General features: G+C 45.3%; 1 pseudogene; it reads left to right on the top strand.

The window, feature by feature from the left end:
* Positions 1-40,637: 40,637 nt before the first annotated feature.
* LOC120679987 lies at positions 40,638-44,697 on the top strand (annotated as a pseudogene).
* The last annotated feature ends 27,392 nt before the right edge of the window (positions 44,698-72,089 follow it).

The following is a 72,089-nucleotide window of genomic DNA, read 5'->3' as shown; positions in this document are numbered from 1 at the left end:
GTCCAATGGACTAGACCAGGTGTGTTCGTTCTAAAACTGTCCGACACGACCTCATGGCATGTACTTTTTTTAGAAATGGCACCAGCTCAACCCAAATTGCATCAAGTTTCGTACAGCAACGAAATGATCCCAAATGCAGCCAAGCACTACGAAACTCACCAAAACATGAATTTAGGGTCCAATGCAGTGGACCTAGTGCAATCGTTGCGAAAATTTCCGACACGACTTTGTGGCACGAACTTTTTTCACTAATTACATCAGTTTAGCCCAAATTGCACCGAGTTTGGCTAAGTATTGAAACGGTCCCAGATGCACCCAAACACTACGAAACTAACCAAAACATGAATTTAGGGTCCAATGCAGTGGACCTAGTGCGTTCGTTGCAAAAATGTTCAACCCAAATTGCACCGAGTTTCGCAAAGTAACGAAATGGTCCCAGATGCACCCAAACACTACGAAACTCACCAAAACATGAATTTAGGGTCCAATGCAGTGGACCTAGTGCGTTCGTTGCGAAAATGTTCGACACGACTTCGTGCCATGAACACTTTTCACTAATTGCACAAGTTTCAGCCCAAATTGCACCAAGTTTCGTACAGTAACGAAACGATCCCAAATGCACCCAAACACTACGAAACTCACCAAAACGTGAGTTTAGTGTCCAATGGGGTGGACCAGGTGCATTTGTTGCGAAAATGTTCGACATGACTTCGTGGCACAAACTTTTTTCACTAATTGCACCAGTTCAGCCCAAATTGCACCGAGTTTCGCAAAGTAACGAAACGATCCCAAATGCGCCCAAACACTACGAAACTCACGAAAACATGAGTTTAGGGTCCAATGGGGTGGACTAGGTGCGTTCATTGCGAAAATGTCCGACACGACTTCGTGGCATGAATTTTTTTCACAAATTGTAGCAGTTCAGCCCAAATTACACCGAGTTTCGTACTGTAACGGAACTATCCCAAATGCACCTAAACACTACGAAACTCACTAAAAATGAGTTTATTGTCCAATGGGCTGGACCAGGTGTGTTCGTTGCAAAAATGTTCGACACGACCCCGTGGCACGTACTTTTTTAACTAATTGAAACGATCCCAAATGCACCCAAACACTACGAAACTCACCAAAACATTAGTTTAGGGTCCAATGGGGTGGACTAAGTGCATTCGTTGCGAAAAAGTCCGACATTACTTCGTGGCACGAAATTTTTTCACTAATTGCTCCTGTTCAGCTCAAATTGCACCGAGTTTCGTACAGTAACGGAATGATCCCAAATGCACCCAAACACTCCAAAACTCACCAAAAAATGAGTTTATTGTCTAATGGGCTGGACCAGGTGCGTTTGTTGCAAAAATGTCTCACATGACTTCGTGGCACAAACTTTTTTCACTAATTACACCAGTTCAGCCCAAATTCCACAGAGTTTCGCAAAGTAACGAAATGGTCCCAGATGCACCCAAACACTATGATACTCACCAAAACATGAGGTTAGGGTCCCATGGGGTGGACGAGGTGCATTCGGTGCGAAAATGTCCAACACGACTTCGTGGCCTGAACTTTTTGCACTAATTGTAGCAGTTCAGCACAAATTGCACCGAGTTTCGTACAATATCGAAACGAGCCCAAATGCACCCAAACACTACGAAACTAAAAAAAGAGTTTATTGTCCAATGAGTTGGACCAGGTGCGTTCGTTGCAAAATTGTCCGACACGACCTCGTGGCACGTACTTTTTTCAGTAATGGCTCCAGTCCAACCCAAATTGCATCGAGTTTCGCAAAGTAATGAAAAAGTCCCAGATGCACCCAAACACTATGAAACTCACCAAAACATGAATTTATGGTCCAATGGAGTGGACCAGGTGCGTTCGTTGTGAAAATGTTAGACACGACTTCGTGGGATGAACTTTTTTCACTAATTATACCAGTTTCAGCCCATATTGCACCGAGTTCCATATAGTAACGAAACGATCCCAAATGCACCCAAACACTATGATACTCATCAAAACATGAGTTTAGGGTCCTATGGGGTGGCCGAGGTGCATTCGGTGCGAAAATGTCAGACACAACTTCGTGCCCAGAACTTTTTTCACTAATTGTAGCAGTTCAACCCAAATTGCACCGAGTTTCGCACAATATCGAAACGATCCCAAATGCACCCAAACACTACGAAACTAACCAAAAAAGGGTTTATTGTCCAATGGACTGGACCAGGTGCGTTTGTTGCAAAACGGTCCGACACGACCTCGTGGCACACACTTTTTCAGTAATGGCACCAGTTCAACCCAAATTGCATCGAGTTTCGTACAGTAACGAAACGATCCCAGATGCAGCCAAGCACTACGAAACTCACCAAAACATGAATTTAGGGTCCAATGCAGTGGACCTAGTGCATTCGTTGCGAAAATGTCCGACATGACTTTGTGGCACGAACTTTATTCACTAATTACATCACTTCAGCCCAAATTGCACCGAGTTTCGCAAAGTAACGAAACGGTCCCAGATGCTCCCAAACACTACGAAACTCACAAAACATGAGTTTAGGGTCCAATGGGAAGGACTAGGTGCGTTTGTTGCGAAAATGTCCGACATGACCTCGTGGCACGAACTTTTTTCACCAATTGCACTTGTTCAGCCCAAATTGCACCGAGTTTCGTACAGTAACGAAACAATTCCAAATGCACCCATACACTATGATACTCACCAGAAAAACAGTTTATTGTCCAACGGGCTGGACCAGGTGCGTTTGTTGCAAAAATGTCTCACACGACTTCGTGGCACAAACTTTTTTCACTAATTACACCAGTTCAGCCCAAATTTTACCGAGTTTCGCAAAGTAACAAAATGGTCCCAGATGCACCCAAACACTACAAAACTCACCAAAACATGAATTTAGGGTCCAATGGAGTGGACCAGGTGCGTCCATTGTGAAAATGTTCGACACGACTTCGTGGCATTAATTTTTTTCACTAATTGCACCAGTTTCAGCCCATATTGCACCGAGTTTTGTATAGTAACGAAACGATCCTAAATGCACCCAAACATTACGATACTCACCAAATCATGAGTTTAGGGTCCCATGGGTTGGACGAGGTGTGTTCGGTACGAAAATGTCCGACACGACTTCGTGGCATGAACTTTTTTCACTAATTATAGCAGTTCAGCCCAAATTGCACAGAGTTTTGTACAATATCGAAACGATCCCAAATGCACCCAAACACTATGAAACTAACCAAAAAAAGAGTTTATTGTCCAATGGGCTGGACTAGGTGCGTTCATTGTAAAAATGTCCGACACGACCTCGTGGCACGTACTTTTTTCATTAATGGCACCAGCTCAACCCAAATTGCATCGAATTTGTACAGTAACGAAATGATCCCAGATGCACCCAAACACTACGAAACTCACCAAAACATGAATTTAGGGTCCAATGCAGTGGACCTTGTGCATTCGTTGCGAAAATGTTCGACACAACTTCGTGGCATGAACTGCTTTCACTAATTGCACCAGTTTCAGCCCGAATTGCACTGAGTTTCATACAGTGCCATGGTTCTCATGGCAAGAGCTCGGGCTTTAAGTCCGGAGCAGGACTCTCCAAACCTTTGGTTTTGTTGTCATCGCCGGATGGAGTTCCTGATGAAGACACTTTCATTCGCCATTACTTCTTGGTGGCGGGTTTCGTTTTGATCGCTTTCACCTCCGATTCCTAAAATTCTTTATGCAGGATTCTTCATCTTGCGTTCTTGTAGTTGTGCACCCTGATTCCCTTGTGGATTCATAGTCGTTCTATGAGCTTGGCAAGGATATCGATTGTGGGGGTTGATGTCTTTTGCTCTTTCTCGGATTTCCTCCGGTTGAAAGTTCTGATCTGGAAACATTGTTCGACCTTCGGTCTGAAGGCGAACTTCTCTGTTTGCCCATTGAAGTTGAGTTGGATTTCTCCAGCTCCCACATCAATGTGTGCATTTGCGGTACTCAAAAACGGCCTCCCCAAGATGAGAGAGGTCTTGGCGTTGACTTCCATGCTGAGGACGACGGAATCAATCGGAATGGTGAAGTTCCAGATTTTCACCAGAACGTTCTCCGCAATTCCCGTGGGGTAGCGGACTGATTAATCCGCTTGCTGCAAGCACATGGCAGTAGGCGCAAGCGCATGATAATTTAGTTTATCATAAACTACCTTAGGCATGACGCTCACGCTTGCTCCCAGATCATTAAGAGCATGTGAAAAGTGTTGGCTCCCAATTGAACACGTGATTGTGGGACATCTTGGATCCTTCTTCACCTATAGAGGATCGAGTATAGCTGTGCTACATTCCTCTGTGAGTTGCACGACCTCGGTGGTGGGCAGGTTTCTCTTATTCCCAAGAATATCCTTGATATACTTGGCATAGATCGGGACCTGCATAGTGTCAAGAAGTGGTATGTTGACATATAACTTCTTTATTACCTCGATGAACTTGCCGAATTGCTCGTCGGCCACCGGCTTCCTTATCCGTTCCGACAATGGTAAGGTAGTAGTGTCATGAAACTCCCGTGAAGTTCTAGGGGGTTCCACGGTTTTCTCTTGGGCAGTAGTTGTGTTGGACTCCTCGGCCTCCTCCTGATCTTCGTCTCTGTTGACAACCAAAATTGGCACAGGTCGAACATACCATTCTGACCGGTGCCTACGAGCGGTCTGACCGGTCTGGACCTTGTAGCCGGTCCGGCAACCCCGACTGGTCTGACCGGTAGCTCTGACCGGTCATACCGGTGTACCTGGAATCCAAGTAGAATTAGGACTCTTGTAGATTTAGATCTATAAAAGGTTTCCTTGTGGGATAAGTCCACCCCACCCTATAAATATAAAGGGTCACGATCGAGTGAGGATATCCAATCGATCAAACACAAAAACCTTTTATCTTTTTATTTTCTCTTGCCCTAGCTTTTGCAATCTACTACTTGCTGTTCCTCCTTCGTCTCTACGTCGATTGGGGGCATTCTAGGTGGACTGCTGACCCTAGAACAACCCTCCGTGCGCCTGCCCCGATGGGTCTTCCCGGGCTAACATTCATAGGTTCATCGTCGTTCTCGCCGGCGGCGACCAGTCTGACCGCTCACTATAATAACCGGTCTGACCGGTCTACGCAGGAGGCACTGCAGCGAGCTCTTCCTCGCGCTGCACGTTCGAGTGTGTCTATGTGTTGATCCCCAAAGGCGTCAACATACTTATTGGCGACTCCGCTAGGGATAGAGTCAATCGGTTGCCATGGCTGGTAAAATTCCTAAACCTAGTGATGCTGATGCCGCCAACATCAAAAGGCCGACTGTTCAGCAACTTTCGGCCGAACATCAGAAGGCTCTTGATGACATCCAAAAGAAGATCAGAGAAGTGAAGGAGAAGGAGATCCAGAAGCTAGAGGAAGAAGCCATGAAGCAATACATCTCGCACTTCTCCATCGACCGTCAAGGGAAGGTCACACCGAATGCCACCTTCCATGCTTCACAGTTTGAGGTACAATTTGATGAGAACGAATAGCCTGCTCTTACTTCAGAAATAGCTAATGACATAAATGATGATGTTTCTTCTCATGTTAATAATAAGTTAGAATTTATTGGTCAAAATTTTCATAGTATATTTGATGATCGATTTAGTCGGATAGAATCCCATCTTGGTATGAAGCCTATCGATAGTGATAACAATGCATCTACATCTAATACCGATAGGGCAATGGATGGTTCGGCTAATTGCAAAAGTCCAACTAATAATGATTTAGTAATTAATTTGGCTAACCAGCATAACTAAATTAATTTTAATTCCACACCTCATGCAAATGTGCCCCATGGGGCAGCAAGTTCGTTGCAGCATTCTACGCCGCCGAATTTTGCTCAACATCATGGTGTAAATCAGCCTATGGCCGATGATTTTGGATCTGGCAATATTAAAGATGAAGTGATTAAAATCTTTAGACAAACTTTTGGTATAGATCCAAAAGAAAGATGCCGATCATATAAGAGACTATACCCGGAAGAATATGAGCATGTTGCATATCCATAGGGTTTTAAAATTCCTGAATTTGTTAAATTCACAGGTAATGATAGTAGAACTACATTGGAGCATATCGGCCAATTTATTATACAATGTAGGGAAGTTACTACTATTGATATTTACAATTTGAGATTGTTTCCTTTATCTCTATCGGGTGTTGCATTTACTTGGTTTATTTCATTGCCACCCAATTCAGTTCGCACATGGGCCGATTTAGAGCAAAAATTCCATTATTATTTCTTTAATGGTGAAACTGAGTTGAAATTGTCACATCTTACATCGGTTAAGCAAAAGATACATGAAGGTGTTGCTGAATATATTAGAAGATTTAGAGATATTAGAAACTGATGTTATAGTTTAACAATTTCTGATAGAGACTTGGCTGATCTAGCTTGTGCTGGTTTACTTGATTTTCATAAAGAAAAGCTAGATGGACAAGAATTTCTAGATGTTAGTCAAGTTCTACAAAAGGCTCTGGCTAATGAAAGCCGAGCTAAAGAGGCTAGAAGTTTGCAAAAATCCAATGAAAAACCTAATCGTCCTGTTTATGTTCTTGGTTGTGAAATAAATTGTTCGGGTGATGAAGGCAATAATGTTTATGCTGTTGAATTTGCTTGGCCTTCTAATGATAAACCTTGCACTTGCGGTTCTCTTAAGCCGATTCAAAAAAATTAGCAAGATAATATTAAGTTTAATTTTGATGTAGCAAAATGTGATCGCATATTTGATGAGTTAAACAAATTGGAATACATCAAATTGTCTCATGCTATTCCTCTGCTTGAGGAATTAAAGCGGCATGCTTATTGCAAAAGGCATAATTCGTTCTCTCATGCAACCAATGATTGCAATGTGTTTCGAAGAAAAATTCAATCGGCCGTTAATGAAGGATGATTGGTTGTTCCATAAATGCAAATTGATAACAATCCTTTACCTGTGCATACAGTTGAATTACAGAATCCTAAGATTTTAATTTGGCAAAATAGAGCCGAATCAACAAAGGGGAAGAATGTGATCATTGGTGAACCAAGATCTGAACAGAAGAAGAAATCCCTTGAAGCTTCATCAAAAAGTTCAACACTCGGGGCAAGATCAGAAGAAGGGTGCCAGGTCTGTACAGACCGGTCTGGTGACTGGTCACACCGGTCCCTCTGGAGGTTCAGTTCTCGGGGGGCACGAGCAGCAAAAAAGGACGGGTCTGCACAGACCGGTCTGATCGGTTTGACCGGCCTGGAGACCGGTCTGACCGGTCATTATGAGAGCTCTTGAAAAAATTCCAGAAACACCAAAAAGAAAAGGCCGAGTTTCAAGGAACTCTTGGCCAAGTATGAGGAGAAAGGAGTTACTCAGAAACAGAAGAAGCGACCATATCAAGCTAAAGATACAAATCCACCATCAGAGCATCGTGAGCAGTCGGCTTCTCATTTGCAACAAGGTAATAATGCTTTTGCGCCATATTCATTTGGTGGGCCGGTTGCTCCATGGTTCTGGTCGTATCCTTACTATTACACACCTTTGGATTATAGTAGAATGTCTGTGCGTCCATACTTTATTCAATATTCTTCTACATATTCAAGTTATGGTGCTTTTCAAAGACCAATTGTTGCTAGCGATAATCCATTCAAAAGCAAAATTGATTGTAGCATGGAGGGTGAGAAAGATGTGAAGCAAGACAACCAATATTTATAGCCGAGGTGGTGTCCCTCAGGCTTACCTCACACTCAAAAGAGGAGGCTACAATGGATGCGCAAGAAGGAGTCCATGGAACAACAAGAGGAGGATGTACCAGCAAGGTCGGCGACCATGAAGCAGGTATGGAGGCCTAAGCAAGTTGTTTTGTCATCAGCTTGAAGAAGAAGCAAGATACGGCCAATAGAATTTATCGCCCTTAGAACAAAATATGGCCGTTGCATGTTTATCATCGTCCTTAGACAATTTTGGTCCAGAGGCTTATTTTTTACCATGCTAGCATCACCAAAAAATAGGGGGGCATATGTTGACAACCAAAATTGGCACAGGTCGAACAGACCGGTCTGACCGGTGCCTATGAACGGTCTGACCGGTGCCTACGAATGGTCTGACTGGTCTGGACCTTGTAGCCGGTCCGGCAACACCGACCGGTCTACCTGGAATCCGAGTAGAATTAGGACTCTTGTAGATTTAGATCTGTAAAAGGTTTCCTTGTGTGATAAGTCCACCCCACCCTATAAATATAAAGGGTCACGGCCGATTGAGGATATCCAATCGATCAAACACAAAAACATTTATCTTTTTATTTTCTCTTGCCCTAGCTTTTCCAATCTACTACTTGCTATTCCTCCTTTGTCTCTACATCGATTGAGGGCGTTCTAGGTGGCCTGCCGACCCTAGAACAACCCTATGTGCGCCTGCCCCGACGGTCTTCTGGGGCTAATGTTTGTAGGTTCGTCATCGTCCTCGCTGGCGGCGACCGGTCTGACTATATGAGTCAAGTAATTCTTGGAAGTAGCCGTCATGACGTCAAAGAACTTCTTGGGAGCTTCTTCCAAACGCTCCACCAAGGACTTGTTACTCGATGGCTCCTCCTCGGAATCTACCATATCCACAATGACCTGAACTACTGCCACCAGTCGAGTATGGTCACTCGAAGAGCCTGATACAAGGATATATCAATGAATATCATTTGATGAAGCAATATCAAGATAAGGACTAAAATACTCACAGGCTTGTGCAATCTGCAACTGTTCTTGAAGCTTCGACTTCTCTTCTTGGAGCTTGGATTTCTCTTCCTCGAGGCTCTTGATCTGCCGCATCATGTCACAAAGTTCTAGATGATGCTTTCGGTTTGCTTCATACAGCTTGTTCCGAGCAGCAAGGGATTCATCTAGTCGTTTGGCAATCAGGGCATTCTGCTGCTCCAGGGTTTTCCGATTGTCAACAGTCTTATATAAAGCATGAGACTTCAAGAAAGACCGATTGGCAACATCCTGTAACATACAACACATGACTGTTCAGATATCACCAACTACTCGACAAAGGCAAGCTGCAGTAGAATAAGGTTTACCTTGGTGTACTTAAATCTCCATTGCATATAGTCTGCGAGCTTCTTCATGTTATCCACAAACAACAATGGATCGTCAAAGAGCTCCTTACCCAATTCTTCTTGGGTAGATTGTGGCATTGACTGAAAGGGTACTAGTTGAACAGTGGGATTCTTCGACCCTTCAGCTCTATCACTACCAAGTCCAGCAGCATTTGAAGTACCATCCATAGTTGGAGAAGGAGTAGGTGCGGGTACCTCAAGAGAAGGAGTAGGTGCGGGTACCTCAAGAGCTCCTTATGAGTGTGTGTTTACAAGTGAGGATGGGGGGCCTATTTATAGCTGCTCAAGGTCGGTAAACAGGTATCCGCTACAAGATCACGCTACCCCTGACTTGGCTTGAACTTCATGTGAAAGGGAAGCTTCTGTGTCTGACTTGTGGGGCCGGGTGGCCTGGCCTAGGCCAGCCGGCCTGGCCCTGCTACCATCTGTCCACCGACTTCGTATGGACGGCTCTTGATCACTCCAGGAGGTCGGTAAGTCTGGTAGTTTCCTCGTATGCAAAATTCCTATGCCGGGCAGCTCGGGGGAGGCCGGGCGGCCTGGCTCCAGGGCCTGTTGGCCCTCCGTTTCACCGATGTTGCAGATCAATGCTCCACAATGCCTCTGAGTTGGGTAGTTTCCCCATTTGACGAGCACTGGCTTGTGCGTCCTTTGCTTGATCCGCATGCCTTCCGGATCCACCATCTGAATCTAAGATATTCGCCTCGCTCAGGAGCATTGTGGGCATGTCACGTTACTCCTGTAAAAAGATTGCACCCCTGTATGTTGAGGTGTCAAGCCGACCGGCACAGTTGTGGCCGGGCGGCCTGGATTTTCTCCGTTATCGATCATCTTTGGACTGTGATCTCCTGCAGGAACAACTCATCCAAAACTTGTGGAACTTATTAGAAACAAATAAAATATCTATGGAACATGGTGCAAGATCTCAATTTATTCCTGAGAAGTTGACGATCAGAATGTGAAATAATGGCCGTCAACAGTAGCTTTGTTAAGCGTTTGAATGTACTAACCACATGCCGAGAAATATGATAATCGGTAAGCTTAAGTACCTGATTGGACCGTGGAGTGGGACATACCTCCCCACCGTCTTTACTTTGGTACCATCTAGCTAATGCGTGGGTGCAAAGTCTGTATATTCTGTAGTCGAGGGCGGTTGGTATGTACCGCAACACAAGAAGAAAGGGGAAAAGTCATGTGGGTGGCGTAGTTCCCCATACGTGTGTGTTAGGTTTGCCTTTGAAGGTTAAAAAATTCGACTCGAATCGTCCATTTCTCACGGTTTGGGACTGCTTAACACTTTTGTCACATAGAGTAACAAGTGGAATATGATGATGATGAATATTGTTGTATGATTAATGTTTTTACTACCATGCTTGTTTAGAAATAGATGCTTATCTAGAATGGTTAAATGAACTAGAATATGGAAGTCTAAAATCTGAAATTAAGGACTTACTCTTAGTTGCTTTTCGGCAAAACAATCCCCTCAAGCCAAAAAGCCTTGCATGTCTAGTTAAGTGCACTAAGTATATCCGTTGACGGGTAAGCCTTGCTGAGTATTAGTATACTGAGCCTTGCTAGTGGCTTTTTTTTAAGGTTTTGCTTTTGAAGCTACATTTGCTGGTTTAATTATGTTACCTCCGGGTTGGTATGTTGAGTGGGATGGTTCCTCAGCCGGCGCTGATACTGATCCTAAAGCTTGATGTCTCGTATGGGCTTTATCATGACATCATGGCTTCGTTAGTTACTACGTTTTTATCATTCCACTGAATAATGATACTCTGATGAAAATGTTGTAGTATAATACTCTATAGTACTTGTCTTATTTCAGTACTGGTTTGCAATAATTAATTCCCGCTAAAAACTCTGTGGTGTATGAGATGCTCTGTGTTGTACTCTCTGGGCTCGCCTTCGTGTGAGTTGTTGCCTATTTCGATCCCAGTTAGCGTGGATTTAATTGAGACTTTACTCGAGGAACTGATGCAGTAGTGCGAGTTGGATCAGAGTTGCCTAGCAACGATGATAAGCGCTATCGGGTCAGTTTTATTTCGGGTGGTTCTGCCACATCATGTTAGCATCAATTTGGTCCCGCAGTTTATGATATCGATTTGGGGGTTTTCACTGAGTGGATGGATTTGGGGTTTAATCAGTTGAATCAGATTACTATATGTAGTCTAGATCATTACTGTGATATTGTATGTAGCAATTTTAGCGAATGTAATGTCGATTTCACGTGGCAGATTGGATTTTTATATTTTCAAGTGCGGATTGTATGTATTAGAATCAAGTTGAATGTACATTTTTTAGCATTTGTACTACAGTGCATTGATTCTGTGGATATTAATTGGCATATGTCATGTGTATCGTTGATGAAGAATGTGCTGTAGTAGCACTCTTCTAGTTTGGATTTAGGATATATAATCAGTTACATTGATTAATTTAACACTTCCAATCATTCATGTTAAATTATATCAATACTGACTATATATAGCATAAAATGGATTGTAAATCTGTTTTGAATTGTTTGAGATTAATTTAGCACTTGCAATCATTCATGTTAAATTATATTAGTACTAACTATATATAGCATAAAATTGATGGTAAATATGTCTTGAATTGTTTGAGATTAATTTAGCACTTGCAATCATTCATGTTAAATTATTTCAATACTGACTATATAGCATAAAATGGATTGTAAATCTATGAGTTGTTTGAGATTAATTTAGCACTTGCAATCATTCATGTTAAATTATTTCAATACTGACTATATATAGCATAAGATGGATTCTATATCTATTTTTAATTGTTTGAGATTAATTTAGAACTTGCAATCATTCATGTTTGAGATTCTAATAGTGACTCTAATTTTGAAGATTCCTGAGCACCGCTATGTCTTCAGGGTGAATGACAAGATTGCAGTTCATTGCTCATTTTCTACTGACAGCGATGGGAGACTGGAGAATGGCCGAAGCCGACGAAGATGGAGGTGAGATATGGCGCCCGTACATTAAGATTCCTAAATTCCAATTATATATATGCTAACTTGTCCCTTTGTGAATTGATAGCTGAAGCGGAAGGCCGAGAATATTCGTGTCCTCCTCAAGCGCAAGTATTTCCAGCCATCGGCACCCTCCTCCTCCTCCTCAAGGGAAAAGAAGAAGGTGGTGGATTGTCAATAATAGTCCCTAGCTAGGCTATAGGGTATAACCTATGTAGTTGTACAAATGTGTCATGATTTAACAACTTATGTAATCATTAGTTAAGTACTGCTTTTGTGTGCTAGCCTTGTGCTTGTGCCTGATGGACAACTAATGTAGTGTTTAGTGAAGTTGCATTGGCACTATTGTGGTACCTTATGTAATATATGTTCCTTATGTAGTTATAATATCTATCTTTGATCTATTTATCTCTACTGAATGGTTGTGTTCTTGAGTGTCATAATTCTATCAACAGTGAAAATGGAATTATCTTGCTTGAAATTTTGGCCTCAAATCATATTTAAGCCATCTATGACTTTGACAGGAATATACTTTTTTTGCAATGTTTCACGAGTTTAGATCGTTTCCCCCCTAACATTATCACTGACGTGTGGGCCCAATGCACCGCCGGGCCCATGCGTAAGTCTCAAAGACCGGACCGCCTATCCAGAATGCACCTCTTCCTCATCTGGTTCCTTCGCTGACATCGTCACTGACCGCCTATCAAGATTCCTCTTCTTCCTCATCTGCTTCCGTCCACCTCTCCACCTCCAGATCGACCTAATCCGTCTCCAACTCCACCTCCACCAAAACCTCCACCTCGACCATGGCAGGGACCTCGAGCAAAACCCCAACCTCCAGCGAGATGCCCACCCACTTCTACACGCATCACAAAAATGGTCGATTCGCAAAGAAGAAGGGCGGTGCCGTGACAAAGAAGAAAAAGGGCGGTGCCATGAAGGGGAACGAGTGTCGTAAGATGTGTATGGTGGGCGGTGCCATGAAGAAGGACCGCAACATGAAGAGGGAGAGGAAGGAGGCATGTCGTGCCTTTGCCACATCCACATCCCAACCCCGGGCGTACTCCGCGAAAATCAAGGTACACTTCGCTACGACCTCGTGTTCGATGGATTAAGTTTTAGGGGAAATTTGTACTCACATGTCCATTTCCGTTTGATTGGATATGTAAGTCAAATAGTTGGATATGGAGATGCTACAGTAGTGCATTACCCTACATGTACAGTACTTTTCCTGCCTTAGCACACTGAACCTAATCAATACATGGCCTTAGCATTACTCATCGTTTGCAGCAGCGTGTTAGTTAGTATTGAATCTCTATGCATTTCATTGCCATTGGATATATTGCGATGGCATTTGATCAGTTGTAAATAATGATTAGGTGGTACTGCATCAATGAAAAAAAATAGATTATATATTTAAATTTTAGTCCCAGTATTTTTTAAAGATCCCTGCAATTGATTCACTTAGATGATATTATCTGCACCTGTGAATTTTCTGATATGTTCAGTGAGGATTGACTAAGATAACTGGCCAGCAAGTTTATAATTTGTTCTGTAGTTCTGCCTCATATATGCACATCAATTTTAGTATTTTGCAAGCCATATTTACATTTGTTTCTTCTAATCTGTGCCATTGTCCTAGAGCAACCAGTCGGCGCAAGTTAAGACTTGTGCCATCATCGACTACTCAGAGTCGGACGAAGAGATCACAGAATCCCTGCGTAACACATATGGGAAGAACTTCAGGAAGATCAGGCCACGGGTCACACGGATTTGTCGATCACGTGCTGCCAGTGTGGCTAATAAGCCTAAGGCAATCGAGATCAAAAGCAAGATAGAGTCAGAGTCGGATGACACCTCTGAGACTGATTTCGACTCTGATAGCGACTCTAAACCTAACATTAGTGAAATGGTATGTGTCTCCTCTGCCCCTCTCATTTTTTGATCAACAAGTAATGCATCTGTGCCTTACATGCTAAATTTGTGCAAGTGCAGAACAACATTGATGAGATCAAGTCTTATTACATGACTTAGGTGAGAAGGTCCCAAAAACAGTTCGAGGAAGCTATCTATGACATTGGCAAACTTCAGATGGAGATTAAAAAGAAGGAAAATGCTGCAGCACCACCTACTAGGAAGAAGAGGAACCTGGGAGGTGTGAAGTAGATAGCCATCATCAGTAGTAGATAGGGTCCAATGCTTTTGAGTTGATGAAACTGTGAAATGGTCCATAACCCTAAACTTAAATCTGTCAATGTTGGGTTGATGAAACTTCTAGTAAAAGTATGTTATGGTTGGTCTGATGAAAATCATATTTTTGTAGTGTAATGGTGGATGACCCATGCTCTGTGGATTCAGCCAAGTGCTGTTGTTTCTACTATTTTGCTGCATGCATGATCTCCATAAACAAATTTGTGATTGCTCTGTGAATTCGGCCAAGTGCTGCATGGTTCGATGTGAAGAGAAACACATGACAAAAACAATCATGAGTTCATAAAACAATGAAATCTAAAGGGAAAGTTCTCAAAATTGAAAATAATTGTCATTTACGTCTTTTCTATATGAAATCGTGCACCTCTCTGCCTCCCACTGGTGGGACTCACCCTATGAACCAAGACAAAACATATTCCCCTTTGACACCGATAGGTGGGACCCACTGCATGCAGTAGGCGGGAATTTTTTTCGCTCAGCAAGTTTTGTCTCAAAAAAAAATTTCAAATCCCCACTTAAGTTTCATATCCCGCTAGATCAACCATCAAATATCGCGGCCCTCGTCCCCATTTTCTCCAAAAGCACGCGACAGCTGAGATCGGGTTTTTTGTGAGGATGAAGGGAACGAGCAGGCCTGAGGGGGAGAACTGTTCATCTCTACCCTAGCGAGTCCATCCATGCCAACTCCTTCCATGTCCGGCGAGGGAGAACCCAGGGCATCACGACGTGTGGTCCAAATCGAGCAAGCCGATATTGCTGACAATATGAGTACCAAGTGCGTATCCGCCTCTAATACATTGTAGGGTTTGCTGGCTTTCTGCAGAAAACCGTATGCAATAGATATGTTGTTGCCTCCATGAAATCCATTAGATATGTGTCTAAGCCCATATATGTAGGGTTTGTGCAGAAAAAATTGAGTTCAAACGCCTCCAATCCTGTAGTCATGTATACTACCTACACCATGGGTTTGTAGGACGACAAGCAGTCGCAATGATTTCATGTTTCCAATGTCGTATTAACATTTATGTGCACACACAGAACATCAAACAAGACAAGTGAGGTGTGGAATGTAACCATCGAATTCCGTGGGGTAGATGGAACAGGTGATCACATTGTCTTTGATGAGTTGGATAAGGGTCAACTAGACCTTTACGCCATTACCGGTTTCAAAGATCAGCTTGGATATGCGACGCGGGACTACATGTACTACTAGAGGAGAAAACTAGATGATACCAGTACAACGTCTCTTCATGCAATTGATGTCAAACCCAGAGCAGCGGAACTGCTTATAGGCATAGATTGTTCTAGAGTAAGGGATAGCGCATGGATGTACCTTACCTCTCTTGTAACTACCCGAAAAGGCATAGGACTAGTTGCAGTACAAGGAAACTATCCAATCGTGTTGTAGTAGGTCTCCAACTTTACTCGGCTAGGACTTTCCATGTAACCTTGTCCCTCCGGATATATAAGGGCGGGCAGGGACCCCCTCAAAACACATCAATACCTAAGGCAATACAAGCAACCACACAGGACATAGGGTATTACGCATCTCGCGGCTCGAACCTGTCTAAATCCTTGTGTTCCTTGCACCATCGAGTTCCACAGCAGTTGATCCCTACCTACAAGCCTACTGCCAGGTAGGGGATTCGGCGAGTTCATCAGGGAATTCGATGGCCGGATCAAGCGATGCCAACAACATGCCTAAGGGTACAACCCTTGTTTTTGGTTCATGGGCTTGCATGGCTGATGGATCGGGCGGCTTCTCTAGCCACCTCATCATGCCCAAATCGCCTGAATCGAAAACCAGCAACCAATCCGCCGAAACTAGCAATGCTGCAGAACTCGACGGAAAACAAGCTCTACTCGAGCTCAATTCGGATACCACTAAGAATGTGTCGACTCCAACTCGAATTCATGAGTTAGATGAGTCCGATACAAACTCTGATTTCGAAAATTCCCAGTTTTCCGAAACCCGCAGAAAATACGTGGCTTATCACATGTCAATCAAACGCCCTAAGATCGTCAACTCAAAACTACTCGAAGGAGTAGATCGGGTCTCACGATCAATCTAGGGTTCCATCAAGCTTGCAGAATCTGCTATCAGCTCACCAATATCTGACTTCCATCACTTTACATTTCTGTCAAACCTTACTTTTGCGCACAATCAACCTTTTAAATTCTGTAATGACGCACCTACGCTAAGGTAAGAAGGTAAGTGTGGCAGAACCACCTGAATTATCCCGGCTCAAGTGCGCTGGTCATCACCATAAAGATAAAACCGACTCAAACGCACTTCAAATGGAACAATTCTTGGTTTGTCGGGTAATGTCCCGATACAACCATCGGATTTCGGATCGAACAAGCGTACCCCGCACGAAGGCAAGTCCAAAGATATTACAACCACAAATTTTACAACACAGGCATAACAGTTATTACAGCAAATTCTAAAGCATTATTACAAGTACAAACTTAGTAAAACAGTTATACAAGCCAAGTTCAAGGTTCAGAGTTTAAACAGCGGAAGAAAACACGACGACTACAACACGTCGCAAAAGGATACCGAACTAGCCCAAGTAAGGTATCACTCGTCACGGTCATTGCCGGCCGAAGACGGATCCCACTCTACGGACCAGCCAGCAGGCAAAGAGCAGGGATAGGTCAATCTAGCGATCTGATCCTCAAAACTCATACCCGAAAAAGGTTTCAACAGCAAGGCTGAGTATACTAATACTCAGCAAGACTTAACCGTCAATGGATATACTTAGTCCACCTTAACTAGACTATGCAGGTTCTGTGAGGCTCTGGGTTTCTTTTGCTAAAAAGCAATAAAGAGTAGGTCCTTAATTTCAAATTTTAGCTTTCAATATTCTAGTTGATTAACCATTCTATGTAAGCAATTACTTCTAATCAACCATGGTAGAATTTTAAGTAAACATCAAGATTGATCATAATAATGTTGCTCTTATTACTCTGTGTGGCAAAAGGATCAAGCAGTCCCAAACTGTGGGAAGCAGACGATTCGAATCGAATTTCAACCTTGCAAGGTAAACCTAACACACACGTCTGGAACAACATCGGGTCGTTCCCAAACAACCGTTTGCCTTTCTTTCCGGCTTGTGGATAGAGTCACTCTCCCCGACTACAGGGCACCAACTTCCTCCCTGCACCCGTGGTGTTGATCAACATAAACATAATTAAAAACCTATTTCTAAGAGAGAGTGAGAGGTAATATCGACTCCTCGGTCCGATCAGCTACTAGGCTTACCACGTACCATATTTACGGCATGTGGCTAGTACGTTCAAAAACTTAACCACAACTACCACACACCACGGCCTTAGCAAAATTCATCAACTCAGACAGGGTCTCAACCAAGGTCATGATATCGAACATGACCCCGTCCGACGTCCTTATAGTTATTGCAGAAAGTAAACAAGCAACTCCTATAGAGCTCGCGAGTGACAGGCAATCACTCGACTTTTACCGGTTCTATAAGCATAGCAAATACTCGGACTCAAGTCTAGTGTTCAGTACATAGGTTCCAAGGATCATGCATCTAGGGTTTCAATTCAACTCCTAAGAACTGTAAATGCACAAGTAAATAATATATAAAGTGCATAATTTGAAAACTGGGTTATGTCCAAGGATTGCCTTCTCGGTAGTCGCTAACTAGATCAGCCTTGGGCTCTTCCGAACTTTAGTCAGGGGCTTCAGTTAGAGCAGCAACGTTCATCTGGGCTTCTTGATCACCTCCTTCAGATTCCGGGATCAACTCGTACGTCCCGTCAGCTAACACCGTAGTATCTATATGTGATGCAAGAACAGTATTATAAACATACACACGATGTGGTGAAGCTGCAGTTAACACTAAGCAAACAAAATTAACACACACATGGGCAATCGTTTATAGAGTAGATAACTAACATTTCTAACTACACAAGGCATCATGATCAACGGCACAAAAGAAGCTCACTGACTTCATAAACAAGTTGTAGTGGTTCCTATAGCACGCAAGTCATGGTTTGCTAATAAATAAACAACTCAGCACACATTTAGTAGTAAATTCAGCAAAACATTACATCAAACAGAAGGTAACCAGAGTAATCTATCCTGCAAAAATCACGCCATTTCATGTAGCCAATTAATCAGAATAAAGCAATTATTCAGATAGCACCTAGAGCAAGATTGAATTCTTCAGATTAAACTAGAGAAAACCAGAAGCTAAAAATTAATCAAGAGGTCTACACAGAGCTAACATAGCTACTGTAAATTTTTCAGAATTTAATCTGCAAATAATTAATTCTGAGAAAATAAACAAAATAGAGAGTGATCTAACAAGATTAAATTTTAGCTTCTGTTCTAATCATGAACTGGTCCTCAACTTCTACAGACAGTAACATATGACTAAAAAAAGGCTCTTCAAAAATTATCAGGATTTTCTAATCAAGGAAACTATTTATCATGATTAAAGCTCACTTAACAAGCATTAAATCATAACTATAGTTAAACATGAGTACTGACCACGAAATTTTTATAGTAACACTAGAGTCTCATGAGCAATTCACCATAAAAATTTTACAGAAAGACATGGTTTCAAACATCAGTTAAGAAAAAGATAAAAACAACTAGTATTTATGCACTACTAACACAAATCTATTTTTACAGCAAAAACTTTCAACAAACACCCAACATATTATGATTCTACTGCAAAGACCTCTTCATGATGATTCCAAAACATCAAGATTTACATCTTTTTTATTTATCTACGAATTTCTATGGAATTTCAAAGTTTACAGCAAAAATAACAAAGAGGTCCCTGCTAACATTATTCACTTGAGTCTTGAGCTATTCAGATAACCCCCTGGGTTTCTTTGAATTCTAGCAGGGAGTCCTCGGCCGTGGTCAGAGAGGGGGCGGGTGATTTGACCGCCGATCCCGGTGATCCTGGTCACCGGCGGCGAGGGAGAGGTTGGGGAAAACGGAAAGGAGGCCGAGGCGAAGCTCTGGGTACCCTTGGTTCGCGAAGAGATGGCTGGAGGTAGGCGGTCCACGGCGGACAGGGATGCGGCAGCGGAGGTGCTCATCGGCGGGGGTGCTCCGGTGGTGGATGGTCGACGAGAAGCGGTCGGGAAGATGCTTGAAGGTGAGGCGGAGCTATTGAGGTGAGCAGGCGGCGGCGGAGCTCTGTGCGGCGGCGTTCTGGGGCGTCGGAGCGAGGAAAAAGCGAAAGAGCGAGAGGATAAGCTTGCTGGGGTACTTGTAGTGCTCATGCGCGCACAAGAACGAGGGCCGGGGCTCTGATTTGGGTTTGCCACTGCGACGGCGAGGTGGCGGCCGGCGGGTCGATCTGTGCGCGTGGCAGAGCAAGGAGAGGCACAGCGCGAAGGCAAAGGGCGGTGGAGAAGGTCGGGCGCGACGCGTGGGAGGGTTCTGCAAGCAGGAGGTGGCCTCCCGGCCGTTCCACAGCGGCGGCGGTGCTGAACAGTGGCGGCGGTGAGAGAAACAGAGAGGCAGGTAGGAGGTGGAAGAATGGGGACTTCTTTGCAATTTCAGAAACTTCCAGGGATCTTACTGTAAACCAGCAATAACTTTTAAACTAAAGCTCAAATGAAAAAGTGCCCAACATGAAAATTGTTCAACTTTTCAAGGTCTACAACTTTGATGTTGTACCAAAATTGATTTGACCAAAGGTTAAAGAGTTATTTTTGAAAACATAGGAGATATTTTGAATTCAAAGGACTTTTTTCTTTTTCAAGGTAAATTCACTTTAAATTTAGGCTGAAATGAAAGATTTCCTGCCATGCAATGATTGCACTGAATTTTGCAAATAAACCCTCCACAAAAGCTATAATCACACATCCTATTCAAATATAACTATAGAGATGACCCTGAAACAATTCATAATTACACAAAGGTCCTTAAAATTTTCAAATAGGCCCTTGCTCAAACAATTTGACACATGAAGCACATGAAATAAATGCAGTTTTATTGTGCAGACACCTAGGGTGTCACAGTAAGGATCCTCAGTCAGCTGAGGGAGTCTGACCTTCCCGTTAGTGATGCGAGCCGAACACTACCCTCAAGCAGTGGCTTACTTGAGATACTGCCAATATACCAACTATTAGTTGACTATATTGGGAGTAAAGTATACTCAGTCAGCTGAGGGAGTCTGACCTTCCCGTCGGCGATGCGAACCGAACGCTGCGCTCAAGCAGTGGCCTACTTGAGCTACTACCAATATACTGACCATCGGTTGATTATATTGGGAGTAAAAGTACCCCGTGAATACGTTGCCCCGGTAGCGTATGAGCACTGTCCATGCAGTGTTGGACGCATGGATGCCGCTTCTATAGTGAGCAGTAATGTATGGGAATGCTTTCATGAGTGCTGGCATGAAAGGTTCAATGCATATATATGTTCTGTCAATCTTCTGTAGGTACACTAACCGCGATTTGATAAGTTAAGAACGGTTAGAATTTATCGACTAGATATTATAGGAAGAGACGTATCTATGTTATGCCACCATAATAACCATGTAAGCCCAACAATAGTTGGCAATTGTTTATCTTGTGAGGGAGAATAGATTGTGCATGCATAGTTTGATGATGTTTGATTTGATTCCTAGGATTTGAATTTGTTACATGAGCCTTTTTAAGGAATTATAGCGTGGATCTTCATGAATATGTCTTAGTATGATTAAACAATAAGTTGAGTTAAAACTCGATATTAGGAGCATGTTTGTTGAAACACTTAGACTTTCTTGGAGTTAAAAGATGGAATTGAGTCATGCCTTCATCCTTAGCCCCATCTTGATGTCATAATGATCTTTTCGTTCCATAGAATCTCAAAAGATGAACCAGTACTATTTGTGGTTTGTTTACTTCCTGAGTCTTGTGAAATCATATAGTCTTTTGAATCAGAATCACATTTTCCGCAGTCTTCTTAAAAGCTTTATTTGAGAAGTCTCGAGATAATCATATAACTCACATTTGAATCTTTTTTATTCAGATGGCGGACCTTCCGAGTATCTTCTGGAATGATGATGGATATGCTCATACTGATTGCCTGTACTAGGAGGGCTTTCCTAGGATTTTGTGGGATATGCTTCATATTTTCCACTACCTAGAACCACCCCGGTACAAGGGACGACAGTTTTCTGAGGATGGAGTTCAGAAGTGCAGTGCCACCATGACCATTCCTCAGCACCCTACTTTGGCTTTGCCGCCTATTGAGATTGAGGTGCTTGGATATCGCCTTGTGGACGCTTTTTAGACAGCAGCCCTCAAAGCTATTACCACCTTCTGTGAGCACCATCCGAATGAAGTGGCCGCGTATCCTATTGGCTTGTTTCCGGCAGTCAATGCTGGCAATGCAGAGTGGCTCTTCAGGACCACCCACTTTGGTCACTTATCTGGAGATGTGGCTGATGAGACTATCCAGGCGGTGATTAGGTATATGAATGCCCAGTATCGCTATCAGGTCCTTCAGCAGAGGCACATGGATCAGGTGATGGACTTGGCCTAGACTTTTCAGCGAGGTCTTAGCCTGAGAGACACTCAGATTCAGGGGCTTAATGAAGCTGTTGCTGGGAGAGATAAAGCCATTGCACAGTACGAGCTTCAGGTTCTGGAGCATGGTGCTGAAATAGTGCAGCGCAACACGGTGATTGCTTTTCTTCAGGAGCAGGTTCACGAGCTCCAAATGGAGCTGGGTGATGCTATAGACCATATTGGTATGCTCCATGAGCAGCCAATACCCCCAGTTGTCCCAGCCGAGCCTGCAGCGGAAGAAGAAGACCCAGAGAAGATTGAGGGAGTCTCAGAGATAGATTCTGAGCACGCTCCTGCCGAGCCTAACCCTCAGCCGGACGACTCTTCCTCCGGCAGTGCTTCCTCTGTGGGCAACCTCGACGACTTCTCGGCATCTTAGAATTCTCCTAGATAGCATGTGATCTTCCTTGTTGTAGTATATGTAAATAGGAAATGAAATGTTGTAAAATAGCCCTTGGAAGGAGTACCACATGTTGTAGCATATGTGGTAAGGAAGTGTGATGCTAGATTTGTAATATAAAGACTACCTTGGATGTAATATAAGTAGTGACTACCAGTTTGGAAATCATGACCTTTCTGCTAGCCGAATTTTTATCTCTTCATCTGTGCATTTTTAGGCTGTTTGATGAATACCAAAGTTGTTGAAAATTTTGTAACTTGGGTGTTCACCAAATTTTAGCCTATTTGGATCTGTGTAGCTATATTTATAGTCAAAACACTACCATGATCCCTATTGAAAAACAGCATAGCACAGAACGACGAAAAGTGAATTTTTAGGTTACCTTCCTTACTATTTTGCTTGTGGAGTTGAATACCGAAATGATAGAGTACGAAGTTATCTAATAGCTGACCAATTTTGAGCTATGTTGGTTGAGCAAATGTTTGTTATGGTTTTTGTGTTACACCGCATTTTGCTAAATTCTGCTAATTTTGTTTTGCTGTCCAATGTATGATCATTGCACATACCATTGATTTTGGGAGCAAAGATAATGTATCTAATGGATGTCTTCCATAATTACAGATGGTTGGTCATACCCGTGGATCGCCCGAAGACTTTGCCCGTGAAACTGGCAGTGGATCTCAGTAGCCACCGCCGCCACCGCTGATTCTGGCTGAGCTATTGGCCATGCAAACCGAATTGCTTCGTCAGCTGGTGCAAGGGCAGCATAATCCGCCACGCCAGCAGCAGCGTGGAGGACGTGATGAGCAACCAGCGGGTTACCAGGAATTCTTTGGTACCCAACCTCCGCTGTTCAGCCGGACTGAGGAACCATTGGACGCCGATGCTTGGCTCCGTACTATTGAGTCCAAGTTTGCCTTGCTAGCAGTACCTTGTGCTGATACGAACAAGGCTCAGTTCGCCGCCCAGCAGCTTTGTGGCACCGCTCGCATTTGGTGGGATCACTATTGTGCTATGCAGCCTGTTGGACATGTTATCTCTTGGGAGGAATTCTGGAATGCCTTTAGGACACATCATATTCCCGAGGGACTGATTGAGAGGAAGTTGAATGAACTCTTGGCTTTGAATCAAGGGACCCGCACTGTTCTTCAGTATGCACAGGCCTTCAATCACCTATGCCAGTACGCGGGCCATCATGCAGATACTAACGCCAAGAAGCGCGACTGTTTTCGTCATGGCCTCAACACCAAGCTCAAGGAACACCTGAACCTTGTTCAGCCAGATACTTATAATGAGCTGGTCAACAAGGCCATTACTCAAGAAGATTGTATCGCCGCGCACCGTGCCGAGAAGAAGTGAAAGGCACCAACGGGACCCTCGAGTGCTCAGCCACCAAGGTATCGTCTGGTGCATAATACTCCACCAAGAGCTCCACAGAGAAATGCCCCAACGGGCTTGTTTGTTTTTAGGCCGCCTCAGCAACAGGGAGGATTCAGACCTCCAGTCTTTCAGCAGCCGCAGCAATTTGGCCCAATGCCAAATGCCCCACAGTTCAATCGCGGGAATGGTGAAAATCTATGTTTCAATTGCGGCAGCACTTCCCATTTCGCCAAGAATTTCTCGCAACCCAAGAAGTCTTATCGAGGGCAGAACTCCAACCAGAACAAGGGCAAGGGCAAGAAGCAAATGGTGCAAGTCCGACAGGGGCGAGTTAATTTCACTACTCTTGCAGAGCTTCCCGAAGGAGCACCAGTCATGTAAGGTACTTTCTCTATCCACAATAAACCCGCAGTCATATTATTTGATTCTGGTGCAACTCATAGTTTTATAAGTGCCAAATTTGGAGCAAGGGTAGGATTGGATTTTTGTCATACCAAGAGATCTTACATGATAGCAACCCCAGGTGGGAAGATAGCTTCCAATCAAATCATTAGACATGTGCCAATTAAATTGGGTAGCAAATTGATAAAGACAGATTTGATCTTGTTGAACTTAGAAGGGATGGATGTTATTTTGGGCATGGATTGGATGACTAGACATAAAGTACTATTAGATATCTCTTCCCGAGCTATCGAGATAGATTCACCTTATCAAGGAGCCACCATACTCTATCTGCCACAACGAGAGTGCTTCAACTCTTGTTCCTATGCCATAAAAGAAATTAAAATTGAAGATATTCCTGTTGTGTGTGAGTATGCAGATGTATTTCTAGATGACTTGCCTGGAATACCCCCTGATAGATATATCGAATTCGTTATCAAGCTTCAACCCGGTACCGCCCCTATTTTTAAGAGGCCGTACCGTATGCCTCCAAATGAGTTGGCAGAATTGAAAATCCATCTTCAAGACCTTGACAAGGGTTTTATACATCTGAGTGCTTCACCATGGGGATGTCTAGCCCTGTTTGTGAAGAAGAAGGACAACAGTTTGAGGCTATGTGTTGACTATCGACCACTCAATGCGGTCACTATTAAAAATAAGTATCCTCTTCCCCGCATTGATATCCTATTTGATCAGTTAGCTGGAGCCAAGGTTTTCTCTAAGATCGATCTTCGTTCTGGCTACCATCAAATAAAGATCAAGCCCTGTGACATTCCGAAAATAGCTTTCTCGGCCAGATATGGACTCTATGAGTATCTGGTTATGTCTTTTGGCCTTACCAATGCCCCGACATACTTTATGTACCTGATGAATTCAGCCTTCATGCCGGAGCTTGATAAATTCGTCGTGCTATTCATCGACGACATTTTGATCTACTCCAAGAATTAAGAAGATCATGCTCAGCATTTACGCATCGTTCTTCAGCGATTACGAGATCATCACCTTTATGCCAAATTCTCCAAGTGTGAATTTTGGCTGGATAGTGTGAAATTTTAGGGCCATACTATTTCCAGTGAAGGTATATTGGTTGATCCAACTAAAGTGCAAGAAGTGATGGATTGGAAACCTCCTACTTCAGTCCATCAGATTCGCAGTTTTCTCGGTTTAGCTGGATACTATCGTCGATTCATTCCTGATTTTTCTAGAATAGCCAAACCTATGACAGAGTTATTAAAGAAAGGAGTAAAATTTGTTTGGGATGATAAATGTGAAGAAGCCTTTCAAACTCTCAAAGCGCGACTGACTACTGCTCCTGTGCTGGCTACACCAGACAGTACCAAACCTTTTGATGTCTATTGTGATGCTTCTGGTACGGGACTTGGTTGTGTACTTATGAAAGACAACCGGGTGATCGCTTATGCATCAAGAGCTCTCCGGAATCATGAGAAGAACTATCCAACACATGATCTGGAGTTAGCAGCTGTCATACATGCTCTTAAGCTATGGAGACATCATCTTATGGGAACTCATTGTAACATTTACACTGACCATAAGAGCCTCAAGTATATCCTCACCCAAGTTGACCTCAACATGAGACAGAGACGCTGGCTAGAATTGATAAAGGACTATGATCTAGAGGTGCACTATCATCCAGGAAAAGCTAATGTGGTTGCGGATGCACTGAGCCGCAAGTCACAATGCCATTGTCTATCTGTAGAGCCATTCAACGAAACTCTATGCCAGGAAATGATGAAACTAAACCTAGAAATGGTACCTCAAGGAAGTCTAAACCATATAGATGTCGAGCCTACACTTCATGATAGCATCATCATGGCACAATTACATGATGAAGGTATCAAAATCATCAAGGAAAAGCTATCCCAGGGAGAAGCAAAGTACAAATGTTTCCGTGTGGATCATAAAGGAGTTTTTTGGTTTGAATTTCGTCTTGTGGTACCCAAGAATCACCAGCGTAGAAAACAAATCATTGATGAGGCACATCTATCGAGGTTTTCTATTCATCCCGGTAGTACCAAGATGTACCCGGATCTTAAACAAAATTTCTGGTGGACTCGAATGAAAAGAGAGATCGCCAAATATGTTTCTGAGTGTGATGTCTGTCAAAGAGTTAAGGCTAGTCACTTGAAAGTAGCTGGTACTCTCCAACCTTTACCCATTCCATCCTGGAAATGGGAGGACATCAGTATGGATTTTATCGTTGGCTTACCCAACACTTCTCAGAAGCATGATTCTATTTGGGTAATCGTTGATAGACTTACCAAGACCGCTCATTTTATTCCTGTGCATATAACTTATTCTACTAAGAAGTATGCAGAGATCTATCTCGACCAGATTGTCCGTCTGCATGGAGCTCCAAAAACGATCATTTCTGATCGTGGTGCGCAGTTCATTGCATGTTTCTGGGAACAATTGCAAGAATCCCTTGGAACCAAATTGATTCGTAGTTCAGCCTATCATCCACAAACAGATGGGCAAACTGAACGAATCAATCAAATCCTTGAAGATATGTTGAGGGCATGTGCTATTCAATATGGCAAGAATTGGGATAAGTGCCTAGCACTGGCAGAGTTCTCATATAATAACAGTTACCAATCCAGCTTGCAAATGGCACCATTTGAAGCGTTATATGGTCGAAGGTGTCGAACTCCTTTGAGTTGGTCACAAGCCGGGGAACACAAAGTCTTTGGGCCAGATCTAGTCATTGAGGCAAAAGAGAAAGTCAAAGTTATACAGACTAATCTTAAAGTAGCCCAATCAAGACAGAAAAGTTATGCAGACAAAAGAAGAGAACCTTTACAGTTCAAGGTAGGGGATTTCGTATATCTGCGAGTATCTCCTACTAGAGGTGTTCAACGCTTCGGCATAAAAGGGAAATTGGCACCCCGATACATTGGACCATTTGAAATCATCGAAACTTGTGGTCCAGTTGCTTACCGAATCTGTCTTCCTCCTCAGTTGGCCGCCATTCATGATGTCTTCCATATATCTCAACTCAAGAGGTGCATCAAAGTGCCCACTGAGATCATTAAACCACAAGATATCGAAATTGAAACCGATCTATCTTATGCTGAGTATCCAATCAGAGTTCTTGACACCAAAGAAAGAAGTACCAGAAGGGAGAAAGTTAAAATGTACAAAATCTAGTGGAATCACCATACTGAGGAAGAAGCCACTTGGGAGACTGAAACTTATCTCCAAAGAAATTTTCCCGACTTTCTTAGAACCAATCCAGGTACCAAATCTTTCCGTCCTTAATCATCCTATAATCTCGGAGCGATATTCCTTTTAGGGGGGAAGGCTGTGACACCTTAGGTGTCTGCACAGTAGAACTGTATTTATTTTATGCATCACGTGCTTAATTGCTTGAACAAGGGTCTTATTAAAAAAATAATAAGGTTAATTGTGTAAATATGATTTGATGCAAGGACCTTCCTATAATTTAATTTGAATAAGATGGGTGAATATTGTTTTTGTGGAGGGTTTCTTTGTAAAATTCAGTGTAATCATTACATGGCAGGAAATTTTACTTTTCAATCTGAAATTAAGGAGAATTTGCTATGGAAAAGATGAAAGTCCATTAAATTCAAAATCCTTTCTATGTTTTCAAAATAACCTTTCAACCTTTGGTCAAATCAAATTTTGCACAACATCAAAGTTGTAGATCTTGAAAAGTTGAACAACTTTCATGTTGGGCACTTTTTCATCTGAGCCCTAGTTTAGGAGTTATTTTTGTTTTACAGTAGGACCCCTAAACTTTTCTGATTTTGCAAACAGGTCCAGCCTGTGTCTTCCTCCTCTCCCCCTCTCTGCTTCCTCTGCCGCCGGGGCAGAGCGGCGCCACCCACTGTCGAGGGAGGGCCGCAGGCCACCTCCTGCTCGCCGTGGCCTTCCACGCGTCGTGCCCGGGCTACTCGCCGCCCTTTTCCCCTCACGCTGGACCTCCCCCGCTCCTGCCACGCACCCCCGAGGCCCCAGCCGGCCGCCACATCGCCGGCGACGTGGCTCGGTTGGTGGAGAGTCCCCTTCTCTTCCCTAGTGCGCGCACGAGCACGACCTCATCCTTTTCCTTCCATTCCGCCCCTCACACCCTTGGTCTCGCGCTCCAGGCACCCCGAGCACCACTGCGGCGAGCCCGACGCCGCCGCGGGTCCGCCCTTCCAGACCTCCTCCGCCCGCGCCGACCCCGCCTTTAGCACCGCCCAAGCGTCGCGCAGCTCCCAGACCCCTCCACACCCCCATTCCACCACCGCAGCACGACCGCCGGCGAGCTGTCCGAGCCGCCGCCGCACCTCGCCGTGGGAAAACACCCCAGCCAACAGCCCCAGTCCTCACCAAACCCACCAATCGACACGCCTTGACCTCCTCGTGCTCCCTAGCCACCTCTAGCTCACCGCCGGTGAGCCCCCTGGCCGGAACGCCGGCCGATTCCCCTCCATGTCTTCTTCTCAGGTGAGCCAGGGGTCACATTGCAGGCTTCTTTTTCTTCTAGGGACCTATCTGCAAGATTTCAGTCCTTTTTCTTTTGTTTCTAGGCTGAATTTTTGAAAATTCCTAGTAAATTGTAGAAAAATCAGAAAAATGCAAACTTAATTGTTCTGAGTTCATTGCAACTAGATCTACAAGTTTTGTTACTTGCACCTTTTCTTTTGCTCAATAGTTTTTGTTTTATTTAAAATACCAAGAATAGTTAGCATTTAATGTATCTCAAGTTGTATGCATGTGCTAGTTCTGATTTTTGGGCAGTGGTGTACTAGGAGATAGTGTAGGTCTGTGTAAAAGTTTCATGACCATAGGAAAACTCTAGCTATAGTTTTTAATAGACCTTGCTTTATGCCATGGATAAATGAATCTAAATTCTTATGGCTGTTGTGCTTTGATTTAGAGGCTGAAACTTTTTCCCTGCATGCATGTCACTAAAACCTTGCTATTATGAAAGTTTGGGAAATTTTAGATCTATTTAATGATATCTTTGATTTAATGCTTGTTAAGTTGTCTTTAATTATAATAAATAGTTTCCTTACTTATAAACATCTGAGAATATTTGTGGAACTCTATTTTGGTCATATGTTCATGTCTGTAAAATTTTGGATCCAGAAACATTATAGAACTTTTTGTACTAATTAGTTTTACCATATGTGGTTTATTTTTGTCAAAATTATTACTTCTGGTTTAAGCCTAGATAAATTTTGAAAATTTTACAGTAGCTGTGTTAGCTCTGTATCGATATCTTATTAAATTTATAGCCTCTTATTTGCTATAGTTTAGTCTGTAGAATTTAATCTTCTTCTAGGTTCTGTCTGAGTAAATGTTTTATTCTGAATAATTGGCTGCATGAAATGGTATGAAATTTTTAGGATAGATTGCTCTCTGTACTTCCTATTTGAAGTAATTTTTCTGAATTTAAATACTAGTTGTGTACTGAGTTGCTTAATTCTTAGCAAACCATAATTTACATGCTATGTGAACCAACTAAAACTTACTTTGTGAAGATAGTCAAGTTGTTTTGTGAGATTAATCATGTTGTTTTGTGTAGAAAGAAATGTTAAATAACTACTCTATAAATAATTGCCCATATGCTAAGTTATGTTTGCTAATTGTTAGACTTCCACTTTTTATCGCAAAGTGTGTATGTTGTAATACCGTTTCTTGCATCACATATAGATACGACTGTTCTAGTGGACGGGACATACGAGCTGATTCCAGAGTCCGAAGGAGGTGATAAAGAAGCCCAAGTGAACACCGCTACACTGACTGAAGACCCGGACCAAAGTCCCAAAGAGCCCAAGGCTGATCTAGTTAGTGACTACCGCGAAGGCAAGCCCCGGACATAAACCCAGTATTTCAAATTATGCACTTTATATACTACTTACTTGTGCATTTACAGTTCTTAGGATTTGAATTGAAACCCTAGATGCATGATCCTAGGAACCTATGTACTGAACACTAGACTTGAGTTCGAGTAACTGCTATGCTTATAGGACCGGTAAAAGTCGAGTGATTGCCTATCACTCGCAAGCTTAATAGGAGTTGCTTGTTTTCTTTTGTCTGCAATCACTATAAGGACGTCGGACGGGGTCATGTTTGATATCATGACCTTGGGTGAGACCCCGTCTGTGTTGATGAATTCTACTAAGGTCGCGGTGTGTGGTAGTTGTGGTTAAGTGTTTGAACGTACTAGCCATATGCCGTAAATATGGTACGCGGTAAGCCTAAAAGCTGATCGGACCGGTGAGTGGATATACCTTTCACTCTCTCTTAGAGATAGATTTTTATTTATGTTTATGTTGTGCAACACCACGGGTGCTGGGAGGAAGTTGGTGCCCTGTAGTCGGGGAGACTGGCCCTATCCACAAGCCAGAATGAAAGGTCAACGGTTGTTTGGGAATGACCTGATGGTGTTCCAAACGTGTTTGTTAGGTTTACCTTGCAAGGTTGAAAATCCGATTCGAATCGTCCATCTCTCGCGGATATTGAGACTACTTGATCCCTTTGCCACACATAGTAAGATGAGTAATATTATTATTATGATCAATCTTGATGTTTGACTAAAGTTCTACCATGGTTGATTAGAATTAGTTGCTTACATATAATGGTTAATCAACTAGAATATTGAATGCTAAAATGTGAAATTAAGGACCTACTCTTTGTTGCTTTTCAGCAAAAGGAAAACCAGAGCCTTAGAAAACCCTACATAGTCTAGCTAAGTGGACTAAGTATATCCGTTGACTGTTAAGTCTTGCTGAGTATTAGTATACTCAGCCTTGCAGTTGAATCATGTTTCAGGTATGAGTTTTGAGGACCAGACCGCTAGTCTGACTTGGCCCTGCTCATTGCCCTATGGCTGGTCCGTAGAGTGGGATCCGTCTCCGGCCGGCAATGACCCCGACGAGTGATACCTTGCTTGGGCTAGCTTGGTATCCTTTTACGACGTGTTGTTGCCCTCGTGTTTTCTTTCCGCTGCTTAAACTCTAAACTTTAAACTTATGTCTTGTATAACGTTTTACTAAGTTTGGACCTGTAATAATACTTTGAACTTGTTGTAATAACTACTATGCCTGTGTTGTAAGATATATGGTTGTAATATCTCTGGACTCGCCTTCGTGCGGGGTATGCTTGTTCGATCCAAGATCCGGTGGTTGTATCGGGACGTTACCCGACAGACCAAGAATTGTTCCGTTTGAAGTGCGTTTGAGTCGGTGTTGCCTTTATGGTGATGGCCAGCACACTTGAGCCGGGATAATTCTGGTGGTTCTGCCACAGCTGGTATCAGAGCTGCAAGTGTACACCAGAGGTGTTGGAACCTTAAAAATCGATTTCCGTATAAAATTGGACCAACAAAGTATTTATAAAACTACGTTGGTTTCATTAAGGATTGTGCTTAGAATGTAAAGCCCTAGGGGAATTTAAGAGAGTTACTAGGTGGCTATCTACTTATGGTTTATTTATATCTGACTTCCAGCACTTTACATTTCTGTCAAACCTTACTTTTGCGCACAATCAACCTTATAAATTCTGTAACGACGCACCTACGCTAAGGTAAGAAGGTAAGGATCCTCAGTCAGCTGAGGGAGTCTGACCTTCCCATCGGTGATGCGAGCCGAACACTGCCTCAAGCAGTGGCTTACTTGAGGTACTGCCAATATACCTACTATTAGTTGACTATATTGGGAGTAAAGTATACTCAGTCAGCTGAGGGAGTTTGACCTTCCCGTCGGCGATGCGAACCGAACGCTGCACTCAAACAGCGGCCTATCACCGAGGTTTAACCGGGGCATAAGTCACACAAAGCTTATCCCTTCTCCTTGATCACCCATTGCTCTCAGCTCTCCTGATGGCTATCAGACTAACTAGTGGGATTTATGCTAAGCCGTTGCCCATACAACGGTCGAGTGGTTTGCACGATAGTGGAATTAGGCAAGATGACACACCAACTCGGTCCTTAATTGTGACAAGATGGATATCTCCCTTCCTTGCTCAACCACACAGGTACGAGCACACCATTTGGCAATTCACACAGAAGTGCCATCCATCCCGTCTAAACTCATCTTTCGAAAATTCCACATTCTCCCTTCCCACACACACTCACACATTTTCTTTTTATAAAACAAGTTGTACCGTCTTTAAGGTCCTAAGCGTTCTAGCAGCGATTAACGTCCAAACAAGTCACATTCAGACATTAATCTAGGTGGTCAAGGAATGGTTATAAAAAAATCAAGGGGTGGCTATCCAACCATGTTTTCAGTAGTCAAAATATATGCAGTTTTGCAAAACGGGCCAATAGGTTGTGTTTATAAAACTGGGACAAGACATGCATCAAAGGATGAGATTGAAATTGCCGTCTTCGAAGCCTTCCGGGAAGTCCTGATCGAGGTACTGTCCTTCGGGTTCGGGGTCGCGGTACTGGTCCTTGTTCACTTGCTCGCAGTATTGCATGTTGACGGGTTCTCCCTCATTCACACTGCGATCTACAATGCACACAAGCAAACACACAATCAAGAAAAAGAAATAAAGGTTTTATCGTTGAGCTTGAATCAGAAACAATTAAGATATGAGGATAGAAGTAATATTTTGGGCAGTTTTATAATGGCACAACCAAAATTATATTAGAAATGGCGTGGCAAAGTTTCAGGTCGATCGGAGGATTTTTGGCACATGAAATGACGAGTTAAAGAGGGGTTCAGGGTTAAATAAGGATTCAAGGACCTATTTGTAATTATTTTGGGAGAGAAAGGACTTGGTTGCAATTTCTGGAAATATCTGGGGCATACTACAAAGGTGTAGGGGTCTATATGTAATCATTTTTGTATAGAGGATGAGTTATTTCTTAATTTTGGAAAACATGGAGGGCTCTTTTGAAAAAAGACATAAAAAGAGAAGGACTCTTAAAGGAATAGGGAGGAAAGGAGGGGCCTAAGGGCAAAACAGCCCTTCCTTCCTCCTCCCTCCGATGAAACAGAGGAGGAGGGGGCAGCACGCCGGCGGTGGCCCTCGCTGGCGGCCTGGGCCACGGGGGCGGCCCGGAGGAGGGGGAAAAGGAGCAGGGAGGTGCGGGGGTTTGATCCCTCCCTTGATTTTAGGGAAGGGGGAGGGAGGGGCACCATGGCAGCGGGCGTCGGCCGGCTCTGGCCAGTGAGGCGGTGGCGCTGCAAGTCCTGGCGGCGGCCGGGGCTAGGGGGAGAAGGGGGAGGGAGGCGAGGAGGATCTTTACCTCGGGCAGTGGTGGCGCGAGGAGGCGGCTCTGCGGTGGCCGGCGGGGCTCGACAGCTATGGTGGTGGTGGCGGCGCTGGGAGCTCGGGGAGGGGCTGCGCAATGGTGGAGGTGGCTATGGTGCTCGGAGGCGAGGTGGAGGGCCCTTTATAGGCGCTGCAAGGTGGTGGAGCGGGCGGGGCGAGTTGGTGCTGGCCGGCGAGCTTCGCGGGGCGCCATTAATGGCGTTCGGCATCGCGGTGTGCGGCGACGCGACTGCTCAGGCAGGAAGGACACGCAAGGGGGTGAGCACATGGAGGGGCCAGCTGTGGGGCTCGGCATCGAGTAGAGCGGCGCGAGCGGAATGGCGGGGCGCTATGTGGTCGGCGGCGTCGCTGTGCGCGAGCTGTGCGGCTCGGGCGGTGAGGCGGCGGGGCTGTGCGGTCGACGGGGCGGCACGGTGAGCGGCGCGGCCACGTGGAACGTGTGATGCGCACAGGGCGCGTGCGTGCAGTGCGTGGGGACGGTGCGCCAAGGCGGCGGCGGCAGGCGGCGTGGCGAACGGCGCGGCCGCGTGGTGCGCGCGCGCCCGCATGGGCAGGGGCGCGCGCCGAGGTGGCAAGGGCACGGCGGTGCCGGCGGAATGGGACGGGGCGAGCAGCGAGCGGCCTCGAGTGGGGAAGGCAGTGGCCGGGGCTGGACGCGCTCGGTGCGCCGCGCGTGCGGGAGAGGAGGGAAGCAGGAAGGAGGAGGGAAAAGAAAAAAAAGAAAAAGCGGAAAAGAAAATGGAGAAAACGAAAAAGAAAAAGGGAGAGAGAGAGAAAGAGAGATCGCACCGGCAGCCATGACCAGACGAGCACGCACGCCGGTCGGGCGTGACGCGCGGATCGAGAAAAAACAAGGAGTCGGGACGGCGATTGGATTCGGATGTCGGGACAGGTTTTTCAGGAGATTGGGAGATCAGGCGGGGAACGATTTCGGATGGATTGAGCTCAACGATGAAAAGAGATTTGAAAATATTTTTAGCGCGTGATTTATTTTCGTAAATTTTTGAGCTGTTACATCTCTGCAATGTGATCAACTTTGGCCGTGACGCACGCAACATGATTATCTCAACAAAAAAGGAGCGTGAGGAAATAGAGGCTTACAACCCTTCTTCCAATTATCGCATCCCAACACATGCCTCTGCATCCTTCAAGAAGCACAAGCCGGCAAGTACCCTCCCTCAGGGCAAGCCACGCAGCCAACACCATGGAGAAACATCTCTTGGAGGAGACATGATCAACAAAACGCTCCTACGCAAGTGCTTCATGCACCCAAAGAGCTACCACACAGTCTTCGAGTGCAACACACTCCGCAAAGCTCTCAGAGCACCCCTGGTGAAAGAAACTTCACCCAAAATCTAGTCGACCGCCATGCTGACTAGAATTACCTCCAAACATTTGTCATGTTTAGTCATGTGAACCATTCCTCAAGTATCTACTATCATGAGCAAGGGGTAGGTCTTAAGAGTCAGAGACTGTCATTTTACAATTTCTGTAATCACGACAATTCTCAATAAAAGTTGATTTCTTTACAAATCGACTACTTTGCTATCACTCATGCGACTTACACCCCGCTCCTTACACTACTCCACAAGCTTAGCTCAACAAAGAACATCGGTCGAGTAGTTTTCAGGCTATGGACTACCTTAAAAACGTACTCCTAAAATATGTTCCACTTGGGTAAACCGATGGGGTTCATCCTAACCATTCTATTTTAGCAGTTACTCCAGTCCTTGGGTAAGACACCCTACTCGCTCACTCGAGTAGGTTTTGGATATTTCTAAAATATTTCCATCTTGGTTAACCCGACGGGGTTCATCCTAGCAGGTCTATCTTAGAAATTACTCCAGCCCTTGGGTAGGACACCCCACTCGCTCGCTAGAGTAGGTTTTGGATATTTCTAAAATATTTCCATCTTGGTTAACCCAACGGGGTTCATCCTAACAGGTCTATCTTAGAAATTATTCCAGTCCTTGGGTAGGACACCCTACTCGCTCGCTTGAGTAGGTTTTGGATATTTCTAAAATATTTCCATCTTGGTTAACCCGGCGGGGTTCATCCTAACAGGTCTATCATAGAAAATTACTCCAATCCTTGGGTAGGACACCCTACTCGCTCGCTCGAGTAGGTTTTGGATATTTCTAAAATATTTCCATCTTGGTTAACCCGACGGGGTTCATCCTAACATGTCTATTTTTGGAATTACTCTAGTCCTTGGGTAGGACACCTTACTTGCTGGCTCGAGTAGGTCTCGGATATCTCTAGAGTTTTTCCTACTTGAGCAACCTGACGAGGTTTGTCCTAACCGGTCAACTCTAAAGATGACTCCAGTCTTCAAAAGAAGACAGCCTACTCGCTAGATCGAGTAGGTTTCTGGATATTTTCAAAGTTTTTCCCACTTGGGTGACCTGACGAGGTCTATCCTGTCCGGTCAACTTTGAAAATTACTCCAAAATCAAGGAGCAGAACAAAAATTATGTTCTTGGTACTCCAAGTAGTTGACACGAGTCTCCCGCTTGCTTGGACCACCGAGGGTGTTACACTAAGTGTTTGTTGCCATAAGTAGTTGACGGGAATCTACCGCTTGCTTGAGACATCAAGTTCATAGGGTGTTTCGTTTTCTCTTGGTACCCCGAGTAGTTGACTAGAGTCTTCTGTTTACCTGGGTAACCAAGTTACTACCTAAGCTCCTGGTTCTCCGAGTACTTGACGTGAGTCTCCCGCTATTGGCGCTCCTTAAGTATCCATTTTATCCCCTGTTTAACTTCGATAATGGCATGAATTTAATATCAAAATCACTAACCATCCTAACCTCGGCCCAATTATTGGTCGTTTTCACATTTGCACATATATTTTGGAGTACTTCGTTTTTGCAGGTTTTTGACCAATTTTGGAGCATGAAATGACGAGGCCCATGATCACGCGATAACAGAAATAAAGACGAAGGCCAAAGCCCAAACAAAGGACCAAAGGCCATGATGACTAGAAGCCCGTTCATGCACATCCACCCTCCAATGAAGCCCAAAGGACAAAGTCCACAAGATGAGGTCAAGATACTTCGGGGCTAAGCAAAGCAAATAGATATTTAAGGAAGGATTCTCCATCCTATCCTTTCCCTCGAAGACATCTCGAAGATAACGACGTCCAAAATTATGGATTAAAGATTAGTGACCCAAATTCCCATCCCCTACATATGAGGTAATGAGCAAGGTAAAAGGATGATCTCAATTTCATTTGATATCCATCATGCATCATTGTAGCTCAATGCCTCTCTAGGATTGCATGATCGTATCTTTACTTTTGGTATCTTTCATTTGATATGCTTTCCTAGAAATATTCATATGGTAGGTTATCCATACTTTATCATATCTTGTTGCAACCTACATGAGCTTAATTTGATTCTATCACACGGCATATGTCTTCCATAGCATATCTTGCATTTGATATCTCTCATTTTCGTGGTAAAAATGCTTTTGATATCAATTGCTTGCTTATGGTGCCATGATTAGTAAGTTATAAAGTTAAATCCCCATTATGTGAATTACAAGTGCATACATTTGTTTAAAAGAGATTCAAACTCTAATGCACACATTTAGGGGGAGCTAACTCTATAGCTTATGTTTGTGTGACTAATATGCTTTATAAAGTGCTATTTGTTGTAGTCACCTAGAGCTATCTCTATGAGTTCAAATTTCTTTTTGAACACTACCCCTACAATTCACAATTGGCATCACAATTGGTGTCAAGATAGGAGGTGCCACAAGCTTTGAAAAAGGGGGAGCTTGTTCAAACAAAGGGAGATATGCTAAATTTAGTGGGTATAACAGTCTATCACTAGTAAATTTCTTTTGTTACTAATGCTCCTTGTTGCTAGTGGTTATGAAGCTTTTAGGTGTTTGATGACAAAGGGGGAGAAATGTACCCTAAAAGCAAGCAAATAGTTTGGAGTAAATGATGCCATTAGCAAGGGGGGGAATGGAAAATGCAATGCAAAAAGATGCATGGTGATAGGGGGAGGTACTTAGTCAATATGGCGGAGAAATGCAATTTGATGATCCCATGGACTAAGGTACAAAAATTTTCATTGCTCATATGGTTCAAACCACACAATTGTCTTACATTGGCCACAATCCATTGTTTCATAATTGCTATCAAGCCGGAAGCATTTCGTCCTATGGACTAATCAAATGCCGGTGGCTTTTAAAATCAGCATTGAAATATCATCCGAGCAAGCTAAGTAGTTTCTAACTTTTCAAATTGGTATCAATTCATATTCTTGCAATTTATCTTGGTTGCTTTGGTTGTGTTGTCATCAATCACCAAAAAGGGGGAGATTGTAGCGAAAATGGCCTCTCATGCCATATTTCAATATAATGTTTTGGCAATTGATGACACACACAATACTTGGACTAATATATGTGTTAAGATGATCATTATCAGGTTTATAGGTCTAAGGGATGAAAAGATCAAAGACCTCAAAGAAACCAAGTCGAAAAGATCAAAACAGAGACAATTTGCTATCACCGGTTAAACCGATGATGAGCAAATTGCACTCACCGGTGCAATGGACCTAGAAGCTGAGGCTAGGGTTTTGCGTCGGATGAACCGACGATGCCTGAAGACAATGCGTCAGTGCAATGACTTAAAGTGAAGATAGACCCAGAAGCACCGATTGAACCGGCGATGAAGAAAAAGTGAGCGTCGGTGCAGTTGTCCAGAGACTCCATTTTTCGGGGGGTTTCTGAACTTTGCACTCACCGGTTGAACCGATGATGAATTCAAGAGCATCGGTGCAATTGATCAAGTAGCTGTTGGAGCAGTAATGGCTAGTAGATGAGAAAAAGCATTCACCGGTTGAACCGGTGATGACAAAATTGGAGCGTCGGATCAACCGGCGTTAAGGAATTTTGTCAGCCTTTTTCCAACGGCTAGTTTGAGGGGTTGGGGCTATATATATGTCACCCACGCCTCATTTGTGTGTGCTGGAGACTAAGGAAGCATAAAAGAGTTGAGGATCCTCTCCAACCACCTTAGAGCTTCATTGTACATCATATAGGCTTAAGCACACTTGTGAGAGTGCTTAGTGCTTGATTAGGCTTAGTTCTTGAGAGAACTAGCTTGTGTGAAAGCCTTGCTGCGGCAAGCATCTTGTAAACTGTTGTGTGACCCTCCGACTTGGTGTGGAGAGGCAACGACACTTTGTGCGGGGAAGGAGACCCCTCTTGGTGAGAAGCTCCGATAGTGAAGATGGTGCCGTTGGTGACGCTTCGAGAAAGACGGTGGCGGTGGCCTTGTCTTGGTGACTTGGCGCCACTTAGCCTTTGCTTGCCAGAAGCTTTGGTGGCGAACGCAAGACGGTGATCAAGCGAAGAGACTCGGCATCACACTTGTTCTTGTTGGACAAGTGGCCGTGGACGTAGGGAGGGACTTGGTGTCCTAACCGAACCACGTTAAATCATGTGTCTTGATGTCTTCACGGGAGTTTGCATATTCTCTCCCTTACCTCTTTACTTGCCATATTACATTTCCGCATTTACTCTATCTTGCGTGCATTTACTTTCCTAGTTAGTTTGATTAGGATTGACTATATGTTGCAAGTCTTTTGGGGGTATGTAGAGAGTAGCATAGATAAACCTTAGTCATAACTAGCATGTATAGGATGTGTTAGGTTTATCTTATGCAAGTAGATTGAGCCCTAGGTTAGAAAGTGAATTAGCGACCCTATTCACCCCCTCCCCCTCTAGGGTCGGACACCCCGATGATCCTTACATCCTCCCTCCCTTTTCCTCCCGACCTCGTCTCTACCCTTCATGCGCCTCCGTTGGTCGCCGGCTGCCGGCCGTCGGGCACCGGATCCGGCATCCCCTTCGCCGGATCTGGGCTCCCCCCGCCGGATCTGAGCTTCTTCGACGAGGTTGGCCGGGGGCCGACCCTCCGCTCGCTGAGCTCATCTGTGGCCGGTGGCATGCCCGCCCTCGCTGTTCGGGGTTCGCGGCCGCCGGTGGCTGGCCCTCCCTGGCCGGGCGCAGCCCTCCCTCGTGGGGGCTCCGGTGCTCCTTCGCTGCGTGCGGCCGGCTCTCCATCACAAGCATGGCGCTAGCTGCCGGCGCTCCCTCCTGGCTAGAGCTCTCTCGCCGCTCCCTCGCCGGTCCTGGCCGCACGCTGGTGGCCTGCTCGGCCGTTGGTGGTGAGCCACGCTCCGACGCTCCTTTGCCGGACGCCGTGTGGGTGTATCTGCTTCCGGTGACGGGTCCCCGTCTGCACTGTGGCGGCCGTCGGCTCTGGGTTGGAGACGGGTGGTGGAGAAAGCCCTAGATCCGCTTGCAGACCGATGACGACGATGCCCTCGGGCGCCGTTTACCTTATTGAAGGCGTCATCTTTACACCTTTTCCCCCCTCTCCAGCTTGCCTTCCGGGTGAAAACCTAGACCATTTTGGTCAGACAATGGCGGCGCCTGTGGCGTCGCGTCCTTCTTGGAGGCGTTGTCTTGGAAGCTTTGCTGGCGGCGGCCATCGGCTCTCCTCGGAGAGTCTCTGCTCCTGCGCCTGCCTTCGCTCCAGTTCATCTGCATCGTCCGGATCGCGTTTGGTCGTCGGATTCTCCTCGCTGGCGGATGCTTTGCCGTCGTTTCCGGTTTGGCCGATGCTTTGACGCCGTCGTCGCGTTGGTTGAAGTTTGTTTCGGGCGGATGCTTTGTCGCCGTGGTTGATGGTTCGGGTGGATGCTTTGCCACCATTGTTCAGTCGTAGATCTTTGCACCCGGGATGTTGTTGCTTGCAGGTTCAGTTGTAGGATTTTGGGGGCCGTGGTGGGTGTCGTGCCCTTTGTCATCTCTGTGTTGTTTTGCTGTTCGTGTCGTCGTTGTGTTTACTCGTTTGTGTGTGTGTTTTTTCAGTGTTACTCTTTTTTTAGTTCTTTGTGCTCTCGTGTTGGTCAAGTTTTGTTTGGCTGCATCAAGATTGTGTTTGCAAATGGTGGGGTCAAGATGATCACTAGAATAGAATACAGATTAAATGGTGGAATTAGTGGTTTTAATTCTTTTCTTTTAAAAACACTATTCGAATAACAATAGTGATATAGAAGTTGAAAATTGCAGTTTGACGGCGTTTTATTTTTATGGCGTCGTTGATGCTACTGTGGACTGCAGCTGGACATAGGCTGCACTACCTTCGAGGCTGTCTGTTCCCTGCATCACTGTTTTGTGGGCCATGTTTCAGTTTCCCGCCACTTTCCTCCCAGCGCCGCCAAACTTCGCGCCATCCCTCCCACCACCAGCCGCCGCCTCACTCCCCAAACAACTGCCCACGACCGCGGCCTCAGCCCCTCACTCCACGCGTCTCTCCATTCATCCCTCCCCAGTCCCCCCCACCGCCTCCAAAAGCTTCCAGAAAGAATCCGCCCACTGACATGGCGATGGCGTCGCAGCCGGCGGAGGCCGGGCTCACCGACTACGAGCGCCTCCGCGAGGAGAACATCCGCCGCAACGAGACCATCCTCGCCTCCCTCCGCCAGCAGGCCGCCGAGCTCTCCGCCTCCGTCCGCCCCTCCCCCAGCCTCAAGCACCCAAGAAGGAGCAGCCCTGCGCGAGCCAGGCCGGACCCGTAGTCCTCCGCCGCTCCCTACGCACCCGCGGCATTGCCCCCGGCGAGCCATCTGACTCTACCGGCGCCAACGCCTCCCCGGCCACGCCGCCGTCCCCGACAAAGCCCTGCAAGACCCGGGTCTCCTCCTCCCTCGCCTCCGCCCTGCGAGAGGCCACCGCCGTCAAGTCCCCGCCGCGGCCGGAGGGCGAGATCTGCGCGGCGAACGGGTTCGACGTCGGGAGGGAACTGGTGCTGCGTTTCGCGAACGTGAGGAGAGTTGTGCCGGAGCGCATACTCTCAGTGCGGATCCTGCCGTTGGTCGACCGGACCGTGGTGGCCGCCGGGAACAAGCTCGGACATATCGGATTCTGGGATGTGGATGGTCTCGTGGAGGATGAGGAGGACGGAGATGGTGCAGACGGGGTGTTCCGATATTTTCCCCACAGGGGTTCTGTCGGGGGTATTGTGATGCACCCTGACGCGCTGAGGAAGGTAACTGATTTCTTCTTCTTTTGCTCTCGTGCTTAATTTTTTAATAGTTATTAATTTGTCATTTTTCCTGTGAACCTATGGGTACATGGTTGGATAGTTTAACTAGGTATTTTGGTCTAACATCCTAAATCCTAATTGATTTGGATTTCCACAGCTCCTAAGGTTTTACCAATTGATCAATTACACATTTGTTGATATGAAGTGCTGAAATGTGGATAATGTAATTTTTTTTGTCATTACAATCTTGTTCACGCGGATCACAATGTTGAGCACAGTTACTGCATTGGGATTAACTAATTGAAAGAGAGTGTTGCTACTGTTTAATTGTAACTATATGCTAGAACATGGAGTGAAAGAGAAAAACCAGGAAAGTGGGTTAAGCAAGGCTGTGCAACGATGCTATGCTGCTATGACTCATGGAGGTTAAATAGCTTAGCACTGGCAGCCAACCATCGTTTGTATATTAGATAATTAAATGTAAAGCTCTTTTTCCTAGATATGTCTGATAGGGATGTCTTAAAATAATCGTGCTGTGTTGTTGACATACATGCTCTCAATGGAATCACCAATTTCTGGCTTGTGTAATTTTGAGTTTTGGCCACCGTATCTGGCTTCTCACAACACAGAGGGCAGGTTGGGCAAATAATATTGCCATGCATATAAGGACATTACAGTTTTGCTAAATGGCAACTTCTTTCATGTTTAATATTTCGATATTTGTTTGGTGCTCTGACTCTTTTATATACAAACTCGACCTGCAGATTTACAGTTGTAGTTATCAAGGTGAAATTTGTCTTATGGATGTTGAGAAGGAGAACTTTAATGTGATCCACTTGTGTGACTATCCCATTTTCTCGCTTTGTCAAGCACCAAATAGTCCCAGCTCCCTTTATTTCGCCGAGGGTAATGACTTGAAACTTTACGATGAAAGGACGGGTAAGGTGTCAGCTACATGGAATTTACATGACCATAGAATCAACTCAATAGATTTTCGTTCAGAAAACCCATATGTGTTTGCCACAAGCTCGACGGATCGAACAGTATGTATATGGGATATGAGAAGCATGAAAAAGGAGGATCCGGAGAAGTTGAAAGTTTTGGAGTACAACAGAACCATTCAATCAGCTTATTTCTCACCCCCAGTGGCAACATGCTTGCAACAACCAGGTGCCCATTTTCTTTTTTCTAAACTGTTTATATTTGCTTCTTTGGCTGTTTGTAGTATGAATCAGGCCCTTTCTATTTAGAACAGCTCTATCTGTTTGGTTTAACAATGAACATGTATCTTAAATGAGATCATGGCTAGAAGCATATTCGTATCACTATCATAAGTTAATAACTCATGTAGTCTGATTGCGCCAATCAGCATCACTGTTACACCTGCATACATGAAACATTTGAGAATTCAAATACCTGAATCCTGTTGGAAATAATGTTGTCATAAGAAATGTGTAGATGCATCTATGGGCATAAGTTGTCAAAGTCAAAAGGAAATTGACTTGTTCCTTGAGCTAATGCTTAGCTAGCATTAGGTAGTAAAGTTTGATTTGATTACTTGAAGTTTCTAGGTTGTACTTTGGTTATCTTTGGGTGGATTAGCCTTAAAGATATCAAAGTCATATTGGATAGGTTATGTAGTTGTCAATGAGTTGTAAAGTGAGTATGCTGGCTAGTGATTAGCTAGAGATGAGTTGTGCTCTTGTTTGTATGACAGTTTGTAGGTCCTATAAAAGGGCATGTACCCCTCATGTGTTGAGTATGAGATATAGAGCATATAGTGCATGATTGTGAACATCAAGCTAGAGTGTGGTAGTGCTTGGTTGAGAAGATCAAGCAAGTTGTTCTAGGTTGTGTTGCATTGTGTAAGCTTGTAGAGTGAGGCTCCAAGATCAATATAATTTTGAGTGATCTCTCTTCTTGTATGTGTTCAAGATAGTCAAGAGAGTAAAGAAGGAATTGAGTGATTTGATTCTGACAAATTAGTGGGACAGAGCGATTATGTCCAACAAATCTGAGTAAGAGTATGACATCCGTGTCAGATTTCAGTGACATTTCCACGCCCTATCAAATTTTGACTGTTTTGGACTCTAAAGTCAGTGTCGCACTCCTGCTCTTTCCATGACCATGTAAGGCGGGTGCTGTTAGACTACTGGTTTTTATTTTTAGCTTTCTGACACTATCTTGTTAACCTTTGTTAGATTTGAGTTTCTTTTTTTACTCTTAGCCTATACTGTATCCCGGGACCTTTAGCTTGGGTGCAGTACTTGACATGAGTAGAACCTGACTGCAGTCTCTAGACATTGTGCCTTTGTTATGCTACAAAAGATATCTTAGCACGTTCACTAGACAGCATCATAGCAGATTTGTTTCATGGAACCAAATATTAAGAACAGTTCTTTCTTTCTCTAATACTCAAGACTGCTTATTCCATTTTCTGGTCCACCATAGTTTCTCTGTTGCTATCACCTCAACTTGTATTTCTTGTAATAATAAAAGATACTTTGTTTTGCCATTCATATGCATCACAGGTTTTAATTTTTGTAAATGACATTATTCTTCCCATTTGCAGCCTTGATGACACTGTCCGAATTTTTAACATGGATAACTTTGATGAGTCATGTATTCTTAAGCATGATAACAGGACAGGCAGATGGCTGTCCACATTCAAGTAAGACGAGCTCCTCACCTGTAGTTTCACAATCTTTTGTGACTACCCCATCATTATTTTCAGTGATGAAACTTGACTCATGCTTGCAGGGCAATCTGGAGCTGGAACGACAACAACCTATTTGTTGGGAACATGAAAAGAGCAATAGATGTTATCTTAGTTGATCGCAGTGGGAAGAGCCTCTCGGCTTCGTATGGGGCGTTTCTTGAGAGTGAGCACGACAGCCATCCCGTGCCGGTTTTCACTGCACCCCAACAAAGTTGGCAATCTGGCTGGTGCAAGCTCCAGTGGTAAGGTGTTTCTCTGGACCAGAGCATGAAACAACAAGATCCTCACGGACTGACCTGTGAAATGAGCTTGCCTGTCCTGCTATGCCAAGTTCCTGACCGGGGAGATCCCCAACTCTTGGCTGAGTACAACACCTGATGCATGTTTAGCATCACCGTGCTATCAAATGTGTAACAGTGAGCACCGCATAACTATTAGGTATTGTAATATCTATGGGATGGAGCTGATGCCTTCTCTAGTTATTAACTGGCATTTACCCATGCGAATGCACTGGCTACCATCTTATTCTGTTTTATCTATAATTGTTTAGAAGTTTCTTGTTGAGGATTATTTGCGCCTTCCTAATGATTTTTACTTATGTAAATAAAACTGGCCAATCTACTGAATCAAGCTGCACCATACCATGTCCGTGTTACTCTTGGTCATTGAATGGATGCTAAAACGTTAGGCGATGAGTTATTCAAAGTGCAGCTGCATGGACTGTGCCATCTATCTAAACTCTAAAGCATGTAGAGACCAAGAAATTGCAAGGTGGGACGCGTTGCTCCCATGGAATTTGTTTGCACTTATACGCTTTCATAAAGTTGCAAATCATTTTTGCATATAGAGAACAATGATATTAAAAAAAACAATATACTTTGCAATGAAGAGATCCCTGCTTTGCTTGCTTCATCGCTAGTGGCCGTGCTGGCGCGCTGATCCTCCATCGGTCGGTCAGCCACATGGATTGACGTTAGCCGCCCGTCGAAATAACGGCTCATTTTAAAGCACTTGGCTACTGTTTCAAAGCTGGAATACTTACTGTAGCGTTCGATACAAGCTCTCAGTTCTCGGTAGACACCATCACACCAACACCACAGTCCAAATGTATCCGGAGCGCGGGGTCTGGTTGCTGCTAAGGGCTACGCTCGCCGTGGTCTCGCTCCTCTACTACCTGACCGGCCTCGGACGCCGCCGCTCGGGCCACAGACGACGGCTGCCTCCGGGCCCCAGGCCGCTCCCGATTATCGGCAACGCGCTCGACCTGCGCGGCGCCAACCTCCACCAGGCCCTCGTGCGGATCGCGCGCGCCTACGGCGACGTCATGTGCCTCCAGTTTCACGAAACTAATAAGTGCTTAGGTGGAGTATCTCACGAGGTCTCGATTATAACAAGAAAATAGAAGAGGTCTGCTACAAATGAGTAGAGAGCTCGCCGCCGGTCACCGGACGCAGCTTCTTCGCCTCCTCGCTAAGACTGTCCACAACGACCCGAGTAACTGGAGGAGCAAACGTCAAAATGCTCGGTCTGGTTCGCACAGCGCAAAGAGCATCCCGTGGACAGTCCGAGCGCGCGAGCAAAAGGCCTGTTTTACTCCTGAGTTTTACTCGGGCCATTGTGGACAGTCTAAGTCCCTCACGTCTTCACTAAGCAAATCATATACGCCTCCCTCAATGCTTCTCACGCTGCCACCAAGTCGGGCTGAAGTATTTCTTGTTGGGCTTCAGCGCTCTTGTGGGCCGGGTCGATGATGATGGCCCAGGGACTTGAGCTTCAGGTTGCTTCACGCCATCAGCATCTTCAGGGGCAGTAACATCCTCCCCTCCTTGAGAACCGGCTTGACCCCAAGCTGGTGCCAATGAAAACATGTTCTTGATCTCCACTTCATTCTCCCAGGTTGCCATAGAAGCTGGCCAACATGACCACTGGATCAAAAGCTGAGAAGCGAGAGTATTACCTACATTGCATAGTCGGTGCTGCAAGACTTTGACAGGAATGCGGAGCTGTTCTTGAGCTGAATCTGGTAGATTATGATTGACAGATAGAGTGGGAGAAACAGCCTTCTTCAATTGAGATACATAGAAGACGGGATGAACCTGTGAGTCATCTGGTAACTCCAACTTATAAGCTACCTGTGCAATCTTGTCCACAATTTTATATGGTCCAAAGTAGCGAAATGACAGTTTGTAATTTGCTCTGGAAGCTAGTGGGGCTGGTGAGCCCGAGTGGCTCCTGGAGCCAACCCCCAGGCCGGCGACCGGGGTTTGATCCCCCGCGTTGGCACCGGGGAGGCCCTCTGTTACCTCCCCAAGTGAAAAAAAAAAGTTTGCTCTGGAAGCTATACTTGTCTGAACATATAGTTGTAATTTGAGATAAACTGAATCACTAATGTAAAAATAACGTTCAGACTTGTTTTTGTCTGCTTGGTGCTTTTGTCTTTGCTGGACTCGCAGAAATTGTTGTCGAAGCAGTTGAACCATCATCTTCCTTTCTTGTAACCACACTTGCAGATCAGATATTGCACATGATTCCACAATATCAATGCCCAGCTGTCTGGGATGTTGCCCATAAATTACTTCAGAAAGATTGACTTTGGTAGACCTTCCTCAAAATCTAAACTGACCATTTGCCATGCATAATCAGGGACATGGAGAGGCTGCTATTAGAGTATTGGTAGTTTAGATATTCATATCATATCCTGCCATATGTATCCCGGGGGATGGCTTACCCCCCAAGTCATGTACTCTTATATATATAGGCCGATGTCTCAATGCAATACATCCATCCATTATACACCAATTCTATTCCTCCCACGTGGTATCACGAGTTTAGGTTTAGATCCTAGGCCACAAACCCTAATCTTCCGCTGCCCCTCGACATGCACCCTGCCCGCCGCTGGTCATGCCCCATGGTTCCCATCAAGGGTGTTCCCCTCGACGGCCTCCTAGCGCGCCCCCGGGGAGATCACCCATGTCGATCTCCACCGGGGGCAGCACCCTCTTCGATTCCCGCGACAGATCGATCTGCTCAGTCCATTGCTTTAGACTGTCAAGCAGCAACAGATCATGGCGTACCTCTCCATCTACCATGGAAGATATTGTCGACGACCCTGTCCAGCACTGCTGTGGTGGCAGCCGTGGTCTCCCATGATGCTCACGCTCTCCCTTGTGTTGCCGTGGTGGCAGCATGAGCCTCTGCGCGGCGCATCCACTTGTCGCCGGCGGATTTCGTGCGGCGCCTTCGCTCCACCCCGTCCCTCCTTCACCCGTCGCCTGTTCCCTTCGGCACAGGGACCTCCATCGATGGCCAGGTCGCCTGCTCCGGCGGCTCCTCCTCCTCGACGGATGCGGGTCCTCAAACTCCTATGCTGCCGCCAGCTGACTTGCGCCGACTAGTGGGGCTCGCCGCCATCCTTGATGGACTACTCCGCCGCTGCTGGGAGGGACCCACGCCTCTCATCCTCACTCCCGTCGCCGACAGGAACCGCGTCGCCCATCTTCATCGCTGTTCGCTGGCCCCCCTCGACTCTTCTCTCTCTCTCTCTATCTCTCTCTCTCTGTCCCTTGGCCGTGATAGGTAGCAAGAGATACGAGGATGACGGGTTGTGCTACGTACATGCACCCGGGTACTACACGAGATGTTCCTGTTTGTATTTTCTTTTGCTCGATCACTGATCGAGATTGCGTCGCCCACCGACCTCGACCTCGCGCCTCTACTTCGATGTCGGTGTCGACTTCACCAACCTCTTCTTCCTCTCCGACCCTGTGGCATGGCGAGATGGCCGGCACCATAGGGGGCGCTCTATTGCAATGCCGCATACAGCGCCACCTTGTCTGCACGTCGATCTTCGCCGGCTCGTCGTCACCTCCACCGATCGGGACGCCTTCACCAACTTCGCCCACCGTTGTCTCACCTCACGCTACTCGGTTTGATCAGCTGACATGCATGATCCACCCGGCTCCTGTGACGTCCATCCTCGTCAAGCGTGGCCCTTCACCGAGCATGGAGGGCTGCCACTGCGTCACCTCTTTGGGTAGCTAATGCGGGGGGTTGCCCGATCTTCTCGTTGTAGATCTGGGGATAACTTGACCCGTGTAAACTGACGAACTGATGGCACCAACAGCTACTCGAACAGCCACCTGTGACAAATGATTTCGCCCAACCACACGATTTGAACCACGCAAGGTAGAGGCAATGCTCTTGCAAATCACAAGGAAACACAAGAACAAGTGGTAGAGAAAACTCCCAATCCATAAGGGGGCAGCTATGGTACAACCCTATTTTCTGAGTTCAATTCGTGGTTAGGGTTTCCACCAGGTGCACAAGTGATATTTATACTAGGAACATCCTTCCGAGCTGGGCTGGAGGCCTTACAAACAAGCTCATTCCGAAAATACATGAGCTGGAACACTTCTCGGGGGTGCTCAGATTGAACCAGTCCGAACTATATTGTTCCAGAACAGTCTTCACAAAAATGGGCATAACTCTCTCCACACAGCTTCAATCAATGTGCCGTTTGTTGCATAAAAAAAGTAGACTTTATAAGATTTCCATTCATGTATAATACATGGGGTGGAACCTAATAGAATGATATAGAATTCACTGTGAAGTTGGAAGTCAGATCGGACCTGTCCGAACTATGTGGTTCTGAAACAGTCTTCACCAAAATAGGCATAACTCTTTGCAAACAGCTTCAATGGATGTGCAGTTTGTTGCATATGAAATTAGACTTCAAGACACTTCTAACGGTATAGTATACTCATGGTGAAACCTTCAGGATTGGTACAGTTCTTGCCTTGAATTTCTGTTGCAAAATCTGGTGCCATCACAGGGACTGCAACTTGCTCTGTATCACTTGGACAAACTTCCCATGGCCTCCTCTTGGGACCTAAGGACAAGAAATGCACTTCCATTAGGAAGTAAACAATTCTTAGTAGAGGCATGTTGAAAGCATCTAGGCCCCTAATTCGGGTTTTGGTAATTAATGACAACGGTTATGGACTAACAAATTGCATTTGAGATGATGTGCATAGGATAGTCCATGGATGACTGAGGTTCAAAGGATGATCATGGAACATTTGGAGTTGATGTGCAAAGCTCGGGCTCAAGGCAAAGGTATTATATAGGGCTTTTGCATTTTACCGGTCATTAGGTGGTTAATGGATGAAATATGACCGGGTTTGTTAGATAGATAGCCGTACTATCAAGAGGGGTCTTTGCACTCGTGCTTGATGGGTCTCTGCTACCATTTTGCTCAAAATGTCTAGATACATGCATGAGGACTAACTTCGGCAGAGGGTTTGAAAACAAGGTTTGAAAAACTTGTGCTAACTGCCTAAGGGCGGACGGTCCGACCCAGTTGGGCAGACGGTCCACCATACACTTGTGAATTCGTCTAGAGATTGTGTTTCTCTGGTTGGGCTAAAAGTTGGAGCGGCAGACGGTCCACCCCTGGGGTGCGGACGGTCCGCTGGTATGTTGCCGAAATCGTCCAGGGACAAGTTTTGTCTCTGGTAAAAGAGGGAGTTGAACGGCGTACGGTCCGCCGGTCTCTGATGAAATTTGTCCACAGAGGTTGCCTCTCATGTGGGATTCGATGGTTGAATGGCGGACGGTCTGCCCTTGGGGTGCGGACGGTCCACCAGTCTTTTTGAGAAAATGACCAGAGACAATTTCGTCTCTGGTGGTTTGGAACACTTAACTGCGGACGGTCCGCCCCTAGGGCGCGGACGGTCCGCCAGGGCTGTAACGGCTAGTTCTGACACACAATCATTGCACTCTGACTCACTGGTTTACAACGGCGGACGGTTCGGTTTTTGAACCGCGGACGGTCCGCGATTATGCAGAAAAGAGTGTAACGGCTAGTTTTTGAGTGGATCTCTATATATACCCTTTGGCCGGCCATGTGAGGGCCCGCTTGGCCATTTGGACAGCATACATGACATATTCGAGTTGGTCTTCCCCTCTCTCACACATTCTTGCTTAGAGATTGCATTCTTGAGAGTGTGAGAGCCTCCTAGTGCATTGCATCAAGAGTTTGAGCTTTGTGGCACTCGGGAAACTTCAAGCAAGTGTCATCGACTTGTTATTCTTGGGAGTTGCCGCTCCCTAGATGGCTTGGAGAAGTGGATTTCATGGAGCACCTCCAAGGAGATTGTTGAGGAGCCCTGAAATTAGTTGTGAGAGGTTTGTGCTCACCTCACTAGAGTGGTGAAGAGCAACTCTAGTGGAATCGAGCTTTGGAGCGGTTCTTTGATTCAAGCCGGCTCAAGATCAAGAGGTTTCTTGATAGAGGAGCGGTTGATTCTTTGAATCCACCTCAACGTGGATTAGGGGTGACTGGCAAGTCATCGACACCATGGGAAAAATTTCTTGTGTCAAGCTCAGTTAATTCCTTTTCTAGAGCTTGAATTGTATCTTGCCATCCTAGGTTGCAAACCCAAGTTAGAGTTAGTAGTAGCATGACATAGGGATCTCTTGTGTTACTAATTAAATTTCTCTAGTGTTTGTGTTTTTAGTTTTAAACCGCCTATTCACCCGTCCTCTAGTCGGTGTTTCTGATCCTACAAGTGTCATCAGAGCTAAGTACTCCTTAATCAAGGATTTAACCATCTCGGAGTAGAACAATGACTAGTGAAAATGGGATTCATGTTGGGAAGCCACCATTCTTTGATGGAAACAATTATGATTATTGGAAAACTAGGATGTCGGCTCATCTCAAGGCTATGAGTAGGAAAATTTGAAGAATTGTGAATGATGGTCATGTTGGCGTTTCTTGTGCCCAAAAGAATAGATATTCCGCAAGTGCACAGAATCACCACTGTAGCACTTCACTTTGGAGTATTCCAGGGTATCGTATTTTTCCTCAGGGAAGCACTATAGTAAATAGTATCATAAATCAAATGATAACCATACTAGCTTAATCAACCGACTGACTAGACGTGGGTAAGCCAGATATATAGGTAAGATAAATGGCAAGATAATGACCGGGTGACACACAGAGGTTCAACTCCTTAGAGAGGTAGAAGCTGGGAGTACAATGAGCGAGATAAGACACCTGATACACTTCTGAACTATCGAACTAGCCTCACTATATCAGACTAAACACCTAATTAGTCTCCGGGAAAGCAGAGCTTACTTCGGCAGCTGGAAGAGGAAGGACTTCAGAAAGGGGTGAGAGGGGAGTCCAACGGCAACCTGCACTACTGCTATGAAAACACCCGAACGCAGTGGACTACAAGGGACGGATAGGGCTGTCACCACCTACTGCCTACCACAACGGTTCCGTGGGGTGGAACACACTTTCTAGCTAACACTAAGGTCAGACACCACATTTGCTTTTGGTGTTAGGATTTCTCTCGAGGCTTTCAAGAGAAATCCCCCTCAACCTAGTGCACTGGCTTGAGATACTCTAGTCCAGGCAAGAAAACCCGTAAGATAAGATCCCGACTACTAGAGAGATAACTTAGCCTGAGCTAAAGGTAAACTTTTGTGCTCGAGCTAAACACTCAGACTCGGGAAGATAAAAGACAGCGGAAAGTAAAGCTGACTCAAAAAAGTAATGAAGATAACTTATATTGATAATGTCAAAAGAAAGATACAAGAGCTATACCAGACTTCCGACGACTCCGGAATCTGAGCAAGCTCGACTCGACTCTAGCTCCCAAGCTACTAGCCTACTCTAAAAAGTAAAGTAAAGAGAGAAGAGCTCCAATGGTGCGTGTTACAAGTGATGGATGGGGTCTCTATTTATAGACTTCCAGGGTCGATACTTGGCCATTAAAACCCGTAGTGTCAGTTGTAAGCAGGTAAGGTCGGTGTGCTTGTCTTCCACGCAAAGCCGAGGCTTGAGAGGCTGCAAAGTGGGGCCGACCGGCCTGGGGATGTGGCCATCTGGCCACCGCCTTTGCGTGGACGTCCCTGATCATCTCCTGGGGTCGGTATTCGTTGCGTGACTTCGACGCTCGCAGTGCTAAGTCGGACGGCCTCCCTCTGGCCCAACTTGGCCCTCCGTTGCGCCGACATTTCTCTTGCACGCTTATGATTTTCCCTGGGTGGTGGATCGATGACTCAGACACGAATTTGCACTGAGCTGTGGGTCCTTTGATCCTTGTGCAAGCCTTTCGATCCACTTGATCAAACCGATATCCAATCCATGACTCAGAGGCATTGTGGGTGTGTCACATTGCCCCTGGATCGAAGACGGGGCCTTGTCTTAAGAGGTGCCAGGCCGGTCGGACTGGGTTTTTGCCCAATTCTGCTCAATTTTGGTACACTTGCTTGTGGAACTTGTGGAACTCGTTAGAAATAAACAAAATATGAAGGAAACATAGTGTAAAGCTCATTTTATTCCCGAGAAATTGACGGCTAGAATGTGAAATTATTGCCGTCAACACCCCCCCAAGCTTAAACTTTTGCTCGTCCTCGAGGAAAGCTTAAACTGAGGCTCGGTGGATCAGGAGTTGCGTCAATGTTCACCCCCTGCAGGTACCTTGTGCACAGCATATTAATCTTCCCGTCTGTATTGTGAATAAGTTGGCTCATACCTAAGGTTCTGGAGGATGGGACGTATTCATTTTTTCATCCCTCGGTCTTGAGCGGTTGTTGGACTGAACAACATTCATCAGCCTGTCGCCTGTTCAAGTTCCTGGCTCGGAGTTTTGTAAGATTTTTCAAAAGAGGTTCATGTTACCCAGTGGTACTATCGAGTCTCTTAAGGTGTGTGATTCTCACTCATGGTCGGAGTTTCTGACCACCTTCTTCCTACTTCTAAGGCTGATATATGGAGTTTATGGGTAGGAAGATGTGTGCATATCTTGGTTACCTGTATTACCGAGCCGAAGAGTGATCCACGACGGGGTCGGTACTTAGCCAAATTCCGGTCTTATGAAGGATGGAATATCTGGAGAGGATGAAATAGGTGGCATCCCATTCGGATGGAATTTGGTCTTATTTGAACTCCATAGTTTGCAACTTTTTAGGGATGCAGAGTGGACTTCTTTCTTTTCTCTCATATATATATATATATATATATATATATATTAAAGAAGATAACTCCACTCTCCTTTGCTAATATAACTTGAATTCTTTGGAGTTTTGATAGGGAAGACCTTTGTGGGATGAATGGGATGTTGGATTTGTGATTGCGGGGATGCATGTCTGGCAAGAGTGGATGTCCACACCCGGAATGAGTGACTGACAGGCCAGACATCTTTGGGCTAGCAAATGATGAGTACATGAGGGATAAAGACCGGTAGATGTCAAGTACCATTCCCGAAGCGGATACACCACTCGACAAAGCTCAAGGTAACTTCAGATAGCTCAAAATAGTTTATAAAATATAAGGCTCTAGATAGGTCATTTTAACCATGGGGAAACCTTCACCAAAATTTTAATTTTCAAAAGAATTCCGAGAGGTTCCGTACTAGAGCAAGCAGTTTAAATTCCGGTTTGGGCTATCTCAAATCCCGCAACAACTTAGACTTTGGAAATTAAACTCATACCTCCACACAACCAGATTTTTTTAGTGGAACTATTATGTGCCAACTAGTTCAGGTACTAGGAGAGTAAAAAGTTGTAAACGAGGCACTTAGAAGGCTTGAACAGAGAAACTATTCATCATATCCAAAGTAAGAGCTCATACGGATTTCCACTCATATAGATTTTATTTAGAGCATGGAAATATTATTTTTTTTTGTTATGAGATTATCATTATCATTATTATTAATTTTTTAAAGCATGGCTACTGAATTAAAGGATGGGTGTGATGACTTACCTGGCAGTGTGACCCCCCCCCCCAAGCTTCGATGAAGCTCAGTCCTCCTCATCGGAGTCCTGCTCTTCTTCGTCGGAGTCCTTATCTTCACCATCATTATCCTCCTCCTCGTCGTCGTTGTTCTCCTGTTCGGGCTACTGGTATGGCTGGTGCTACTGATATGGCTGGGACTGCTGATAGTCCAGCCCCAAGTGAATGAAGACGTTGGACACGTTGTACTGCAAGGCAGATGTCAAGCCCTAGGTCTTCTGAGTGAGCTGGGTGTTGTGTGCCATTGTATCCTGCATTTGCTGCTGTTGTGTGCCAAGGGTGGTGATGCGGTTCAATAGATCTGAGATGCTCCGAAGAATCGGGTCCTCATAGTTGAAGCGTGCTGACGATGAGGGACCCACCTGTGGACCATAAGACGGATGCATACCTACAAGGTAGTACGGTAATTGCCCACCGGCGTACCCACTGCCGCTGATCTGATACGGGTCATAGGTGTAATGCTTGTATGCCTCCTCGAAGCTCGTGTTCTGCATGGACGACCCAGGTTGTGCCGAGGTATGAGCCGGGGGTGTCCGTCGTGATGGTCCTGCTCCGGCTTGCTTGCGCCGGGCCCTGCTCCTCGTCTGCGACCTTCAACACTCTGCCGTGCGAGTTCTCTTTTCTTCATCTACAAGGTTAGACTTTTCACCAAGTAGAGAGAGAGTCTCGGGCATGGCAGCTGGATCTCCCTATCGTACCCGGGGTAACACATAAAGATGGAATTCCCGGGCCCCTCTAGCATCATGTGCCCTTGCACGAAATGCTCGAGACCGACCTCATATCTGTACGCCTCCGTCTCAGGCAAGAAGGTGACTTCGGCGCTCTCCATCGCTTTGACATACCTCGCCATGTGAGTGACCAAAGAGGTTATGTTGATGGGGCTTCTGCCCGAGATCATCTTCTGCCAATGAGCGAGCATGCTCCTGACAGGAGAGAAATGAATCTTGTTCGCCATAGCGAACAAACACTACAGCTCAGGTAAGCTGCAGAGGCAGAGGCAGAGGTCTGTACGAGGGTGCACGACCATGGTGAGCCACTTGGCGAGAAACCTCAGAGTAGGATTATGAATAGAGACTATGCTGTTCTTGCTACTCATAGGTTCATTAGAGATTAAACTCCACCAAGAGCTATGATCAAACTCGTAATTTTCAACAAGTGTGTTGGGGTCCAGAATGCATCTTTTGTTAAAACCCAACACAACACTGAATTGTTTTAGGGTCATCTCAAATTGTTCATTAAAGAACTGAAAGTAAACTTTAGTTTCGGTCGTGGTTTCTTCATCGGTAAGAGAAACGAGGAACTCTATAGTCAAGAGTTGCGAACCTGGTTCGATGATGTCGACAAAATTCTCCCATCCAACGGCTGTAAAAGCTTGGTTCATGTCTTGCATCAGTCCCGTCGTGATGAGGAAGCGAGTTTCGAACCTCTTGGCGTGGTCGAAAGTCTGTCTCTTCAGCAGCTCAAGTGCTTGCCGCTCGTAGTTGTTCTTGACGATGATTTGTTCAACCATCATCAGGATCCTGATGTGAAAACGGCTTCGTGGGACTGTGGGAATTTCTTCTTCCTCCCGGCATGCATGTGAATGGTGACTAGAGTCGACCGACATATTATCCCGGGAAGAAGATGAACTCCGCAAGCTTCTCGACCTTCCCGAGAGTGCTCTCTTGACCTTCTCCTTGGCTCAATTCAGCATGGTGCCTGCAAAAGGTCAGCACAAGCAATACCCAAAAGAAACAAGAATTAAGAAGAGAGTTAGCATTAGTCGTTTCTTGCAGGGCGTTAAACCACCACAAACGTTCGTCATTCAATGTGCCATGATTTTATTTGAAGGGGAAAAATATTTTTGTGCTTTCATGGTTTATGAACATCACTAATTACTACTTAGATTTTATTTATTTTTGGGGTTGAGCTAGCACTCAAGTTCTTTACTTAATTAACTCAAAAGAGCTCAATTAAGCAAAGAAACTTAAGAAAGGGAGAGGAGATGAAAGGGCTCGGGCTAAGGCATTCGAACCTGAGCTTCTGGTGCATCGAGGAGTGTCACTCTCGCTAGCTTTTATAGCCGAGAGCCAGAGCCAGGCCGGCCGGCCGGCCTCTGAGCGACGGCGACCTAGCCACCACGACGGCCTACGCTCCTAGTCCTGCCGGTAAGATGCTCTTCGTCGGTGGTGATGGGACATGAACGGAGGGGAGGAGCCAGCCGGCTGCATGGGTCCTCGCACCCTGCCCCTACACGTTCTGTGCTCCCCCCTTTTTACTTTGCTTCCTAATCACTCCATGTTCCCATCCCTTCCTGATATACGGGCGAAAAATTTTGAAATTTTTTTGTGAAGTTCTTTAAATGCACATTTTCAAATTTTAACATGCATGGGTTGAAAATCAACTATTCTTATGCAGAAATAAAACAAAAATTATGCAAGGAATAATTTAAACTATCCTATATGCAATACAATGATGGATATGTGCCACGTACCTCATGGCGGGTGCTCGGGTTTTGAGTCAAGAGCTGGACTCTCCATTCCTTTGGTTTGATTGTCGTCGCCGGATGGAGTCTTTGGCGATGACACTTTCTTGGGTGTGGGTGGTGTTTCGACCTTTGTCTTCTGCGATTCTAGAAATTTCTTACGCTGGATTATAAGATTCCGCATTCCTTTGATTGTGAAGCTTGATTTGCTTTGCTTCCTCCTGAATTCTTATCTCCTCCTGAATCCATAGACTCACTACGAATTCGATGAGGGCTTCAATGTTCGGAAGTGATGGTTTCTTTGTCTCTTTCTCGGGTTTCTTTTTTCGGTGGATCTCCTTGACTTGTGGGCTGTAAGAACCGCCCAATTTAATACTATTTTAAGCGAACCGCCAGTTATTATCTTCTAGGTGAGGGTTAACACGTACTTGCCAAAGAGCGTGCCACGTGTTACCCCACATCTAGAGACATGAATAACCGACACGTCATGCGCCTAAAATAATATTAAATCCGGTAGTCCCGGTATGTGCTCCAACATACACTCAGAACCAGCATATACACATACCGTTTACAATCGAATACATCGCCAATGAACCACAAAGAGCAGTTTTACATTACCAGAGTTCAAAACTTAACATTACAAGTTACACATAGGAAGGTTCAAACTAAATCTCCATTACAAGCCTTGGGCTCACAGAAGCCATATTATACATAAACTTAAAGATTATTATATTTACATGCTCTCACGGAGTTCTGCTACGAGAAAAACTAAAAGATAATGGTGCCTTGCTCAAGGACACCATCACAGCCTCAACGACCTACTCCTCCCCCGCACCTGGATTGGTGGGGTAGAAGTGGCCGAACACCACTTCTGGTTCACCTGCAACTAAGTTTAGAAGCAACCTGAGTACAAGGGTACTCCGCAAGACTTACGCGATTAAATAAACAAGGATCATGCAAAGGCTCAAGTAAAGGCTTTAGGGTTAAGTAAGTATTGCATAAGCAGGAGCTGTCTAGACTATCACCTAGCAAACTTAATTAATCTTGCCCAACCCCCAGAATATTTTAGTTGATTAAGAGAGTAACATACAAAACATAAGGTCATCACTATGACATGATTCCAAAGCCAACAACACCGAAACTCTCTATGAAGAATTCGACGAACCAAGAGCTTGCTCATATCCGAGAGCGCGGTAATTCGAATTGATTATAACCTTGCAAGGGTGTACTACTTTACCCACACAACGCAAGGACTATGCGACTCACCCAACCCGCTAAAGTTGGATAAGAGGGTACTCGCGTCAACTGTTCCCAACAAGGCTCAATCATTGAACCTCACACATAGCTTACGAGTAGAGACTTAGTTCCACCAGGGACATCTCTAAACTTTCCTACATATAGGTCCACCTGGGGACACACTAAACTTCTCTGCATAGCCCGTAGCCACGTATCTAGGACTGCACATCAATGATCAAGTCAAAGAAGGTAATTGGCTCATCCGTACCATTATATTGGATATGTGGTAGCACGGAAAGGTGCTCAAGGCCGATGGCATCCACTCGGTCCTTAATCGTTCCAAGCGGACTATGCCCATGTGACTTCATTCTCTAGGCCCTACCATTCCGCTCGAATCTCGATACTACCAAACCCTTACCACTAAACCGAACCAGTGCGATCAAGGGAAACCGGTAAGTGTCATACTCCAAACTACCCTTTTTAGTAAGCGAAAAGATTATTCTAGGCATAGCTCAGCATCTAGTCAAGTTAAATGAGTATCTGACTAATATGTGGCAAGGACATGGTTGAACAATTCAAGGAAGGATAGTGCATCAAAGTAGGGACAAGAATGCAATACATACATACATAATATATATATATATATATAACCCAACATTACCCAAGTGAGATAACTAAGCTAGTCAAATTAGATAGGTGCAAGGAATTATGCTTAGCTGCTTGCCTTGATTAGCTTCAGGCTCGACCACGAACTGGACTCCAGGCTCGGGCTCAACGGACTCAGTAGGCTCCACGGGTTCGGTCTCCGACGATTCAGTCACTATAATACATGAATGCGATGTAGAGAACATTACAAGGAACTCATGAAAATTGGATTTGCAGTAAAAGGATTTTCCTATAATTAATCATAAATAGATCAATTTTCAGCCACTCTAAGCAATTAAATTCGGAAAAGGCTTGCAAAATTAACTAAACAAAACTAAGAAAACTATCATAGATACTAGGCATGAACACCAGGCTAACAAAACTAGTTTCACCATTTTATCACTTTCCAGCAAAAAGTTCTGCATTATACTATTTTCGGAGAGAACAAAAAAAAACACACTAAAAACCCTAACAAATAGTAAGGAAACATACAAAACAACATTTTTCCTAAGTAGATCTCAACGATATGAACCCAACAAAACAAGTTTCATATTTTTCGGAGCTAGACACGAATTTCTATGCATTTTTCAAGTTTACTGACAAATAAAGCATCACAAAACCCTTGCAAAAATGCTAGGTGCACCCGAGGGCCGCCACCCCGGCCACCGACAAATGGGCCCAGGGGGCCGGGCAGCACCACCAGGCCGGGTCAAGGCCAAGGCCTACCTTGACCTAGTGCCTGGGCTCGCCCACGCGCGTGGCGCGCACGGGCGGCGCGGCGTGCTCGACGCGGCGGCGCCAGCGGACGGTGGCGCGGCGGGGCGAGGCCGGAGGGGCTCGGGGCGAGGGCGCATGGCGTGCACTAGGTGATGGCGAAGCTCACCGGTGGCAGCACGGGCGGAGAACGGCGACGAGGCGGCATCCCGACGGAGGAAGGCGGCGGCGGGCGACGGCGCTCGCCGGGGAGGTCCTGTGGGAGGGGAGGGAGCCGGGTGAGGAGGGGAATGGGTCGAGGAGAAGGGGATGATGATCCCCATGTGCGGAATCGAGGAGGGGTTCACCGGAGGCGATAAATCGAGGCCGGCAGCGGAGCTCCGGCGGCGGCGGCAATGGCGGCCAGCCAATTCTAGGTCGATTCCGGCCAGGGTTGGGCTCGATCGAGTCCGGTGAGGGGCGGGGGAGGTGGAGGACAAGGCTGGGCAGGCTCTGGCACGCGGAATCGAGGAACGTCGGCCGAGGATGGTCGGGGCACCGGTGGCGGGGAGGCTCTGCTTGTTCCGAGCTCGAGGAGGAAGAGGAGGGGAATGGGGAATGGGTTAGTACGACGCCCTCGTTGCGAGTAAGGATGTGGGAGGGAGGGCGCGCACGGCACGGTACCTGAGGATGGCCGGTGCGTGTCCCGAAGATGGACGCTGGCGAAGCCGACACGCGGCACGCCGCGATTCGCGCATCAGCGCTTCGCGCACCCAACATTCTGGAGTCGTGACAACTCTCCCCCCTTAAGAAAATCTGGTCCCGAGATTTAAATAGATATGATGGAAGGGACAAAACTCCAGCTCGATTGAGGCCATATTCACCTAGACAAGATGAACATCTAAGAGATGGTGCACAAAGATAGGAATGATGTGATAGAGAGACATTCAAAGGGCTTCCTTGATGGTGATTGTGTCCACATATATAATATTTAGAACGATGAACTTCATCAAGAAAGTGGAGTGTGGTAGAGAGAGAACTTACTCATCGGAAAAGAAATCAGGGTATTCCTGACATAATCGATCTTCACGCTCCCAAGTAGCTTCGTCTTCGGAGTGATTGCTCCATTGAATCTTTACAAACTTCACCATGCTACGCTTCACTTTTCTTTCATCACGATCAAGAATGGCCATTGGGTGTTCTTCGTAGGTAAGACCCAGTTGAAGGTCAGGTGACTCAAGGTTGATGGCGTCAGTTGGAACACGATGACACTACTTCAATTGAGAGATATGGAAGACGTTGTGCACGGCGTAAAGTGATTGAGGAAGATCCAATTGATAAGCCACGGCTCCAACTTTCTTGATAATCCGAAAAGGTCCCACATAACGTGGTACTAATTTTCCTCTTACATGGAAACGTCGAGTACCTTTGAATGGAGAAACCTTAAGATAGACATAATCGCCAACTTTAAGGTGAAGTTCTCGGACTTTAAGGTGAAGTTCTCGGCAACGACGATCAGCATAAGTCTTTTGACGAGATTGGGCAATGCGAAGATTCTCATGGATAATTCTGACTTGTTCTTCGGCATCTTTTACCAAGTCAGGGCCAAAGAAAGGTCTTTCTCCAGATTCAGACCAATTAATAAGAGTTCTGCACCGTCTTCCATAGAGGGCTTCAAAAGGAGACATTTTTATACTTGCTTGATAACTATTATTGTAGGAGAATTCTCCAAATGGTGAGCAAGTAACCCATTTCTTTTCATATATGAGAGCACAGGCTCGTAGTATGTCTTCTAAGATTTGATTGACTCTCTCGGCTTGACCGTCGGTTTGAGGATGATAAGCAGTACTATAAGTGAGATGAACTCCCATGGCTTCATGTAGACTTCTCCAAAAGTGAGCGACAAATTGAGGGCCGCGATCTGAGACAATTTTCTTAGGAACACCATGAAGACAGACAATGCGAGTGAGATACAACTCTGCATATTGTTTGGCATGATAAGTAGTCTTAACCGGAAGGAAATGAGCTGATTTTGTCAAACGATCCACAATTACCCATATAGAATCATATCCTTGGGAAGACCTGGGTAACCCGGTGATAAAATTCATTCCAATTTCTTCCAACTTTCATGATGGGATAGGCAAGGGCTAAAGGGTACCGGCAGGTTTGAGATGTTCAGCCTTAACCCTTTGGCAAACATCACACTCAGAGACGTACCGAGCAATTTCTCGCTTCATGCGAGTCTACCAAAATCTTTGCTTGAAATCTTGATACATTTTAGTACTACCTGGGTGAATGGAAAATTGAGAACTGTGGGTTTCATCAAGGATAATTCGCCTGAGGTTATGATCCTTTGGCACCACAATTCGCTTCCCAAAGAATAGAACTCCTTGATCATCCGTAGAGAAACACCGAGCTTTGCCCTCCTTCATTAAATCCTGAATTCGAGCCATACCCTTATTCTTCTTTTGGGCTTCCTTAATTTGATCATAAAGGTCGGATTTAACCGTGAGATTAGCAAGATAACCTTTCTTGACCATAGAAATTCCGAATTTTCGGAGATCATCACAGAGAGTATGCAAAGGAAGGGCTATGGTCAAGCAATTACATTGAGCCTTCCGGCTTAGTGCATCAGCGACGACATTTGCCTTACTAGGATGATAATGCACTTCAAGATCATAATCCTTGATCAGTTCAAGCCATCGACGTTGCCTCACGTTGAGATCAGATTGAGTGAAAATGTACTTGAGACTCTTGTGATCAGTATAGATGTTGCAATGATTGCCAAGCAGATAGTGACGCCATATTTTGGGAGCATGGACAACAGCCGCAATCTCTAAATCATGGGTATGATAATTTTCTTCATGTCGCTTGAGTTGTCGAGAAGCATAGGCCACTACTCGGTCTTCTTGCATAAGGACACAACCCAGACCGATGCGAGAAGCATCGCAATAAACATCAAAGCTCTTGGAAATATTTGGCTGAGCAAGAACAGGAGCGGTAGTGGGATGATCCTTAAGGGTTTGAAAGGCTTCTTCATAGGTTGGGGACCACTCAAACTTGATCCCATTCTTCAGTAACTCGGTCATAGGCTTCGCAATTTTAGAAAAGTTCTCTATGAACCGGCGGTAATACCCCGCAAGTCCCAGAAAACTCCGAACCTCATGGACATTCTGAGGTTGCTTCCAATCAAGAACATCTTGCACCTTACTAGGATCTACAGCAATACCATCCTTGGAGAGGATATGACCAAGAAAAGATACTTCTTCAAGCCAAAATTCACATTTGCTAAACTTGGTATAAAGACGATGTTCTCTAAGTTTTTGAAGGACAATATGGATATGACGAGCATGATCTTCTTGGGTCTTGGAGTAAATGAGAATATCATCAATAAAGATGATCAGAAAAACATCAAGTTCCTCCATGAAGATGCTATTCATCAGATACATGAAATAAGCCGGTGCATTGGTGAGACCGAAAGACATAACAGTGAATTCATAGAGACCAAATCTAGTAGAAAAAGCCGTTTTTGGAATATCTTCTTTCCGGATCTTGATTTGATGATAACCTAACCTTAAATCAATCTTGGAGAAATATCGAGCTCCCGAGAGTTGATCAAATAAGATATCAATCCGAGGAAGAGGATATTTGTTCTTGACAGTGACTTCGTTTAACGGACCGTAATCAACACATACCCTCAAACTATCATCTTTCTTCTTTACAAAAAGAGCTGGGCATCCCCAAGGAGAGGAGCTCGGACGAATAAAACCCTTGTCTAATAAAGTCTTGAGTTATTTCTTCAATTCCTTCAACTCATTGGGAGGCATTCGGTAAGGTTGTTTAGAGATAGGAGCAGTCCCGGGCATGAGCTCTATAATTAATTCCACCTCACGATCAGGAGGCATACCCAGTAATTCTTTCATAAAGACATCTGGATACTCACACACCATGGGAATATCTTCCAAAGCAGTAATTTTAGTACTCGGCAAAGCATATAAACAAGATTCCATCTTGGCAAAAGAGAGTAGAACCCTATTCCCTAAGGGATGCAAAAGATCGATGGTGCGGGGCCCACATTTGATAACTCCATCATGCTTACCCAACCAATTCATCCCAAGAATCACATCTAACCCCAGCTTGTCTAGAATGAGAAAATTAGCTCGAAAATAACTCCCTCAATGAGAATTGGAACCTCATTAACAAAGTGTCTGTCAATGATTTCGCCACCCGGTGATTCTATATGGTATGACACTTGTAGGTTTTGTATCTCAAGCTTACTATGCAGTATAAATTTCTTGCTGATGAATGAAAAAGTTGCTCCAGAATCAAAAAGAACCATCGCAGGGTGAGAATTGATTATGAGCGTACCCATGAGGACTTCGGCATTCTCCGGAATTTCCTCGGTGGTGGTGTAGTTGAGACGGCCACGCTTAGGATCTTGTTGTGGCTTGGCTTCTTGACGCTGTGCTTGAGGTAGAGGGTTATTGGGCCTGGGTGCATTGAAGGCACCACCATGCCTCGGAGAGGGGCAATCCCTGGAGAAATGGCCTGTGCCACCACAATTGTAGCATGGCCCCTTTGCGGCAGCACCTGGTTTGTTCCAATAGACATTGACTGGCCTAGGACCTTGTCCTTGAGGAGGTTGAGGATTACGCACAATCCACATAGGATAGGGAGGTTGAGCTCCCGGCGCCCGAGGTGAAAGATGAGAAGGCCCTAAACGTGGACGTAAGGAGCTACCGCCCGCAGAGGTAGGAGCAGGACGCTTGTTCTCGGCTCTGATAGCAATATTCACCAGGTCATTAAAATCTTCAAACTTGGTAGTGGAAAGCTTGTCTTGTAACTCCTCAGAGAACCCATCATACAAACATTCTTGTTTCTTGGCATCTGTGGCCACTTCTTCAGGTGCATACTGGGAAAGGGTATTAAAGGAATTGACATATGCCATCATATTACGACTTCCTTGGGTAAGATTCAGAAATTCCTTCTTCTTAATGTCCATTATACCCTTGGGAATATGGAAGGAGCAAAAAGCTGTGCGGAACTCTTCCCATATGAAATGGTGATCTGCAGGGTGAGAAGTCTTAAAGTTCCGCCACCAAGCCCCAGTGGCATCATGCAGTTGATGAGCAGCAAATAAAACCTTCTCATATGGCTCACACTCAATAAGACCCAGCATTTCTTCTATCAGATTGAGCCAGAAATCCGCATCAAGAGGATCCTTGGAGCTACGAAAGATGGGCGGGTTGGTGCGGAAAAATTCTCCGAACTTGTTCACTTGAGGCTCAGCTCTTGGACCATGATTGCCGGCATTGCCCATCTGATTGACTATATGCGCCATGAGTTCAGTTTGTCGGGCCAGGACGTCCGCGAGGGTTGGATGAATGGGAGGTTCAGGAAGGGGGGCCTCATTGTTGCGGTTAATGTTGCCACCCGAACCATTAGCACCATCCCTTTCAGTTCCCGAACGCAACACCATCCTGTTAATAAATAAAACGGTTAGCGGTTAGAAATGAAAGATAGAGAATACTCAAAGGAAGGGTGGAAAGACAATGTGTAGATAAAAATCTAACACACGATCAACACAGGAGTAGTAACTCTAAGAGATAGAGTAGATTTGGTCCACTAAAATGAATCAGAACCAACTAGGCAAGATCTTGATAGCAACACACTAAATTAATCAAGTACAGATTTAGAAACCACAAGAAAGAGTATACATGCATGCGAGATATGAATGCAACATGTCGTCTCCTCACATCATGAGCTCGCCTTAACGTTCTAGCACTCACTTACGACCCAAAACAACCGCATTGCCCAACAGCGCTACAACCCTCCTACTAGCACTTAGAACAATGGGTGATTCCCACCTTCTCAACCCCGATAAAAGGCTTAAAAGGTTTCCAACAGGTGAAAGAGTTTTCCTACGCTCCCGCTACTTATGAAGACAAGAGGGGTTAAGCATATCTTAATTAAACAAGTGAAGCAATAAGAGAGAGTTAGCTCTAAGACGAAGGAAGAAAGGTAGAATTTCACCTTAGGTTCAAATTTTTAATAAAAGTAAATCTTAGCGCCAGTGATCAAATTTTATTTTACTCACACCCTACTAAGCAAATTTTAGGTTCACTTTATGGAACCTCAGCTCTGATACCCGTTATGAGAACCGCCTAATTTAATACTATTTTAAGCGAACTGCCAGTTATTATCTTCCAGATGAGAGTTAACACGTGCTTGCCAGAGAGTGTGCCACATGTTACCCCACATCTAGAGACACGAATAACCGGCACATCATGCGTCTAAAATAATATTAAATCCGGTAGTCCTGGTATGTGCTCCAACATACGCCAAGAATCAACATATACACATATCGTTTACAATCGAATACATCGCCAATGAACCACAAAGAGCAGTTTTACATTACCAGAGTTCAAAACTTAACATTACAAGTTCAACATAGGAAGGTTCAAACTAAATCTCCATTACAAGCCTTGGGCTCACGGAAGCCATATTATACAGAAACTTAAAGATTATTATATTTACATGCTCTCACGGAGTTCTGCTACGAGAAAAACTAAAAGATAATGGTGCCTTGCTCAAGGACACCATCACAGCCTCAACGACCTACTCCTCCCCCGCACCTGGATTGGTGGGGTAGAAGTGGCCGAACACCACATCTGGTTCACCTGCAACTAAGTTTAGAAGCAACCTGAGTACAAGGGTACTCCGCAAGACTTACGCGATTAAATAAACAAGGATCATGCAAAGGCTCAAGTAAAGGCTTTAGGGTTAAGTAAGTATTGCATAAGCAGGAGCTGTCTAGACTATCACCTAGCAAACCTAATTAATCTTGCCCAACCCCCAGCTTATTTTAATTGATTAAGAGAGTAACATACTAAACCTAAGGTCATTACTATGACATGATTCCAAAGCAAACAACACCGAAACTCTCTATGAAGAATTCGACGAACCAATAGCTTGCTCATATCCGAGAGCACGGCAATTCGAATTGATTATAACCTTGCAAGGGTGTACTACTTTAAGCACACGACGCAAGGACCATGCGACTCACCCAACCCGCTAAAGTTGGATAAGAGGGTACTCGCGTCAACCGTTCCCAACAAGGCTCGATCATTGAACCTCACAACGAGCTTACGAGTAGAGACTTAATTCCACCAGGGACATATCTAAACTTTCCTACACATAGGTCCACCTGGGGACACACTAAGCCTCTCTGCATAGCCCGTAGCCACGTATCTAGGACTGCACATCAATGATCAAGTCAAAGAAGGTAATTGGCTCATCCGTACCATTATATTGGATATGTGGTAGCACGAAAAGGTGCTCAAGGCCGATGGCATCCACTCTGTCCTTAATCGATCCAAGCGGACTATGCCCATGTGACTTCATTCTCTAGGCCCTACCATTCCGCTCGAATCTCGATACTACCAAACCCTTACCACTAAACCGAACCAGTGCGATCAAGCGTAACCGGTAAGTGTCGTACTCCAAACTATCCTTTTTAGTAAGTGAAAAGATTATTCTAAGCATAGCTCAGCATCTAGTAAAGTTAAGTGAGTATCTGACTAATATGTGGCAAGGACATGGTTGAACAATTCAAGGAAGGATAGTGCATCAAAGTAGGGACAAGAATGCAATATATACATAATATATATATATATATATATATATATGTACATATATATATAACCCAACATTACCCAAGTGAGATAACTAAGCTATTCAAATTAGATAGGTGCATGGAATTATGCTTAACTGCTTGCCTTGATTAGCTTCAGGCTTGACCACGAACTGGACTCCAGGCTCGGGCTCAACGGACTCGGTAGGCTCCACGGGTTCGGTCTCCGATGATTCAGTCACTATAATACATGAATGCGATGCAAGAATTAAGAAATGAACTTATATTGAGCATGCAGAGAACATTACAAGGAACTCACGAAAATTGGATTTGCAGTAAAAGTATTTTCCTATAATTAATCATAAATAGATTAATTTTCAGCCACTCTAAGCAAGTAAATTCGGAAAAGGCTTGCAAACTTAGCTAAAGAAAACTAAGAAAACTATCATAGATACTAGGCATGAACACTAGACTAACAAAACTAGTTTCACCATTTTATCACTTTCCAGCCAAAAGTTCTGCATTAAACTATTTTCGGATAGAACAAACAAAAACACATTAAAAACCCTAACAAACAAAAAGCAAACATACAAAACAACATTTTTCCTAAGTAGAACTCGACGATATGAACCCAACAAAACAAGTTTCATATTTTTCAGAGCTAGACACAAATTTCTATGCATTTTTCAAGTTTGCAGACAAATAAAGCATCACAAAACCCTTGCAAAAATGCTAGGTGCACCAGAGGGCAGCCACCCCCGGCCACCGACAGGTGGGCCCAGGGGGCCGGGCGGCACCACCATGCCGGGTCAAGGCCAAGGCATGCCTTGACCCTGCGCCTGGGCGCGCCCGCGCGCGTGGCGCACACGCTCGGTGCGGCGTGCGCGACGCGGCGGTGCCGGCGGACGGCAGCGCGGTGGGGCGAGGCCAGAGGGGCTCGGGGAGAGGGCGCATGGCGTGCCCTAGGTGATGGCAAAGCTCACTGGTGGCAGCAAGGGCTGAGAATGGCGACGAGGCGGCGTCCGGCGGAGGAAGGCGGCGGCGGGCGATCGCGCTCATTGGGGAGGCCCTATGGGAGGGGAGGGAGCCGGGTGAGGAGGGCAATGGGTCGAGGAGAAGGGGATAATGCTCCCCATGCGCAGAATCAAGGAGGGGTTCACCGGAGGCGACGAATCGAGGCCGGCAGCGGAGCTCCAGGCGGCGGCGGCAACTTGGGGGCCAAGTGAGTCTCTTCTGAGGTGGGACGATGCGGCATCTCATGATTCTCCTAATTCTCTCTGGATTTAGGTTAAGTTGCTTGGTAGGTCGAAACCAGTCATGCACTGCTCTGCATCGATCAAAAAATAGAAAGAGCAATGTGTTGTCGACCGAAACCCACCGGCGAGCAACGACGGGCAACACGAAGAGCCGGGAGGTTGCTGGTGCGCTGGCAAGCACTGCTCCCTCGTCGACGGCCCGCAATTTCCGTCACGCGCCCGGAGGATGTGTGAAAGCCGAGCGTGCCACCTGACCTATACCCGATCAGGAGGGTGTAGACGTGCTCCGAACAGTTTCCTGCATACAAAGACACGTGTAAACGTAAGTCCGAGCCGTGGTCGGCTCCCCGGGACGACTCTTGCATCGGCTTTGAAGAGCCGATCGAGTCCCGGTGTCAGATGGGATCTAATTGTATCCGGATATGATAAATAGAGCAAATCACTATAAAAACTGCTTCAATCAAGTCTAATTAATCTTAATCCACGACGGTAACAGCTTCACTACTAGATCGGAACATCCTACACGTGACTAGGCCTAGCGAACGTAACAGACGACTAAACCACAACCTAAAACAGAGGCCTAAGAACTAGCAAGAGCCGATTCCCGGAACAATCCCTATCAAGGCTAAGATAAAGCATCTACTACGCCACCGGATCAGCCAATCCGTTTGCAAGGCCTAACCCAGCAGATATTATGCCAACTCTTAAGATAAGAGCAAACCATAACAGATCGGATCTACTAAACATGAAAGAAGCAGGGTGTTGTCCCTGTGCGACTAGTTCTATGCGATAAGAACTAGCGAGAGATTGAAACGTGACTGCACAGAGACAACATGATATTCGCAGATGATAAGCAACAAAGCACAAAAGATCTACTAAAAACCATGCTATGAACATCATGATAACTAGTACTACTCGCCATAAAAAATGCTTCAGTACGAGTAATACCAAGGTAAAAGCAAGAACAATACTGCCCTGATCGCAAGAAGCGATCAGGGCAGCATGGCACTTACTTGGTTGAAACCCTAGGATTAGGGGTGGCGATGTGCCGAGAGTTGTTGTTTGCGAGTCGTGATGACGCTCTCCTTTACAAATAACAAAGGATACATATTTATAGTCCGGAGACTTGGGAAACAATCTAAACTGATCTTGTCCCGATTGGACTCTATATCTAATCTTGAACTAAATCTAAGGATACACGGCCAATGTGGCCCATACGCTCACGCAGGAGCCGATTTACAAGCCTTCCTCAATCTTCTGCTTTAAGCCCATCTTGCTTTCGGCCCATAAATTAACCCTGTTAATTTATGGCGATAACACATGCCCCCCTGGTTTTGGCAACGATAGTTCCAAAACCAATCCGTCGGTTCATCTTCCCGTTAATGCTCATTAATCATACTGCAACCACCAAGGAAGACGCAACATCTCTGCAACTGGCTCCTCGCAGAATGTGAAACTGCCGATCCATCTTCTATCTTCTTACTATTTAACCTCCCTCTGCATCGGCTCCTCTTCACAGCAAAACTCCATCTTCTTCCCAAAGCCAGTAGCACAGAAACCACCCCAATCCTCCAACAGCCATGGCCATCTCTTCCTCCTCCGGCTCCAACTCGTTCGGAGACTCTTCTTCTTCTTCCTCTTCCCCTTCTTCTTCTTCCTCCCTTTCGGCCTCCTCCATCGACTCCATCCCAGAGAGCCGAGAGCCGACCCCTGAGTGGGACCCAACAGCAACCTACGAGGCGCTGGCTCCTCTGCACTGGGACGCAGAGGAGTTCGACTTCGGGGTCGCCTTCGAGGAGGACGAACCCATGACCGAAGGAGAAGACCTCCGACTCCTGTTCCAAGAAGAGTCGGAGAAGGACGAGGAAGAAGACCCCTCATCGGACGGAGTCGGCTCTTCCTCAGAAGAGGAGATCGACTCCCCCTCCGATGACGACGAGCCGATGGGCGGAAAGCCCTTCCAGTTCCTCGGGTCCTCCGAGGAGGACAGCGAAGAGGAGGTCAGCGGCGATGATGGCAGCTGGAGCGACTCCGGGTCTGAAGGTGGCAGCAGCGCCTTCAGCAGCAACGACGACGATGACGACGGCAGCGACGACAACGGCAGCGGGAATGTGCCAGCCCGAAGCCCCAAGCGTTGTAGGTACTAGGTACCTACGAACAGTAGTAATACCATAAGGGTAGAATCACAAAGCCGAAGGATTGATTCCTTTGTAAAATCGGCTTTCCCTGTAATAAACTTTCCTTTAATGAAATCGAGTTCCGTCAATCTTGTGTGTCTTCATTTACTTCTAAAAAAAAAAGCCGATGGCAACGCATCAGGCTTCCATAAATATCCAAGAGCCGACGAAATTCAAACTAGAAGCAACCCGCACAAGAGTAGAATATCGCTTCCAGCTTGAACCGAACTCGACGAACCCTCAAATTCGAGTGCAATTCGAAAACCAAACTCTACAAATCCGAGCAAGAATCCTCCAGGCAGCCGGAATTCGAACCAGAATCTCCAGCAATCAAACCCTAAGTCAACAGATCTGCAACCATGGCGGATTCTGCAGTTCAGACAACAAGCTCTAACGATGCGGCAATCGATGGCCTGAAGGTAATATTCGGCCTAATCTTTTAGTTTTCTTCAACTCACTAAGCTTCTGAAACTGAAACTCTGAAACATGACACCAAACGCATATTTCTGAACTTCTGAACTTCAGGTGTCAGACATCCTTCTGCCGCATCCCTCCAATCCAAAATCTTTCTGTCTTGGCCCACAAACCCATGAAACCCCCACAGATTTGATCTCTTGTGAAGCAAATAGGATTCCTTTTGTGAGCCAAAACATCGATTTGAACCTCTGGGCCGACTGCTTAAGAGCCTATCCTAATCCACCTAAAAGCTGGATAACATGGTATAACAGAGTAGCAAAAACCCACATGCCCTTGTGGCAAGATTTGAGCATAGCCGATGCACTTAGCCTATCACTGTCACCCCTTGACAAAGACGAAAATCTTCTGAAAACCATCGGCTATTTCTGGTCTGATGCTCTGAATTGTTTCCTTTTTGGTCACGGACCCATGACCCCTACTCTGCTAGATGTTGTCATGATCACCGGACTAGACATTAGCTCTCCTAATCCTGCTGCTCACAAAATGGCAGAAGTCCCCTTTAAACTTTCTTCCAAAGTCAACTGCACAAACTGGGGCACTTACATGAGTCAGCACATGAAAACAAAAGGTCCAGTGACTGAGAAGGAACACACAACATTCTTAAATCTTTGGCTAGAGCACTTCATCTTCTGTGGCCCTTCTTTAGCTCCAACTAAGAACTATCTCCCCTTGGCCTATCACCTGGCCCATGGTAATCACACTGGCCTAGGCAAACTTTTTCTTGGAGAAACATATAGATATCTCCACTTAATGACATCCAATCTGCTCAACCACAAGAAACTGAGAACTGGAGGCCCTTGGTGGTTCATTCAGTTATGGGCACAGCTGTACTTCCAGCATCATATTCCCAACTTCCAAGGCCTGACCAAGAACTCTTTCCCTGATGAGAGTGGCAAACCAATTAGATGCACAAGCTATGGCCAAGCTTTATTCAGTCTCCCCGGTAGTAAACTGAACTCAATAGATGCAGCAAACTGGTTCAGAGTCTTCTACAAAGGACTAGATAATCCCCTCTACTTCCCATTTACTGAATCTGAATCCTTCGAAAACCCAACTGCCTTTAGATTAGATAACTTTGCCGATGACGACAGCACTCGGCATCTGTATTCTTTGATGATTCGACCTAGCTTCCTTCCTGTTGGCATCAGCACCTCTAATAGAATTATCAAGCCAGGCTATGAATCTTACCAGCCAGTCATAGCAGCTCGGCAACTTGGTCTAGGACAGGTCCCTCCCCACTTCCATATTCACCACTTGGTGGAGAGCAGAGCCGATCTGCCCGATGGTCTCACCAGTTCAAGATGCTACAGCAAGTTTGATGACCTCCACATCCCAATACCAGCCGATCTGTTCTTTATCTCTTCATCAATCGGCTTTGATACTTGGTGGAACATGTGGAGAACTCATGTCTTCAGAAAAGCTCTAGGTCCTCGACTGCAGCAAATCGATCCTGAATATGTAATCCTTGAGGAAGAGGTACTGAATTTGTGCATTTTATTCTTCCTAAGTCCTCTATCCTTTCCTATTGGCTAATCCTGCTCATCCTGTTAGCAGCAACAAGATGGCCCAGAACCCA

This window comes from Panicum virgatum, chromosome 6N, assembly GCF_016808335.1.
Source record: "Panicum virgatum strain AP13 chromosome 6N, P.virgatum_v5, whole genome shotgun sequence".
Lineage (NCBI taxonomy): Eukaryota > Viridiplantae > Streptophyta > Magnoliopsida > Poales > Poaceae > Panicum > Panicum virgatum.
Note: the sequence above shows the minus strand (reverse complement) of the source record. Positions and strands in the feature narration are given on the sequence as shown.